The sequence below is a fragment of the Esox lucius genome, chromosome 7, assembly GCF_011004845.1.
Source record: "Esox lucius isolate fEsoLuc1 chromosome 7, fEsoLuc1.pri, whole genome shotgun sequence".
Classification (NCBI taxonomy): Eukaryota; Metazoa; Chordata; class Actinopteri; order Esociformes; family Esocidae; genus Esox; species Esox lucius.
Window position 1 is genome coordinate 1,466,350 of NC_047575.1, and position 72,089 is coordinate 1,538,438.

At 43.4% G+C, this 72,089-nt stretch overlaps 2 protein-coding genes across 2 annotated transcripts; one reads left to right on the plus strand and one right to left on the minus strand.

Moving 5' to 3' along the window:
• The first annotated feature begins 289 nt into the window (after positions 1–289).
• asl (argininosuccinate lyase) lies at positions 290–7,607 on the plus strand. The gene is made up of 16 exons (XM_010869183.5): positions 290–533; positions 1,602–1,796; positions 2,127–2,210; positions 2,984–3,040; positions 3,208–3,305; positions 4,127–4,204; positions 4,929–5,006; positions 5,084–5,136; positions 5,306–5,368; positions 5,583–5,697; positions 5,815–5,899; positions 5,999–6,058; positions 6,260–6,343; positions 6,568–6,648; positions 6,791–6,897; positions 7,046–7,607. The coding sequence occupies exons 1-16, from the start codon at positions 519–521 to the stop codon at positions 7,188–7,190; spliced, it is 1,398 nt and encodes a 465-aa protein (XP_010867485.1). The 5' UTR covers positions 290–518; the 3' UTR covers positions 7,191–7,607.
• A 556-nt stretch (positions 7,608–8,163) lies between these two features.
• Positions 8,164–45,103, minus strand: LOC105009753 (carbonic anhydrase 4-like). Its single transcript, XM_034293348.1, has 7 exons — positions 45,098–45,103; positions 44,411–44,415; positions 9,478–9,688; positions 9,205–9,297; positions 9,037–9,103; positions 8,693–8,856; positions 8,164–8,349 (listed from the first exon to the last, which is right to left on the minus strand). The coding sequence occupies exons 1-7, from the start codon at positions 45,101–45,103 to the stop codon at positions 8,164–8,166; spliced, it is 732 nt and encodes a 243-aa protein (XP_034149239.1).
• Between the last annotated feature and the right edge of the window lie 26,986 nt (positions 45,104–72,089).

The following is a 72,089-nucleotide window of genomic DNA, read 5'->3' on the forward strand; positions in this document are numbered from 1 at the left end:
GGAATATTCAATAGTTTATGAGCTATGAGGCAATATGTATTCCATATTCAGTCATTGGCATTGTCTGAATTTTGCCCTTGGAACGTGTTTTAATACCCACTTTTTATTGAAAATACTCTATATATGATCATATATGAATTGTTGTCAATGTTTTGAGAGGTACATGTTCTCAAACAATAAACTCAATTTATCTCCGTTTTTAAGTAATTCGTTGGTCTCTTTTATTTTGAAATATTCCAGATTTTCGTGACCCGAAAGTGTTTCTTTAATGTTGCTCACAAGACGCAGATACAAAACGCTGATGACGCTTTGGTTGATTCCTCTATCGTCAGCAGATTCAGATAATATATTTTGTGTCAGGTTTCGTTGATGTGGTATTGACGGACTTTGGCATCAAAATCCGAATCTTTAATATAAAGTTAAGTGTCGTGACACCCTAGCTACATAATTTTTGCACAGTTAGCAAGTGTTGCAAATCCTGGAGAGTTCGCTAGCTACAACACATTCGATAGAGGATAATGGCGAGTACGGAGGTAATGATTTTCGATTTATCGCCAAAAACGATTGAAAAAAAGCTTAGCTCGTCCACGTGTGTTTTCCATGTTTGTTTCTGTATGACTTGCCATTAAATCAGCTACCCAGAAGCTTGCATAACTGATCTGTAAAAAAAATCTATGGTTATTTGTATGTGGGATATTTCCCACTGTTGTAAATATAGTTTTACGTTCGATATTTGACAGATATTCAGACATTCAAAGCTCAATACCTCGCAAACAATTGAAGCTACAGGCCTCGAGTTAGTCTCTTTATGAAAGAAAAAGGTTGGACAACACTGTACAGGTCTCGTTTTCTCGATTCCGACAGGAGTTTCCAAATGGCACGATACCATAACTAGACTAACCCGAAGACTGTAGCTTCAATTGTTTCCGAGGTATTGAGCTTTGAATGTCTGAATATCCGTCAAATATCTAATGTAAAACTCTTTACCACGGTATATTCCCCCCCAATAAATAGTGCTGACAGGTTTAAGTAATGTTTTCTTGCTTTTTGTACGCATTTCTCAATGAAGCATTCTCTCGCTCGCTGTCTACCTGATTGTGTGGCGAGGTGAAGTTAGTTTGATAATGGATATTGGATGTATATTTGTATTCTCTTGTCAATAGCTATGAAGTCAAGTTTACCATGACTATGAAAATGTATGATGGACTACAATCCACACCTTTGAATTTTTCAAAATTAGGAATTTGAATTTGTGCCAATTTCTGACTTCAGTACAAGAAAACATATTTATTTTTGTAATATTATAAAAAGTACATATTCTTAAAAGGCCGTGGATTATCCTTACCCTATTCAGAATATGTACGTTGTATATTATTACAGCACTTCTTGTAGGAGCAGTTGACGATTGAAGTCAGAAATTGGCCCAAAAACAATCATAAAAAAAAAGGGTGGATTGTAGTTCATCCTATTCCGATTCAAAATCGGTCATTTTCATAGTCATGGAACGCTTGACTTCAGTGGTATTGAAAAGAGAACGAATATCCACCAAATGTCCAATATAAAATTAACTTCACCTTGCTGAATGTGTGTCTTTCAATCAGGGGAGTAAACTGTGGGGGGGTCGGTTCGTTGGCGATACGGACCCAATCATGGAGATGTTCAACGCGTCTATTGCCTACGACAAGCGAATGTGGGACGCAGACATCCGCGGTAGCAAGGCGTATGTGAAAGCCCTGGAGAAAGCTGAGCTGGTCACTACAGAAGAGATGGAAAATATCCTTCATGGGATGGATCAGGTAAAAATACACTACCTCAAGATATTGATATGGAGTATAGATATACTACAAAAACACTAATATTTGCTTGTGTAAGTACTGGCCTGTACTGGAAAAATCATGTGAATCACTGTCCCTAAAGGTTTACAATTCATTAATAATTTCTGGGTAATATTATAGGCTATGCATACATGGCTAAATGTTGACTATTAGCACAGTTTCAAAATATCCTGCCCACTATTTTGGTACAGAAACTGAAGAGTTAATGCATAACTTGAACCCATCTCGTACTGTGGATCTGAAAGGTAATTAAACTTCACTTACCTGTACGAGTGCGTGTGTCTGTTTCAGATCCATGATGAGTGGTCCAAAGGTGTTTTTGAGGTCAAGCCTGGAGATGAGGATATCCACACAGCAAATGAGCGTAGGCTGAAGGTGAAGTGTGGACGGGTCTCGATGAAGGAAATATTAAAGATCAAAATATTTACTGTACATTGTGTGATTAATTAAAATTATGTAACAACGGTCAACGGAAACCAAAATCACCAACCGATTGATGGCTGGATTCAAACTCACACTGAAAGTCAAAGTAACAGTTTGGTCAGAAACATGCGCAAGTAGCCCACAGGAGGTCATTTTGTAGGGCTCTGGCAGTGTTCCTCCTCCCACAAAGGAGCAGATACCGGTCCTGCTGCTGGGTAGATGTACTTCTATGGACCTGTCCTGCACTCCTCATGTAATGGCCCGTCTCCTGTTATCTCTTCCATGCTCTTGAGACTATACTGGGAGACAACGCAAACCTTCTTGCGATGGCACATATGGATGTGCCATCCTTGAAGAGCTGGACTGTCTGTGCAAACAGAGTGGGCTGCAGGTACTGCTTCATGCTACCAGTGGTGACAAGGACATTAGCAAAACGCAAAACTTGAGAAGAATCAGTCAGGAGGGATAAGGAGAGCGCAATTGTCTTGGGCCACCACCTGCAAAACCATTTATTTTGGTGGTTGTCTTGCTGTTACCTCTCCAGTGCACCTGTTGTCACTTTCATTTGCACCGAAACAGGTGACATTGATTCACAATAATTTATGCTTCCTAACTGAACAGATTGATATCCCAGAAGTTTAATTGACTTGGTGTTATGCTGTGATGATTGTGTTCCCTTAATTATTTTGAGTAGTATATGTGTTTCTGTGTTTTTGTTTTTTCAGGAGTTGATTGGTGAGCCAGCAGGGAAGTTACACACCGGCAGGAGCAGAAATGACCAGGTAAGAGCAATGTTCTTCTGAACATGCAGACTTTGGGTTCATAGAATTTTTGTTCTTTTTTAAAAAAGGAAAAATGACTAGTTTGAGATGAGTTAATTCATTATTATATTTCTGTTGATTGATGATTGGCTCAAGGTCATGGTGCTGTATTTCTGTTGGTTGATCAGGTGGTAACTGACATGAGATTGTGGTTGAGGGATGCTATCTCCACTCTGAAGAGAAACGCTCTCCAGCTCATTACAACCATGGTTGAGAGAGCAGCAGTGTAAGTAAAGATACAAACAATCACTATTTTGACTAAAGAGGTCAAATCTGAATTTATGGTATGTCAGAGTTTGAATGTTCTGAGACCTTTGATTAATTTCTCTGGTGACAGTTTATGGGTTCATCATTAAGAAAGAAAAGAGAGAGACCATCTTAAGATTATCTACAAAAGTGCTCTTGCAGAAACCTGCAGCATATCTTAGATCAGACATTTAAAATGATCAATTATGGTACAATGAATTGGTTAGTACTTGATGCACAAAGGTTGGTTACTAAACTAGTTAATACCTCTCACTTGTCTTACCCCATATATTTTGCCTACCTCTGGCACACATTTTTTGTAGGTTTGTAATTGTTCATGCTAGAGACTTGATTAATAACTTAAACTGTTAAACATGTAAAAACTCACAAACTTATCAATCATGTAAAACCTCATGTTGACTATATTCTACACATGACCATTGTCAGCATAGTTCCAACCTTATAACCTTTTTCACTACAGTATGCAAACTGTTTATGCATTTTAAGCATTCTGCTTTTAATAAGACCACACATTTTCTTTAGACAATTTAACTTTTTCTAGTTTTGTTCAATATAGTTCAAATCCCAAGCTGACTAGGTGTTTTAAAAGAATCATGTCCTTGAGCAACGTACAGAAATCGTATTTAATCCAAGGCTGGTCTTCAACAATATCTTACTCTTTTCCTTGAACCCACCCCCTTGACGGTTACTCTGGGGAATTTTGGTTATGCAATTTTGTTTTGTGTGGAACAGAATGAATATAAGCTCACCCTGTTTGACCTGTTGTATTTTTATGCCTAGAGAGATGGATGTCCTATTTCCTGGGTACACCCACATGCAGAGAGCTCAGCCAATAAGATGGAGCCATTGGCTTCTGAGGTACAGTAGCAGTTCCTTCTGTACTCTCGGTTATCATTGCAATGTTCCTAAATAATGTGTCTAAAATCTGCTTTTTATTAGAGGCTTGTGGACAGAAATTGATGAAATATGAAGTCAATTATGTTTGATCAACAGCAGATACAGACGGGTGACAAATTAAACAAAAACCTTTATATAATGCAGAACTGCTTCAAAGTGTCTTGGCATAGATTCTAGTCTCTGGAACTCTATTGGAGGTATGGAAAACCATTCTTCCACACGATATTGCCTGATTTGGTGTTTTGATGATGTTGTGGAGAGGGCTGTCTTCCATAGGTGTTCAGTTGGTTTGAATCTGTTGACTGTAAAGGCCATAGCTTATGATTCGCACCATTTTCATACTCATCAAACCATTCAGTGACCCCTTGTGTCCTGTGGATGGGAGCATTGTCGTCCTGGAAGAGACCCAATAATGAACCCTCTTTCAAAGTCACTTAGATCCTTTCCTCTTGCCATCTTCATCCAAAATCAAGATCAGCTAAGCCTCTTCCGCGTTTTTATACATGCCACAGAGCTTAATTGTATCATGCAGTACACCTGAATGTAAGCATCTGCATTCATGTAAATTCACGTTCCTTCGCTCATTAAGGTTTTTCCTTTAATGTGTCACTCATCTGTATGTCTATGACTGTCGCTCAAGTATATAATGTCATTCTATTAAGCAGATTTCTGTTATTCCCCCCAGTCATGCAGTGGCCCTGAGCAGGGATTTGGAACGGCTACATGAGATCCGTAGACGAGTCAATGTGCTCCCCTTGGGCAGGTACACACACGCAGACACACACACTGCTATGACAGGTCAATTATAGACATTATACCTTGTCTACTTTTCTTTATCAGTGGAGCGATAGCAGGAACCCCGTTCAACATTGACAGGGAGCTATTACGTCAAGGTGAGAGTCAGACAGCATGGATAATAAGCGACTATGAAAGTATTTAAATAGGCTGTTATGGGGGCCATGAGCTGTTACGAATGCTTATAATGCATTTATAATGCTATAAATGTATTATACAAAGGTTTAAAGACAATGTTTTGGATTGACTGTGTCTTCGGTCATGTAGAGCTGGCCTTTGATGACATCAGCATAAACAGCATGGACGCCACAGGCCAGAGGGACTTTGTGGGTATGATCACCACATGAGCTTCATTACAATGAGAATATGTGAAGATGAGAAATATTGGCATTTACTAACGGTCAATGCGTACTGCGTCATTTGAGGCTTCAAAGCCACCATAGCTGATGCATATATTGCAAAAAAAGATGGACACCAGCTTAAATAACCATGTATGTAAAACTGTCACACATATTATTTTTTTAAATGTCCCTCTCCATCCCAGCTGAGTTCCTTTTCTGGGCGTCTCTGTGTCTGACTCACCTCAGTAAGATGGCTGAGGACTTGATGCTTTACAGCACCAAGGAGTTCTCTTTCCTTGTACTCTCTGATGCATACAGGTGGGTGTATAAGTATGTGATATGGCTATGAGCTCAAAGCAAACGTCCTATTACTTCATGCCTGTGTAACAATCTTTGTAACAATGTGTGTGTGGGTGGTGCTGTATGTGTGTTTAGCACAGGCAGCAGTCTGATGCCACAGAAGAAGAATGCCGACAGCCTGGAGTTGATCAGGAGTAAAGCAGGCCGTGTGTTTGGCAGAGTAAGACCCCAACTGAAACACTATTAGTTATAATGAATGTCTTCCTTTAGGTTGTTAATGGTATTATATAAGTGTTGTGCTCGGTTCTGTGTCCCTCAGTGTGCAGGCTTTCTGATGACCCTGAAGGGCCTACCCAGTACGTACAACAAAGATCTCCAGGTAGGGGGTGGGGGGGGGGGGGGGGGGGGGGTGTGTGTGTGTGTGTGTGTGTGTGTGTGTGTGTGTGTGTGTGTGTGTGTGTGTGTGTGTGTGTGTGTGTGTGTGTGTGTGTGTGTGTGTGTGTGTGTGTGTGTGTGTGTGTGTGTGTGTGTGTGTGTGTGTGTGTGTGTGTGTAATAATGGTTTCTTTCACTTTCTGTAGGAGGATAAAGAGGCCATGTTTGACTGTTATGACACTGTGCATGCTGTGCTTCAGGTCACCACAGGTGTTCTGTCCACTATAAAGGTGAGATAAATACCACAAATGACCCAATACAGCCTAGATAAAAAGCAGTGCCCTACTCTCAAAATTGCCTTACTCTGAAACTCAAATCTGGATATGGAAGCCAGTTACACTTTTGTTGTTTTCTTTAAGGTACTGATTTGAACCAGGGACACTACTCCAAATTATACTTAAATCAGCCCTTTCACAACCACTTCAATTGGCAGATTTTCTTTTTCTTGTGTCAGATCAACCGTGGTGTGATGGAAGCAGCTCTTAGTCCTGACATGCTGGCTACTGATCTGGCCTACTACCTTGTCAGAAAGGGGGTGAGTATTAAGTAACCACATGTGTTGTGTGTTCATTGCAATGATCGTGTGTGGTTTAAATTTAATTCAACTATTAGTATATTTGTTTCTGTGTGACAGCTGTGTATTTGATATTGTCTCTGTCTTTCTGTTATTGTGTCAGGTGCCATTCAGAGAGGCTCATGGTATCTCAGGTAAAGCTGTGTTTCTGGCTGAATCTAAAAGCATTCTCTTAAACCAACTGACTGTGGAGGAGCTACGCACTGCCAGGTAAGCGCATGCATGCCTGCATACAGGAAAGCAGTCACTCACACCTTTAATGTTAACATTCTTTTATTTCCTCATTCCTCACTTTACCCTTTGCACATCACCAACCCCCCTCCCCCACACATCTGTTCCACTCTCTTTCTCTCTCTAGCCCTCTGTTTTCCAGTGATGTGTCTGCGGTGTGGGACTATAGTAGCAGCGTGGAGCAGTACAGCGCCCCTGGTGGCACAGCCAAGAGTAGTGTTGCTGCCCAGGTGGAACACCTGAGAACCTGGCTGAAGAAACAGGCATGGTGACATAAAATATTATAAGCAGGAGAACAATTTATAGGGAATTTAAACATCCCTCTGGATGGTTCACATAAAATACTTGTGTGAACATTAACTTAGAGTTTCCATATAGTCTCCCTTTGCCACATTTCATCTTTTGAAAATGGCCCCCCATTCGTTAAGAACCAATGTTTGATTTGTTTGACTACAGCATTCTTTACAACAACACTTCCCATTTCTCTCAATTCATTATATACTCAAGACATAAATGTCTTCTGTATAGCTGCTGTGTTGCTCAGGCCATTTAAAGTGCATTTAAAAAACTAGTTTTATAAACAGTAAAACTATAAACAATGTATATTTTGATGCCATGGTTACAGTTGTATATACAGCTCTGGAAAGAATTAAGAGACCACTGCACTTTTTTCTTTCCTTTCCAATAAAAATCGAAAAGGAAGGTTTTGAGTGAGGAACAGAAGGGTTAAAATTAACAGACCATTGCAAATTTAACGCTTCTGTTCCTCACTCAAAACTTTCCTTTTCAAAATTTTTGGAAAGGAAATAAAAAGGTGCAGTGGTCTCTTAATCTTTTCCTGAGCTGTATATTAAAAATGACATTGAGGTCAAAGTCTTAATTTGTTTATGATTTATTAAACATATCTTGCTCAGAAAATCTTGTCTCTAAGTGTTGTTGACAGAATATAAAGCACATTGACAGCAAATGCCTAATTTAACAGAAAAGCAGTGTCATCAACAGACTCCGTCACCATAATCAGATGCATGTGTCCAAAAACGATAAAACCAGATCTTCTCTGCTGTAGTCTAAAGTATTAACCTGTCAAATCGTATCTTGCATATACAAAGAAAAAAAATCTAAATATAATGCCACCCGAGAGCAATATAGTGCTCTAATCTACCAGAAGATAACCATACTTAATTGTATATGTCTGTCAAATTAGTGTTTAGAAGGTGGAATTGGCATCTTTGTCTGGTAGCTCCATCAGTGCAGCACACACAAGCCCTTCAGTATAGACACAAGACATAATAGCCATATGCTGATATCAGGCTGAACCAGGCTGGTTGCTGACCGGTACACAGTTCTGCTGTTCAGATGCTGGGCAGGCCGAAAGATCCCTACCATGGGCTGACCCGTCCAGAACCGAGCCTGTTGAGCTACTGACCGCAGCTAAAGAGGAGGGTAAGAGGGAGGAGAGGATTGGAAGACTAAGTGGAATATTGTCTTTGTCATCATGCATTCATCATAGTACATTATGCAAATTAATTATGACTGGTCCAATCTGGGTCAAAAACTCCATCCCACCAGAATGGCTTGAATATTCACAACTTTTCCACAAACATTTCTTACACAAAAAGGGCATTTTCATCACGTTAAGTGTTCTTTAGTGTGAAAAGTACTGTATAATACCGAAAAAGAAAATGTAATTTAATTGCACTGTCACTTTAAAGAGGAATCAGTTTTACTAAGAAAGAAATCACTGAGCCTTACCCCAGTGAAATTTGTCTCTTACCTGTCTGTTGCTGATAGGGATGGTCTTGTGGAACAGTGTCCAAACAACCGCCTGCTCACAGCCAGGTGTCGTCATGGAGCCCACATAGCGATAGTAGTTGTGGAGATTGTGTGATGCAGGAATAATGTTACAGAGTTTGAAACCCGGAACCGTGCTTTGATTCCCTGAGAATGGAAGGGTAAGGGGGAAGAACAATGAGAAAGGGGAGAATATTTGACTCTGGGCTCATCCAGCTGATTTTGACCAGACTGGTATGTATCCAACATAGTTGCTTAAAAGTTGCTGGTTCAAGTTGGTACAACAAAGTACAATAAAAATGTGTTTGAATGGAATGTCACGCCTACCTTTATTTTGAGCTCTTCCCAAAGCTTCTATCAGAGAGTTCAAATGAGGGTGATCATTGGTGGACCTCTGGGAACGACAACACCGAAATTAGCCAAATTTATGGTAAACCTGTTTTTAGACATGTTTTTGTTGAACTTGGTTTGGAAATTGTATGAGTTCATCATTACCTCAAACAGGAAGGCGAGCACAGCTATACCAGCTGCATCATGCACAGCCTCCTCCAGACTATTGTATGGCTCTTTGATATGAACAACGTGCATCTGACGTGAGAGGGAGAAAGCGCAAGAAATTACTCTTAGATAAGGTTGTGTATTGTAACTTCAATGAAAAAATGCTGCCATAGTGTCAGGCATTGAAAATAATGTTTTGCATATGATGTTATAGCTATTCTTAGAAACATTTAAAACTTGCAAAAGGTCTATCCAGTCCTCATGGTGTACCTCCATCGGATATTGTTCTCCGTCCACAGTGTGTTCAGACCCAGGCCTAGCATCCACACCCCAGTGAAGATGGAACTGAACTCCCCTATACCAACCTGGCAGACCACCTCCACTGACCTGAACCGACCAAGGCAGCAAGAATTGGACTAGAAGTGAACAGACAGAACCAGTAGTAAAATTTCTATGTACCCCTTTGTCTTGAATCCTATTTCTATATTTTGGTCAGTTGGAGACCCAGGCAGAGGGAAGTGGGCTAGAGGAGGACATATACAATTTTGCTAATACTTTGCTTGCTTCTTTGAATCTTATTAACAAGATGAGTTCATACTTGATCAAGGGTCACTGGACAACTTTACTTTTATCTCTTAGTTATACAGCTATTGGGTTTGACATATTAAATATGTTATATTTTGTGAGTAATTATGCTATTGGGGAAGTTACAAAAAAGGTCAGCATCATCATCTTCCGTTTATCCGGGGCCGGGTCGTGGGGGCAGCAGTCTATGCAGAGATGCCCAGACTTCCCTCTCCCTAGACACTTCCTCCAGCTCTTCCGGGGGGACACCGAGGCGTTCCCAGGCCAGCCAGGAGACATAGTCCCTCCAGCGTGTCCTAGGTCTTCCCCGGGGTCTCTTCCAAGTGGGACGGGACTGGAACACCTTCCCAGGAAGGCGTTCCGGACGCATCCGAAACAGATGCCCAAGCCACCTCAGCTGACCCCTCTCGATGTAGAGGAGCAGCGGCTCTACTCTGAGCTCCTCCCGGGTGACCGAGCTTCTCACCCTATCTCTAAGGGATCGCCCGGCCACCCTGCGGAGAAAGCTCATTTCGGCCGCCTGTATCCGAGATCTTGTCCTTTCGGTCATGACTCAAAGCTCATGACCATAGGTGAGAGTAGGAACGTAGATTGACCGGTAAATTGAGAGCTTCGCCTTGCGGCTCAGCTCTTTCTTCACCACGACAGACCGATACATCGACCGCATTACTGCAGAAGCTGCACCGATCCGTCTGTCAATCTCCCGTTCCATCCTTCCCTCACTCGTGAACAAGACCCCTAGATACTTAAACTCCTCCACTTGAGGCAGGCACTCTCCACCAACCTGAAGTGGGCAAGCCACCCTTTTCCATGGCCTCAGATTTGGAGGTACTGATTCTCATCCCCATTGCTTCACACTCGGCTGCAAACCGTCCCAGTGCATGCTGAAGTTCATCCGCAAAGAGCAGAGACGAAATCGTGTGGTCCCCAAACCTGACACCCTCCGGCCCCTGGCTGCGCCTAGAAATTCTGTCCATAAAAATTACGAACAGAACCGGCGACAAAGGGCTGCCCTGCCGGAGTCCAACATGCACTGGGAACAAGTCTGACTTACTGCCGGCAATGCGGACCAAGCTCCTGCTTCGGTCGTACAGGGACCTGACAGCCCTTAGCAAAGGACCCAGGACCCCATATTCCCAAAGCACTCTCCACAGGATGCCGCAAGGGACACAGTCGAATGCCTTCTCCAAATCCACAAAACACATGTGGATTGGTTGGGCAAACTCCCATGAACCCTCCAGCACCCCGTAGCACTCCTGGATCCGAGGTTCTACTATCGGCCGTATTCTCCTCTCCAGTACCCTGGCATAGACTTTCCTGGGGAGGCTGAGAAGTGTGATCCCCCTATAGTTGGAACACACCCTCCGGTCCCCCTTCTTAAAAAGAGGGACCACCACCCCGGTCTGCCATCCCAGAGGCACTGTCCCTGACCGCCACGCAATGTTGCACAGGCGTGTCAACCAAGACAGCCCCACAACATCCAGAGACTTGAGGTACTCAGGGTGGATCTAATCCACCCCCGGTGCCTTGCCACCGAGGAGTTTCTTGACTACCTCTGTGACTTCAGCCCGGGTGATGGACGAGTCCACCTCTGAGCCCTCATCCTCTGCTTCCTCAATGGAAGACGTGACGGTGGGAAAAAAGGTCAGCATTTTCACCCAAAGTCAGCCTTTAACTAACTTAAGCCAAATAAAGATAAACACTTGAAACTAACTGTGGAACCCAGTTGGGACTCTACTGGTGGGATGGAACACCATTTTTCACAAAATATATTCCCTCATTTGTTATTTTGATGATGGTCGTGTTGAGCGCAGTCTAACACATCTTTCCAAAATATCCCATTGGTGTTCAATTGGCTAAAATAGAACATCTAGTGACTGTGAAAGCCACAGCATATTCACTTTCATTGCTTTCATACTCATCAAACCATTCAGTGATCCATCATGCCCTGTGGATGGGGGAATTGTTATTCTGTAAGAGACACAATGATTTCCTTGTTATTTTGATCCAAAATCGAGGTCAACTGGGCCTTCTCAACATTTTCATATGTGAATTCCTTAATTTTATCATGTAGTACACCTGTACGAAAGCATCTGCATTTATGTTCAGGTTTAATTTTTTTCCCTTTAATTTGTCACCCGTCTGTACAAATTGCAAACAAAGGAGAAAAAAAAGGGCAAAGATGAAGTTTATAACTACTCTCAACAACCATTATTTTAACAACTGGACTAGGGGAAGGGACTTTTCTAAGGCCGAGTTAGTAATTTTTTCCATATTGCAAAGAGGAAAACAATTTATATAGGGTACACTAACAGGTGGGTTATTCTTATGGAATCTCTTAACTCTTTGAGGATGATTTGTTTCACCCTCCCCATTTTCCCTGAGATTTTCTGAAGTTTGGGATAAAGGAAATAAATATAATACTTAATCTGAGCTTTTCAGAATATTTTTTGATTGACAATGGCAGAAATCCCAAGACCTTATTCCGCCATCAGTCGCCTCTTCCAACCTACAACCCTACCAGACCAATGTTGTACAAAATGTTGCCCACTGTTAATTAATAACGTTGAACAAAAATATAATTCCAAAGGAATAGCCTGAATCGTGAACCCATTAAGATGTAACCCTTGACTGATGTAATTGGCCAATGACGGAATTGAATAATATTCATATAAACCATAATATTTAAAAAACTCAAAAACCTGTAAAACACTTTCGTAAAATGTTCATTCGTATTACCATCTTGTAGTATACACTATCTCTGAATGTGTTCAATTATTATTATATAATTATATATATTATGTGTACAGGTGCTGGTCATAAAATTAGAATATCATCAAAAAGTAGATTTATTTCAGTAATTCCATTAAAAAAGTTAAACTTGTATAATGTATACATTCATTCCACACAGACTGATATATTTCAAGTGTTTATTTCTTTTAATTTTGATGATTATAACAAAATCCTTTAATGATGGAAAACATTTTGAGGACCGTGACGTCTCCCGGAATGGCGCAGCCGTGGCCCCACCCTGGAGCCAGGCCCGGGGTTGGGGCTCGTATGCGAGCGCCTGGTGGCTGGGCGTTTCCCCACGGGGTCCGGCTGGGCTCAGCTCTGAGGGAGCGACGTGGGGCCGCCTTCCCGTGGGCTCACCACCTGCAGGAGGGACCATAAGGGGTCGGTGTGTAGAGGATAGGGTGGCAGTTGAAGGCGGGGGCCTCGACAATCCAATCCCTGGACACAGAAACTAGTTCTAGGGACGTGGAACGTCACCTCGCTTTCGGGGAAGGATCCTGAGATTGTGCGTGAGGTTGAGAGGTTCCGACTAGAGATAGTCGGGATCACCTCCACGCACGGCTTGGGCTCTGGAACCACACTCCTTGAGAGAGGATGGACTCTACACCACTCTGGAGTTGCCCATGGTGAGAGGCAGCAGGCTGGTGTGGGTTTGCTTATAGCTCCCCAGCTCTGCCGCCATGTGTTGGAGTTTACCCGATGAACGAGAGGGTCGTTTCCCTGCGCCTACGGGTCGGGGATAGGTCTATCACTGTTGTTTGTGCCTACGGGCCGAACGGCAGTGCAGAGTACCCGACCTTCTTGGTGTCTCTGGGAGGGGTGCTGGAAAGTGCTCCAACTGGGGACTCCATCGTTCTACTGGGGGACTTCAACACCCATGTGGGCAATGACAGTGACACCTGGAGGGGCGTGATTGGGAGGAACGGTCCCCTGATCTGAACCTGAGTGGTGTTCAGTTATTGGACTTCTGTGCTAGTCAGCATAAGGGTGTCCATCAGTGCACGTGGCACCAGGACACCCTAGGCCGTAGGTCGATGATCGACTTTGTTGTCGTTTCATCTGACCTGCGGCCGTATGTCTTGGACACTTGGGTGAAGAGAGGGGCGGAGCTGTCAACTGATCACCACCTGGTGGTGAGTTGGATCCGATGGTGGGGGAGGAAGCTGGACAGACTCGGCAGATCCAAGCATACTGTAAGGGTTTGCTGAGAACGTCTGGCAGAGTCTCCTGTCAGAGAGATCTTTAACTCCCACCTCCGGCAGTGCGTCGACTGGATCCCGAGGGAGGCTGGACATATTGAGTCAGAGTGGACCATGTTCTCCACCGCCAAGTAAAGGATGCCGTCAAGCTGAAGAAGGAGTCCTATCAGGCCTGGTGGGCAGCTGTTGACCTCAACTGGGGATGTCGTCGGGCAGTGGAAGGAGTACTTCAAGGATCTCCTCAATCCCGCCGTCACGTCTTCCATTGAGGAAGCAGAGGATGAGGGCTCAGAGGTGGACTCGTCCATCACCCGGGCTGAAGTCACAGAGGTAGTCAAGAAAGTCACAGAGGTAGGCAAGGCACCGGGGGTGGATAAGATCCGCCCTGAGTACCTCAAGTCTCTGGATGTTGTGGGGCTGTCTTGGTTGACACGCCTGTGCAACATTGCATGGGGGTTGGGGACAGTATCTCTGGGATGGCAGACCGGGGTGGTGGTCGCTCTTTTTAAGAAGGGGGACCGGAGGGTGTGTTGCAACTACAGGGGGATCACATTTCTCAGCCTCCCCGGGAAAGTCTATGCCAGGGTACTGATAGCCGATAGTAGAACCTCGGATTCAGGAGGAACAGTGTGGTTTTCGTCCAGGCCGTGGAACACTGGACCAGCTCTATACCTTCTATGGGGTGCTGGAGGGTTCATGGGAGTTTGCCCAACCAATCCACATGTGTTTTGTGGATTTGGAGAAGGCATTCGACTGTGTCCCTTGCGGCATCTTGTGGAGGGTGCTTCGGGAATATGGGGTCCTGGGTCCATTGCTAAGGGCTGTCTGGTCCTTCTACGACCGAAGCAGGAGCTTGGTTCGCATTCCCGGCAGTAAGTCAGACATGTTCCCAGTGCATGTTGGACTCCGGCAGGGCTGCCCTTTGTCGCCGGTTCTGTTCGTAATTTTTATGGACAGAATTTCTAGACGCAGCCAGGGGCCGGAGGTTTGGGTCAGGTTTGGGGACCACACGATTTCGTCTCTGCTCTTTGCGGATGATGTTGTCGTGTTGGCCCCTTCAAACCAGGAACTTCAGCATGCACTGGGACAGTTTGCAGCCGAGTGTGAAGCGGTGGGGATGAGAATCAGTACCTCCAAATCCGAGGCCATGGTCCTCAGTCGGAAAAGGGTGGCTTGCCCACTTCAGGTTGGTGGAGAGTGCCTGCCTCAAGTGGAGGAGTTTAAGTATCTAGGGGTCTTGTTCACGAGTGAGGGAAGGATGGAACGGGAGATTGACAGACGGATCGGTGCAGCTTCTGCAGTAATGCAGTCGATGTATCGGTCTGTCGTGGTGAAGAAAGAGCTGAGCCGCAAGGTGAAGCTCTCGATTTACGGTCAATCTACGTTCCTACTCTCACCTATGGTCATAAGCTTTGAGTCATGACCGAAAGGACAAGATCCCGGATACAGGCGGCCGAAATGAGCTTTCTCCGCAGGGTGGCTGGGCGATCCCTTAGAGATAGGGTGAAAAGCTCGGTCACCCGGGAAGAGCTCAGAGTAGAGCCGCTGCTCCTCCACATCGAGAGGGGTCAGCTGAGGTGGCTTGGGCATCTGTTTCGGATGCCTCCGGAGGAGACCCCGGGGAAGACCTAGGATACGTTGGAGGGACTATGTCTCCCGGCTGGCCTGGGAACGCCTCGGCGTCCCCCCGGAAGTGCTGGAGGAAGTGTCTAGGGAGAGGGAGGTCTGGGCATCTCTGCTTAGACTGCTGACCCTGCGACCCGGCCCCGTATAAGATTGATGGATGGATGATTATAACTGACAACTACTGAAAACCCCAAATTCAGTATCTCAGAAAATTTGAATATTGTGAAAAGGTTCAATATTGAAGACACCTGGTGCCACACTCTAATCAGCTAATTAACCCAAAACACCTGCAAAGGCCTTTAAATGGTCTCTCAGTCTAGTTCTGTAGGCTACACAATCATGGGGAATACTGCTGACTTGACAGCTGTCCAAAAGACGACCATTGACACCTTGCACAAGGAGGGGAAGACACAAAAGGCCATTGCTAAAGAGGTTGGCTGTTCACAGAGCTCTGTGTCCAAGCACATTAATAGAGAGGCAAAGGGAAGGAAAAGATGTGGTAGAAAAAGTGTACAAGCAATAGGGATAACCGCACCCTGGAGAGGATTGTGAAACAAAACCAATTCAAAAATGTGGGGGAGATTCACAAAGTGAGTGGACTGCAGCTGGAGTCAGTGCTTCAAGAACCACCACGCACAGACGTATGCAAGACATGGGTTTCAGCTGTCACATTCCTTGTGTCAAGCCACTCTTGAATAAGGCACAGCGTCAGAAGCGTCTCGCCTGGGCTAAAGAGAAAAAGGACTGGACTGCTGCTGAGTTATGTTCTCTGATTAAAGTAAATGTTGCATTTCCTTTGGAAATCAAGGTCCCAGTCTAGAGGAAGAGAGGAGAGGCACATAATCCATGTTGCTTGAAGTCCAGTGTAAAGTTTCCACAGTCAGTGATGGTTTGGGGTGCCATGTCATCTGCTGGTGTTGGTCCACTGTGTTTTCTGAGGTCCAAGGTCAACGTAGCCGTCTACCAGGAAGTTTTAGAGCACTTCATGCTTCCTGCTGCTGACCAACTTTATGGAGATGCAGATTTCATTTTCCAACAGGACATGGCACCTGCACACAGTGCCAAAGCTACCAGTACCTGGTTTAAGGACCATGGTATCCCTGTTCTTAATTGGTCAGCAAACTCGCCTGACCTTAACCCTATAGAAAATCTATGGGGTATTGTGAAGAGGAAGATGCGATGCGCCAGACCCAACAATGCAGAAGAGCTGTAGGACACTATCAGAGCAACCTGGGCTCTCATAACACCTGAGCAGTGCCACAGACTGATCAACTCCATGCCACGCCGCATTGCTGCAGTAATTCAGACAAAAGGAGCCCCAACTCAGTTTTGAGTGCTGTACATGCTCATACTTTTCATGTTCATACTTTTCAGTTGGCCATCATTTCTAAAAATCCTTTTTTTGTATTGGTCTTAAGTAATATTAAAATTTTCTGAGATACTGAATTTGGGATTTTCATTAGTTGTCAGTTATAATCATCAAAATTAAAAGAAATAAACATTTGAAATATATCAGTCTGTGTGTAATTAATGAATATAATGGAATTACTGAAATAAACTTTTTGTTGATATACATTATTTTATGACCAGCACCTGTATATAAAAACTGTGTGGCACCTGTGAAAAGACTCAGTAGCTAGGATGCCAACATGAGTGACACTCTAATTTGGATGTTTTTTACAACAACAAAAAAAACAAGTAAAAACGAAACATATAACAGTCCAGTTGCCATAGCTGAAAATTGCTGTTAGTGTGTTACCTGATGCTAGCAAATGCCTCTACCAAACCTTCCACCCAGACCTCCATAGGCCAGTACATTCCAAAGGTCATTACCTCATCAAAGATGATAGATGAAGAAATTCTATATAACACAATAGTTCCTCATCTTTTGAACCTTGAAACGAGTTTATAGTTTGGCCAATGATTAGAACAAATGCCACATTGAGCTGGTAATAATAATATTAATTAGTAATTTTTTCCATTAACCATTTTACATTATAAGTTAATGTGTGTTGCAATGTTTTGTTATTGTGTTCTACTGTGATCTGTTATACTGTTCTTTAACTATTAAAAATGTTTCAACACAATGAAGAGTTATTTTATTGTTAACAAGATTTTAAACATATTTTTTTAATACATGGAACCTACTGGGATTAAAATGCATAATTTCAGTGAAAGATAAATTAACAAATAAAAGAGTTACTTTCCACAGCTTTACTAAGGCCAGCACATGTTATTATGGCCGTTAGATAATTTGGGTTCATTATAAAATTTGTATAGTCATATTTGCAATAAACGAGGAGCCGTTTTGAGAGCCAAAATGAACCATTTCTTTTTAATTAACTAGTACAAGTGAGCCGGATCACTAAAAAGACTCGAAATTCCTATCACTATATTGCACTAATGGCCAATGGTAGCTCGGTCACGTTGTATAGATCTCTGCCTTTTAAATTAGCCAATCAACGGCATTTTAACAAAAAGAAGACATTAAGCAATAAGTCTACCAATCATATTTGAGGTACCATGTACTTTTTCGTGAGTGCAAACACGTGTCAAGAGAGAGCAGAAGGGATTCGAAAATGCTGATGTGAATTTTGAGAAGTCGCGGAGAAATTCCACTCAACGAAATCTGTGCCCTCACAATGTTTATACTCTCACGTGACTGATCCTTCCCTCACGCGGCTTGTGCAGTGTTGCCAACTCCTCAGTAAGGAAAATCGCTATTGGCTGTCCTAAAAGTCGCTAGAAGTCACTAAATAACGCCTAATTTGCATAATTTCCCCTCAGCATCATGAATGGATTTTTGTATTCTTTTTAACATACAAAACTCTCGTTGGGGAAAATAATATACATGCGTATTTACAAATGTTGTCCATGTACAAGAAATAATCACCTGAGCAAAAAAACTAAGAACAAATCAAAAAAGGGGGCGCTATTTAAGTCAAAATCAAAAGGCTAGAAATAAAAACATTTTTTAGAGCGACATACAAGGGGAGATATCATCATGGTCATGGATTAAGAGAACTGCACGTGATGGACGCTGCCTGTAGGAGAGGAATAACGTCGTAGTAGAGACAAAAAGTGAGTAAAAATATCTTTAGAACTACAAATTAACTTTCTTCTGTCGATTCTTTTTAAACCAACCCTCCTCCTTTATCCGGGCTTGGGGTAAAAGTTACCCAAAAGAGACACTATGGCGGAGCGCATGCGCGATTCATTTTCAGTCTGGACGCGGAGAAGTTAACATCTCCTGCTCTGACTGCAGCTCGGAGGAACTGCTGTGCAAGGACTAGGCCGCCTGTGAGTACTTTCAGATGGGGGAGGGGCCCACGGCGGCACCCGATGCTCGTTGAGAAGAGTAAGAACAAGTCTCCAATAACACCACAAAAAGTCGCTAGATTTGTCGCTAGTCGCTTTTTTGAAAAGAAGTCGCTAAGGGGATCTGAAAAGTCGCTATGTTGGCATCACTGGGCTTGTGTTTCTGCTCTCTCAACGTCACATTCTGCTCTCTCGACTGATATTTTTCTTCTCGACGTGGCACCAGCGTGCCCGCGAGTTTGATCCTCTGCATGCACAGCTTGTGTTTCTGCTCTATCGACTCAATTTATTTTTCTAGAATTGTCAAGTGCGTGCGTGTATGACTGATGTGACGCCATACATTTAGGGTTATGTATGGTTTGAATTGGGGATACATTACATATATTAAAGGACACTTACTATGGTTGGCCAGTAGGGGGCAGAGAGATGTGGTTGGGTTGCGTTGGGACTGAATATGATCCCAACAAATGCCTGCACGTTCTCATAACTTTTGAAGGAAAATATGTTTTCTTTATAAACATTTATCCGGTTTTCCAGGTCGGTAACTTACACGATAACCATTTCTACAGTATCATGAATCTGAAGGGTTTTCTGGGTGTGTCTTATGTTTGTGACTGGTGCTATACCGGTTTCAACACACGTGGTGATCATGGTTGTAAACATAGCTGTAGTGTCTGTCTTCATGAAGATTGTCATACACAACCCCGTAACACAAAGCAGTGCCTTGACTGTAAACGGATATGTTATTCAGATTTTTGTTATAGCCAGCATAAACGTTTGAAGCACCACAAAAGTGTGGATCGTTGGGTTAGCAGGTGTGACCAGAAGAAATACTGTTTCGATTGTGGTCGCTATTACAATGTCAGTATTACCAACTATAAAGCACACCGGCATTGCTAACATGTGCCCCAATTGTAATGTGGATCTGGCTTTTGAAATGAATCATCAGTGTTTTATAAAACCCTCCAAGCCCGAGGACCCCAGTGAGCGCTACATATTTTATGATTTTGAGACTATTGCCAATCCGGTGAATGGTGTACACACTGCAAATTTTGTGTGCGCAATAAGCTTTGATAACAAGACGTGGTGTTCAGCCGGAGATGGTTGTGTCACTGCTTTTTTTCAAAAGTTTAGGCAACCGAAATATAATGACTACACATTTATAGCACACAACTCTAAAGGTTTCGATGGTTACATCTTGATGCAGTACCTTGCTAACAATGGTATTGGCACGACACTTATTGCTAATGGTAGCAAGCTCATGATTTTTACAGACAGCACATTCAATCAGAGATACATTGATAGTCATTGCTTTCTACCTATGAAGCTGTCAGCCTTGCCGCGTGCTATGGGTTTTAAGGATTCGAAAAAAGGCTACTTTCCTTACAAATTTAACATCAAGGAGAATGAGAACTATGTTGGCCCCCATCCGGAACCGCATTACTATGGTGTGAATACCATGATGGCTAAAGAAAAAGATGAGTTTTTGCAATGGTATGCAACTGTTTCCGCAGACCCCTTTGTCATGCAGGATGAAATAAAGGCTTACTGCGTGAATGATGAGGTCATCTTGAGAGAGGGTTGTATTCGCTACAGACTCGAGTTCCTGGAGTGTGGTGGTGTTGACCCATTTCGGTCAATTACGATTGCTTCGGCTTGCATGAAAGTCTTTTGCAACAGATTCCTCACCAAGGACACCATTGCATTGGTCCCCTCAGACAACTACAACCGTTGTCAGAAGACATTCTCAAACAGCTCAATCCAGTGGCTTGAATATGTGGCCTCTGATGAGAATATATCAATACAGCACGCCCTGAACAGGAGTGAAGTGAAAATCGGTGCCTACTACGTTGATGGATATGCTGAACGCAATGGTTTTAGCACGGTCTATGAATTTCTATGTTGTTTCTGGCACAGGTCACCCAAAGTGTCATTGTTCAACAAGCATCAATCCAATGACAAAGATTCAGTATGGGTTGATGCACCAGCAATGGTTGACAAAGCTAGAGGCTTTGAAAGAACAACACAACGTACATGTTCAATACATATGGGAGTGTGAGTGGAACCGGCTTAAAAACACATCTGCAGATGTCAAAGCTTTCTTGAAGACCTTTGGTGCTCCAGAGCGCCTTGACCCTCGGGATACTCTTTTTGGTGGTCGTACTAATGCGATTCTTCTGAAGTTTACGGCTCGAGAGGGGGAGACTATTCAGTATAACGATGTCTGTAGTCTTTACCCATTCTGCAACAAGACAAAGACTTATCCGATTGGGCATCCAGACATAATCTTTCGAGATTTCAAACCACTAGACAACTACTTTGGTATTGTTAAGGCTACAGTGTGTCCACCGAAAGGCCTTTATCACCCCGTTTTACCAAACAGGGTTGGCGGTAAGCTGTTCTTTCCATTGTGTAGATTATGTGCAGAGTCTGAAAACCAGGTAACTGATTGTTCACATACTGATTCAGAAAGATCTTTAACCGGTACCTGGGTTTCTATTGAGCTGGTTAAGGCTGTTGAGAAAGGTTATCGCATTGTGGAAATATTTGAAGTCTGGGATTTCACCAGGACATCAGATGATCTTTTTGCAGATTACATGAGAACATTCCTGAAGCATAAGCAGGAAGCTAGTGGCTTCCCACCATCTGTGGTTGACGATGAGGCTAAAGACCGGTATATCCGTGAATATCATGAAAATGAGGGTGTGCAGCTTGACAAGGAATACATTGTTGTAAACAGTGCTAGGCGATCTTTAGCTAAATTGGCAATGAATAGTCTTTGGGGTAAGATGCAAGTCAACGAAAAGTTATTTTAGAATCAGCATCCACCGACCTCATTCTATCACTCTGTGAAATAGCGCTTAATCTAAGGCGCGGTAATATACCCTTAACCCGAGTCGCAGCTCCGAAAAGTAAAGAGACAAAAAGCCAAAATTATATACATGTCTAGAAAGAACACTTCAGTTGCAAGGAAAAGAAAAAACATCAACCAATCTGGAGGTTTTCTACTGCCGTTACTAAGCGTTGCAGTTCCATTCTTAACCAGTCTAATTGCATCGAGACAGGGTTAAACAACATGGAGCATGCTCAGAAAATGTTTCTGGTGCCACAACATCAGTTAAAAAAACTGCGAGAATCCAAAACGACTAGCACTGATGTAAGACAATCTGTTGAGAATGATTTGGACTCATCGATTCGCAATATACTGTTGAAGCCTGATATGGATTTACATGAGAAAGCTAAAAGATACTCTGCCATTTTACAAAGATTTTTGACTGTTGTGCGCCAGGGGGAGCTTGATACAAACACCCTGACTTTAAGTCTACCCGGGTCTGAGACCAGGTCTACTGTAGTAAACGTGACTGAGAATAAGCAAACTGTTGACCGAAATGTTGACCTTGTTGATGAAATTTTGGATAATGTGCCTGTGAAGCGTAGAAAGAATGTTGAATATATTCTTAATAGAATGCACAGGTCTAAAGATTTGACTTCATGGAATTCAAATGGTGAATTCGTCTTCAAAGGAGAGATAATCAAGGGCTCGCACCTATTGGATCTTGTTAAAAGTGTGACAGCTACCAATAAAATTGCTGACGATAGAAGACCGTTGGGGTGGGGTGTGTTTTTAGAGGCCATGGCATGTCTCAACATGCCTTTTACAACTATTCCAAATGCGCATGTAAGACGTAAAATCAATTTGTATAAACAAACGTCTGGTGACACAATGGATGATTTAGCCACACCACCAGCAACTGGTTTTCAAACAACCAAAGCTTTCTTTGAACCTCATACCACGGACCCCGCAAAATGGCTTCCATTTTAATGTGTTTTTATTTTATTTGTGATACATTGTATGTTTGTTTTATCTTGAATAAATGTTGTATGAAAAATAATATGTAAAAATGTATGTGGTTTTTATTTTTGTTTTTATTTTTGAATAATAAATTTGACATACACGTGATTGGCTTTTCTATTTCTTCAACAACCATGGCACAAATTAAACGTTTCACAAGATTGAGCATGTTGCAATTAAACATTATGCAATTAAACATTTGCTTACCACGCTTACTCTGGTACATCTTCGCTACAAACTTTGAGACTAGGGCATCATTTTCTCGTAAATCATCAGCATAAAAAGACATAAAATCTTTATAACTCAGACCTTTTGTCATTAGAAAGAGAAAGAACAAACAATGCTGTCCACACGTGGTTGAAATCAGGTCCTGTACTTGTTTTGAACTGTATTCCACATTCTCACAGGTTTTCAGAAAGGCCTTGATTGACTTGGGAAAATATGTAAAATCCGGGGGGTTTCCAAAACTGTCATAAAACCTTCCAATGCCATCATCCGTTATGTAAATAGCAAGCCAGTGCTCCCCAGGTTGATTGCTTGGGTGTGTATTAACAATCATCATTGATGCAACATCTCGGACAGGCACCCTAGGTAGTTGGTCACTTGCCAGCACACCTAGATGAAAATTGGTTCAACACACTGGTCAACTCTGCGGTATTCATTTCCACACAGTTCTCCTAATAGTAGTCAACCATGACTTGTCGCCGGTTTGACACTTCGATAATGGAGTCAAAGATTGAATAAACAACTAAATTAATTGTGTGAAGTAGTGGTTGTCTGAACCTCATCTCAAGTCGTACATTCCCTGACTTGATCAAGGATATGTGCTGACCACATTCCTCGTCTGGCGCGCAGTTGAATGCATAAAGGGCATAGCCGTGTAAGAAGTCCGACCTGTCAATAGCCAAGGCTTGGTCCTTTAGGTGTTTTCCTGAAGCTAAGGCCAATTGGTAAAATTCACGCACTGCTGACCCTGTTGTGTAATTTGGTTGGAATGGTTTGCTAGGAAATTGCTGACCATCTACATACATAGCCATAAACTCCAAATTATAATGTTTGAAATTAAATGGATTCTTTGTGTAACTTCCGGTAAAACTGTCATTGTCCACCAATCCGATTACAATACATTTTGGCAGAGGTCCTAAAAATAGGTTTACCTGGTTACAAACACGACCCCCAACCGGTAAACTAAATGTCTTCATACACACTCTTTCAATTGGGTACTTGGCATTGGTTGAGAGTAGCGCTTGAGCGTGTCCAAGTTTCACGGCTGGCGAAACAGACACTTTCTTGACAAATAGTGATGCTGATAGTATATGCAAACGATAACGCACATCCCCGACCCCCATAAGGCAGAACTCATCTTTACCGCGTACCATCCTAACCTTTATGTCAACGCCGTTTAACATAAGTTTCTCTTGAAAGAAGATATCGCTATGAACAGGGCCGATCATTTCAAATGTTGTGCTATCCGCCGAATAGGCTGCCCTTTTCGTAAGTCCATCGTTCTCGCCTGCAGGGTCCGTAACATCCATGTGACCTGCGGCATCCTTGTAAAACAACCCAGCTGAAAACTGTGTCTTTAATGTATCACATCCATAATTCAGAATGATCTCTATAACGGCTCTGTAGGGGTATGTGTTGCTACTCTGGCTAATTAAACGATCACCCAAGGAGACATCCACTTGTGAAAATAGGGTGGCTATCGGATAGTTGATAACCCCAACACGTGCTCCAGCATCAATATTAGTTCCGTCCGGTTTAGTGAGTTTTACACGTAGGTACAGCAAAGTATTGTTTAGATCAACGTAGTCTTCGCCATTCCCGGCAATAAAGAACTCCAGAGGGGCTGCGTCTGATATTGCTGATAGGGTCGGTATTTCAATGTATGTATTTTTCTCAATAGATGTCTGTGTGAATGGAACTGTGAATAAATCCAACTCTGTCTTCATACATTCGCCAGACATACAGTGTAGGAGTGCCATCTCTCTAAAATATATTCTTAATCAGATTTGTCGTGTTCCCTTTGAGTGTCCTCCGGGGTGTATGTCCTCTTTTAACCTTGGCTCTTGTTTTTGTCTCATTCTTGCGTTTTTTACTCTTGGGTAGGCTCCGCCTACCAGGTGGTCTCTTTCTAACACCTCGAGACATAACCATTAATCCAGAACCATCCTGCTGTTTTGTTTGTCGTGACATAACACTGTTGACAACATCGCCGACTATATTCCTAGCCGCACTCTTCAGATGTGGTTTTGCTATGGAGAACCCGCGCTTCAACAAAGGTATTGCCATCCGGAAAAGCCCTCAGAAAAGGCCCCCTAGACCGGCCCCATACATTGCTGAGCTACCATGATACCCTGGTAAACCGTTACCGGCCTGTGTTGTGTAGTATTCAACATACCTTTGAGGATCATCATAGAGCTTCTGCAGCTGCATCTTAAACTCTAAAAGATTGTTTGACGGGTCTGAAGTGTAATTTTGCAATCACCTTCCCCACTACAAATGAAAGCAGCTGGTTTTGATCAGATTTTACTTCAATACAGATCTCATCAAATTGTCTCTTACTAAGAGGTACGTAGTGTGGCTTGTCGTACGTCACTGTGACAACTTCATTCTTTCTCCCTGTAATATGTACAGTTCGCAGCAGTGGGACATGACTGTCACCAACACATTGATAATCAATTATATCTGTGTAGATATATAGGGTGTTAAACCCCGCCAGAATATCTGTGGGGTATGTTCCGTACCATGTGGCGGACCACCACTCGCCTGGTTTTAACCCCAATATCTGTTCCAGTTTTGCGCTAAATTTTAAACTAAACTGGGGCTCACCTTTTAGAAACACTCTATTTTTAAATTCATCGTACCCCACCAATAAACCATGTGTTTTTATATGACTGTTGAGCTGTAATAACCGGTGTCGAGTTCATATTTCCAAGTTTTGTCGTTTTTCAAGTCAAGTAGTTCAAATGCGTTTTCGCCCCGTGTAAAAGTTTTCCACATATGCGGGTATTGGAACTCTATCAAAGATACTTCCCAATCGCCTCTCAGATCTATACCTTTGGCAATTTAGTGGTATAGCACAAACTTGTGTTGCTTGGATAGACACGTCTCGATGAGTTAATGGGCAGCGTTATGTAGAAGCCACTGTCACCCATGCTGATCGCAGTCAATGTAAATGACGTGATCCTGTAAATCCTGGAGTTTTATCCAGTTTCTAGGTCAACCACTTGTTCCGATGGTATCCAGCTGTTGAATTTCTCAGGCCACCAAGCCACTGCACAAGACACATTTTCCTCCCTTTCTGTAGCTTTCTCATTCAAAACTGCTTCCACTTTAAAAGTTTATCCTTAGCCACGATTATTTTCAGCAATTCCTGTTCATAAAAGGTCCCAACTATCACATCACCATCGTAATCTTTTATTCTATATACAGGAGGTACCCGAGGAATGCATTCTGTTATTGTAAAATATTCATCTGTGTACCCTTTTTCATAGCCTTTTGTGAATGCACCTCTCAGCTTTGAGAGTCTCACAGTATCCCCAACCTGGAACTTGTAGCTTTGATTACCATTTCTCGTTAATGTTGTGCCATACAGGTTCTTGAGAACTAATCTAACATTTTCTTCACAAACGTCAGCAGGCTTCATCTTAATAGACCGATGGTAGCTATGGTTGTACCCACGAACTAAATCTTGAATAACCTCAACATAGCGGTGGGTGTTGGCTGCTGTCAGATACCTCCACATTTGTGATTTAATTGTTTTATGAAATACTCGCTTTGACATCATTTCCTGTAGCAAAATGTTTTATGTTGTACTTCTTCATCAACATTTCAAAATGTGAATTAAAAAACTCCTTCCCCTTGTCCGTTTGGACTTTTTGTGGTGTTCTTCCTTCTTTTAATATGTCTTCAAATGCTCGCTTTACCTCTATAGCGCTTTTATTTCTCAGCACGCAAATCCATGCGTATTTGCTTAATACATCTATGCATGTTAACATAAATTTCATGTTATCGTTTTCCACACTGTAAGCACTCATGTCAACCAAATCCAGCTGAAATTGTGAATTTATATCATGAACAATAACTCTATTTTTTTTTAAATGTATAGCTACAGGCCTGTGTAGCGTGTATGTATCCTGGGCGAGCAGCCAGTCATCGGCCTCACCATTTTTGAGGATCTCTCCGGTTTTTTCCAAGTATGCTCTTTTCAAACCCTCTCTACCCACATAAGCACCTGGGTTTGCCGGGTCATAGTAAATACTTTTCATAACCTGTTCAGACATTGTAGAGTGTTCGAGCAATAATGAGAATTAATACATGTTTAACAATGTTTTATTTGAGTTTTCGAAATTACACAACCAATATATTCAGGAAAAGTTACACAAACATTCAGATTTCTCATAGTCTTTGTTTTATACATGTTAACATGAGAAACTGAAGCTACCCTGGCCTTAGACAACAGACGTCTTTGCTTTCATCACACCATGACCCCCGCTGCGTCGCATACAACATCCTCATTAAATTTGTCCATGTACTCATCCCTGTTCTCACTCAGTCTCTGTGTGATGTTCGGCTCCAACTTGAGCTCGTGCAGAAAGTTCTCAGCGGCCCTCGTGAACATCAGTCATCGGTGTGTGAAAACCAGATGCGTTCAAAGCCTTGACCAAACACATGTTTCAGTTGCGGTTGTTAAAACTGTCGCCACAATGTCATCATAATGGGCCTCAAAAAAATACTCAGGCGGTTCGAGACATGAATGTCTTGTCTGGCTCGGGTGGTCCACTTCGCATCCGATGCATGCTTTGTGTAGGAATAGCCCCAACAACGTTTTCCCAGAATCATACCCATTGTTGCTTTGAAGGATCTTTAAAATTTTTGGTGCAAGTTGTTTGTCCATTTTGTGATAACTCTTGTTAGCATTTGAAAGGTATGACAGGTTAAGAGGACCTAGTTGATCACCAACCCTGTCAATTCCAATGGTAGTTTCTTGTTGGGTATGCCGGTGGAATCGAGCTGTCTGGGTCAGGGGTTCCGTAGAAGGCTTCAGCGTTGTCATCCCAGGCGTCACACAGCCAGTCCTCAGCCTTGGGTTCTTCAATCACCGCTTGGTTGTAATCTTGAGACATGTTTCGTAAATTCTTCCGACTGCTTGAATGTCACTGGAGGTCTGTCGGTTTTTATGCTGTGCTGAAGGTGTTGGCTTAAGGCGGGGCTTCGGGGTCTTAGGTCAGTCGATCAGTCCGCAGTCACAAACTAACCCGCTGATATTTTCCGGAAATAACTCCAATCTGACAGAGTCATACTCTTTCAGCCCCTCGACAACTTTAAACAGTACATCTACTGTATTATGTGGGCCTTGTTTTGGCCCCAAATAAAACACTTTTCGAAAGGTGACCCATAACCTGGCATTAAAAACCATTTGATCAGTCACACCAGCCTTAAACACTTGGCCTTCGGGTAATTCATAAAATGCAACCTCCGGTTGTTCTGGGTTGAAGATGTATCCACCGATCCGACCATCGTCCAATTTCCACTCCTGTGCCACCATATCCGGGTGTAATTGATGGAATCGGGTTAAACTCTGCATCGGTTTCTTCGGGGCTGGCATGTTGATTGCATCTCTACGGTCCATTTGCAATTTCTTACCAAATCGCTGAGCTGCGTTTAAGATGTTAGCTTTCACCGGTGTTTCAACCAAAACATTGATAGCAGCACAATCCTCTATGTTTTGTAATGTGTAGGTAAGTTCGCTCAGGCAAGACTGAATGACCAACCCCGATGTCGGTGTGGTTTAAATACACATACCACGCCAGTCAACCCATAAAACATGAAAGGTTAACAAACACCATTTGTATGCCAGCTGTTGCAACACTTGTCAGAAGATAAAACACCCGGGTTTTATATTTGTCGAACACCATTTGCTGTACACCAAACACCTCACCGCTGACACAACACTTATTTACTGCCTGGGAATTTAACATTCCGGAACCCTAAGCCCCATTTGTTAATCATCAAACATAGCCCACCTGTTATAACACTAGTCTGGTTTGCTCATCAGACGTTGTAAAACATCAAACACTGACACATCAATGTAATCATAAATCACAAAGTCACCGGACATGTATACGTCACTCCTGAAGTCCCACCATAACATACGTCATACCGGAAGTCCCACCCTAACATACGTCATACAGGAAGTCCCACCCTAACATACGTCATATTGGAAGTCCCACCGTAACATACGTCATACCGGAAGTCCCACCCATCTGTCACATCAATATGGAAGTCCCGCCCCCCAGGGCCATAAATCACCATTCTGACACAATATACCCTACACTAACTACTCCCTAGGATGAATATAATTGAATTTAGTAACTGTATATTGTAACTTTGCGATTGTTGCACTGTAAGGGTTAGCGATTAGCAAGTTCTTGTTAGCATGGCTCCAGTTAGCTGTATGTTAGCTCCAGTCTAGTGTTTGTTGTTATTTTCGGTTAGCACTTAGCTAGCTTGCTCAGCAATGTTATATTTGTGTTAACATGAAGGTAATTTGCAATTGTCTAATCATTTTACAAGATTTTACAACACTAGCTGAACATGAAGGTATTTTATACATAAGTACAACATTACTGCTGTATAAGAACTTTGTGCAATGTTTGATGTAAAAATGGATTAACAAAATAAAATTTGATTGACTGATTAATGTGACTGTTTATTTTTTGCGTAAGACTTGCTTGTTTACACTTCTACTGAAAAGACATTAATCATCCTTAATCATGTCCATGTTTCCAGAGTGGTTGTTTTACAAATTGTCTTTATAGCCTACACTTTTAGTTATTCCTGTCATTCTTGAAGGGAGGATTATGTGCTAACACTAGTATTCTTACACTAGTATAACACCAAATCATTAGTTCATATTATTTTGGCCCACTGAGTAACCATTGAGCTGGAATAAAGCATTAATAAAGGATACCTCACTACTAGGTAATTATTCTGTGACCCCTTAAGTAAAGTGATGAATTATCCTACCTTAACAATCACTAACGGTAAGAGTTCCTGTTCTGTTTCAACATGAACAAATAACGCTACACTTTGTAAGTTAATGCATTTTTTAATAATTTAATAAAGTAAGGGTTGTCATTATATACTGTTTATGTCTTTGTTCATCATTCATACATGTTAACTACTGCAATCGTTAATGGAAGTTTATGTACCCTTATCGGAAAGTGTTACCTTTAATTCTATTTCTATTTTCTCATTCTCTGTAAAGCACATTGAATTGCCATTTTGATGTGTTCTAGTATTTGTTTTTATTCTACTCTATTTTTAGATTTTTCTTCTTTGTAAAGCACATTGTATTGATTCTATGTATGAATTCTGCTATATAAATAAACTTGCTTGGTTGCTACCTATCATTGCAACAAATATGCTGTTTTTTAATGCAAAAATCATCACTCTGTGATACAGTAATTCTCTAACCATAACCCCACTCCACCATCCATATCTTCTTCTACATGAATTTGCTCTGGTCTCACCTGCTTCTGTTAGAACTAATAAAAAAGTAGCCCCCAGTGGCCCCCCTCAATTCTATTGCAACTTTACTGTTCAAACATATTCAGCCTCTCATCCAATGTGTTACTAATCTGAAGAAAAACAAATTTCTTCACATTGGGCATATGCCATTAAGATTGTTGCCATCAAGAAAACATGCTTTGACCCACACCTCCTCTTAAACCACCTCCTTCCAAACGCCCAATTTCTTGTCCTGGAGAAGATTAACCTCCCAAGGTTACATAAGCGACACCTGTGGCATCGTTAGGCCTGGGCGTCCGAGGCTATATTCCCAAATCTTTTATGAATAGCCCTGGATCTCAAATTTACCAAAATAAAATACAAAAATATCCCCTGATCTATTCATCTATAATTCCGATTGTGCATTATGACAATGCAGACATGTATGCCGCTAGCATGTACATCGAAATGTTCCACATGTACATTCAAAACCAGGTGCATCATTGCGCTGAAGATACACATGGTTGTTCGCAAAAGCTTTGAACACCTCTGGGAAGCTCTATACATTCTTAACCCATTCCCTAACCCGTACACTAACACTTATTCTGAACCTAATCCTAATTATAGTGTTTACTTTGTTTTTGATAGTTTGTTGATAGTATATCATCTGCACGATATACTATTGCATCTATGGATGGTAATTTTGACAGTTAAAATAAAATGTAACCAAAAGGCAACATCTCCAAAACAGATGACTGTAAGGCACCCATATTTCTCAGAACTTGAATCCACTTTCTACCAGAGACACAAAACCGTCCATGAAAAATAATACCAAAGTTACAAGAAAGAGCTTTTTGATTGCAACCACTTTATCCTGATTTATTACACTACTCTACTGCAGTGCCTCATATAGCACATTTGCATTCGATGGGACTGCCCTAACCTCATTAATCTCCTACCTCTCTATGGTCACTGTCTATCAGGGAAAATCAGTCCTACCCTAACCTGTTGTGTCTCAAGAATCGGTGCTAAGAGCCATTCTCTTCCTGCTTTTCATGCTCCTACTTAACCAGATCTTTAGAAAGAAGAGGGTGTAATCCAAGTGATACACAGACAACACACATTATAGAGAATATACAGGCACCTTGGGTTCTTTTAATTAAGTAAGTGTCTTGGGAATTTTCTGGAATTCTGATCTGTTTGGTTTAAGAACAAGAAATATATGAATGGAACATGTAACTTTGCATTGGGATTTGTATACTACTGCAAATCTATATTACATGCAGTTACGTTCATTGCTACCTACTTTTGACTAGGATCTATGACCTATTCTTGACTTGGAACTAAGATCAGAAATCATTGTTGGTAAAAAAAACATTCTAGCTTTGGAATAGAAGTTCTGTATAGTCTGAGTGCTTACCGAAATTTCCCATGTTCTCCACAGTAATGTTGAGGTTATTATGGTGTCCGTTGAAGGTCAAAGGTGACAGGGAGTTGTTGATCTGGACATGGTGAGTTACAATGTTGATAGGAGACTGATGCAGACCCCCACAGGCAGGAAATATGACAGACCACTGACTAGGGTCTGAAGCAAAATACCATATGTTATCCGGAATGCTGGTTGTCTGAAAGCTGTGCTACGAGATGATATACCAAAAACATTTTTACTATAAATAAACCAGGTGCTTTGAATCCTGAATGCTGATTGACTGATAGCCGTGGTATACAAAACATAATATCACAGGTATGACTTTTTATTGCTTTAATAGTGTGGTAACCGGTTTATAATAACAATAATGCATCCTGAGGTGTGTGGTTATATTGTCAATGTACCAAGGCTAAGGGCTGTGTCCAGGCACTACACAATGAAACACGCCTAAGAACAGATCTTAGCAATGGTATATTGGCCATATACCACAACCTTGTGCTAAAATACAACACAACTCTATGATTAGGTCAGATTAGGTTTGTTTCCTTCCGGAATCTTTGGTCATTCCCATAAGCAAACATTTTTTAATATATGAAAAAAAACATTTCTATTCATTACAAGAATTCTAAATATAAGTCTTAAATATACTAAAAATCAGTTTTAATACACTTCCAGTAAAAGGTATTAGAACACACACTTTTTTCCAGTTTTTATTGAAGTTAAAGCAGTTCAAGTCCAGTGAAAAACCTGAAATGGAATAAAGGTAGATGGTAAAAGGTAAAAAATAATGTACATTTCAGGGTTATAAAAAAGTGAATTTTTCAGGGAACAAGTAATGGGTAATGTGATGGTAATTCCATCGATCGACACTCTTAAAGGAGTAAGAAACAGACAAAATTCTCTTGGCACCATTTTAATATAATTTGCAAATAAGAGAGACGCGTCAACCGCTTACAAACATAATCGTCCGAGGAGTCTCTAACTCAATATAGCTCTGTATATATCACATACAAAAAGGGGTGTGGTAAGTTGTTAGCCATCTGTCTTGTGTCACATAGGTTTTACCCAAAGGGCGGGCTGTCCCCCCACTTTATCCTTCCTACCATAATGTTTACTGTTGTGTTTACCTAAAGTGGCAAGCTATCCACCCCCACATGGGTAACCTTTTCAACTGTAGGAGAAGACTCACAGCATCTGGACAAACAGCATGATAGGCAGATTTACGATTAACCCTATAATCTACTGGTGCTGGTCAAGGATGCCCCCCTAGGACAAATACCAGAACCCCTCTCTCACGCTCCTCTACCTATCTAAACATGGGTACTCAGTACTTTAACTAGTAACTAGGAACATTCATACATGCATAGGACCAAGAATACATCAGTTCAAGAATTTCCACAACAGTAACAACTTATGGTGTTCTGCAGCATTGGAAGTAAATTATTTTTTATGCTAACTTTTATGAAAGAGTCACTGTCAGTGGACAACTGAAGAGTGGAAGAAGGTCTTATGGACCGATCTTGAAATCTTTGTTTCATCACGGAGGGTTTTTGTACACCTTTGGGTAGATGAAATGATGATTCCTCAGTGTGTGACACCAACTGTCAAACATGGAGGAGGAAGCTTGATGGTCTGGGGCTCTTTTGCTGAATCCAGAGTCGACAACTTTAACCAAAACAGCTGCCACAGCAATTTGCAGCACCATGCAATACCCTCTGGAGTACACCTCATGGTCAGGGCTTCAACCTACAGCAAGATAATGACCCAAAACATTCCTCTAAGCTTTGTCAGAACTACCTTAATGTAAAAGAAAAGAACAAGACAGTAGGCTTCAAATCAGAAGGGCAGAAGGTTGAAAGAAAAGCAACCTGCAAGTGCAACACATTGTGTTGGGAAAAACTTTCCGAACAATATTGATTTCCATTGAAGAAAGAATGCCATGAGTGTGTTGGGCTGTTATGTCTGCAATATATGGCTACCTCAAAAATGTTGATTATATTTTGTTATACAAAATGATTGCAAGATTTATTTTAAGATGTGTTCCATTCTTCTATTTCAGAGTACATTAAGACAGTAAACTGTGTACATTTCAATAAAAAAATGAAAAATGTAGGTGTTCTAAAACCTTTGACTGGGAGCGTATATTTAAAAATATTTCTGAATTTAATGCACATATAAACACAACAGTTTTACATATTAAATATATATCCTTGAATTGTTTTTGTTTATGAATTGGTTTGACAAGATTAAAGCATTCAGTGTGGTGTAGGTCAACACTAAGTCAGAACGGGGAGGTTTAAGGTGAACTCTCACATGCTTATGTGTGTGTGTCTGTATGTACAGTTAGGTCCGGAGATCATTGGACACTTACGCAAGTTTTGTTATTTTGTCTGTTTACCAAAATATATTACAGTTAAATAATGAATATGAGCTTGAAGTGCAGTGTCTCATTTAATTTTAGGGAATTCATATCGAAATTGTAGGAAGGGTTTAGGAATTACAGCTCCTTAATATGTAGCCTCCCCTTTATCTAGGGACCAAAAGTAATTGGACAATTGACTAAAAAGCTGTTTCAGTTGTGTCCAGGCTCAGAGGGGTGACCAGTCCTCTTCTAGCTGTGCCAGGTGAAAATGTTAAGAGTACAAGTTGTAATAATTAGAGTGGAAGCAGAGTGGAAGCTGAAATTGTTGAAACACCACCAGGAGGACTTTGGACAGGGACAGCATCAAGTCTTTCAAGCCTGGTACTCCGGAGGTGTGGGCCAAGACCTCATGTCCTCCTAAGTTTAAACAGGGCAGGAGACAAGGAAAAAGTTCATTCCTTAGAATTACAAGGATTTACAGTGGAGAGGGAGAACTGACTCTACTCCCCTGGCACAATAATATAGAAGCATAAGACCGTGGGGCTGAGATAGGGGGGTCCAGTGACACTGTGGCCCTATCCAGGTGACAGGGTTCATCAGGCAGGAAATCAATCCACCCACATTGCCAAGCATCAACCAAAGGGACACCCACAAACCACAACCACCTTGAAATGAGGGCTGAGTATTGCCAGCAGAGTTCAACCCAATTGCATGATGGGTGCAACAGAGAGACAAAAACAAGCCAGTGACTCTGCCCCCGATGTTTCTAACCTCGTATCACCAAACAACACAGAAACAATCTCTTCTAACGAAAAAAGTAATGGCCGCTTTGGTGCTAGCATTTTGAGTAAGGCTATTAATAATAAAAAAAATAGTCAAATGACAGCATACTCTTTTCTGGTTCCTTATTAATGACGACATCCATGGGAATACAGTAACAGGCTTCTATCAGGCAGATTTTGTGATATATACACAACTATTATTGTTAAAGAAACACGCCCGTTCAGCGACCGCTAGTTATTTAAAAGACGGCTGTCGACAGCTTAATAAATCAATAAACATTGATTCTTCAATATATTGATACAATATTGTGAAAAAAAGAATTGCAAATTAACATTAAATCGTTGTGTTGGCACAGCACTAATATTTTATATGTTCATCAAAGGAGAGGCCAGGGTCGAGGGTAACGCTGATGTTTCTTACAGTTTTTTGGGATATGGTAATACAGCCACCAAGGTTCACAGTGAGATCTGCCAACAAAACTCTTTGTTTCTTTTGTTCCTTAAATCTGAAACGCATGCTTTCAAAGTAGCTCATTTGGGGGCTTTTCCATGCTTCATCGAAATATACAACTGTGTGTCATCAGCATTACAGTGAAAATTGACATTGTGATTCCAGATTACATCACCAAGAGGCAGCATATATAGTGAGAACAATAACGGGCCCAAAACCAGGCTTTGAGGAACACCAAAACAAACCTTAGATTTGTTAGAGGAAATGCCATCCACACATACGAACTGATATATTCAGCATTTCATAAATGTTAATTTTCTTCAGGAAGAATTCAGTTGCTGGGAAACATATTTTTCAAAGATTTGTGAGAGGAACGGGTGGTTTGTTATTGGCCTAAAATTGTTTAATGTCTGGATCCAGATTAGATTTTTTCAGAAGAGGCTTAAATTCCGCCGTTTTTTGTGAGTTTTGTACACATTCGGAGGATACGGAGCAATTTATTATGTTCAACATTGGTTGACCTAGCACCGGAAATAGCTCCTTAAATAGTTTTGTTGGAATCGGGTCTAATTGACAATTTGTGTGTTTAGAACTCATTACTAATTCAGTGAACGTGTCGAGCGATGTCAAGTGTCCCCATTGACTCCAAGTCAGGGAGGTTCAGGACATTCTTAGGACAACTGAGATTTTGGGGAATATACCTATTTAAGGAGGAGTCAGTTATTTGTTTTCTAATGGTAATGATCTCTTCATCGAAGATGTTCATGTATTCATTACAGCTCAAGTGAAGACCCACTTCACTTGTTGAGCATTGCTTTCTTGTTAAATTTGCAACTTTATCAAAGAGACATTTTGGATTGTTTTTGTTCACCTCAATCAGGTTGGAGAACTAAGCTGATCGAGCAAATGTGAGTGCTTTTTCGGTATTGTAGTGTACTGTCTATCCAGGCTAGTCTGAATACTTCCAACTTGGTGGAGCACCACTTTTGCTCCAATTTTCTGTAGGCTTGCTTGAGTGCTCTAGTATTGTCTGTGTACCAGGTAGCAAGTTTCTTGTTGGGTATTTCTTTTGTTTTTAGTGGTGCAACCATATCTAAAGTATTTTGTAATTTTGAGTTTAGATAGTCGATTAGATCATTTGCGGATTTATTTACTCTGTCATCGATGAGCGAGCCTGGAAGAATATCAAGAAATCTATTTGTAGTCCAATAATTTAAATTATAGCTTTTGAAAGTCATTGTTTGGGGTGCAAGTGGGTTTCTTGTTTTAACGGTAAATGTAATGGGGAAAATTTCCCCATGGGGCCCGGCCGGGCTCAGCCCGAAGGAGCGACGTGGGGCCGCCTTCCTGTGGGCTCACCACCTGCAGGAGGGACCATAAGGGGCTGGTGCGGAGAGGATCGAGCGGCAGTTGAAAGCGGGGGCCTAGACAACCCAATCCCTGGACACGGAAACTAGCTCTAGGGACATGGAACATCACCTCGCTGGCGGAGAAGGAGCCTGAGATCGTGCGTGAGGTTGAGAGGTTCCGACTAGAGGTAGTCGGGATCACCTCTACGCACGGCTTGGGCTCTGGAACCGCACTCCTTGAGAGAGGATGGACTCTTCACCACTCTGGAGGGTTTGCTTATAGCTCCCCAGCTCTGCCGCCATGTGTTGGAGTTTACATAGGTGAACGAGAGGGTTGTTTCCCTGCGCCTACGGGTCGGGGATAAGTCTCTCACTGTTGTTTGTACCTACAGGCCGAACGGCAGTGCAGAGTAACCAACCTTCTTGGAGTCTCTGGGAGGGGTGCTGGGAAGTGCTCCGACTGGGGACTCCATCGTTCTACTGGGGGACTTCAACACCCACTTGGGCAATGACAGTGACACCTGGAGGGGTGTGATTGGGAGGAACGGCCCCCCTGATCTGAACCCAAGCAGTGTTCATTTATTGGACTTCTGTGCTAGTCACAGTTTGTCCATAACGAACACCATGTTCAAGCATAAGGGTGTCCATCAGTGCACGTGGCACCAGGACACCCTAGGCCGTAGGTCGATGATTGACTTTGTTGTCGTTTCATCTGACCTGCGGCCGTATGTCTTGGACACTCGGGTGAAGAGAGGGGCGGAGCTGTCAACTGATCACCACCTGGTGGTGAGTTGGATCCGATGGCGGGGGAGGAAGCTGGACAGACTCGGCAGGCCCAAGCGTACTGTAAGGGTCTGCTGGGAACGTCTGGCCGAGTCTCCAGTCAGAGAGATCTTTAACTCCCACCTCCAGCAGAGCTTCGATTGGGTCCCGAGAGAGGCTGGAGATATTGAGTCCGAGTGGACCATGTTCTCCACCGCCATTGTCGAAGCGGCCGCTCGGAGCTGTGGCCGTAAGGTCTCCGGTGCCTGTCGAGGCAGCAATCCCCGAACCCGGTGGTGGACACCGGAAGTAAGGGATGTTGTCAAGCTGAAGAAGGAGTCCTATCAGGCCTGGTTGGCTTGTGGGACTCCTGAGGCAGCTGACGGTTACCGGCAGGCCAAGCGGACAGCAGCCCGGGTGGTTGTGGAGGCAAAAACTCGGGCCTGGGAGGAGTTCGGTGAGGCCATGGAGAAGGACAATCGGCTGGCCTCGCAGAGATTCTGGCAAACCGTCCGGCACCTCAAGAGAGGGAAACAGTGCCCTACCAACGCTGTTTACAGTAGAGGTGGGCAGCTGTTGACCTCAACTGGGGATGTCGTTGGGCGGTAGAAGGAGTACTTCGAGGATCTCCTCAATCCCGCCATCACTTCTTCCATTGAGGAAGCAGAGGATGAGGGCTCAGAGGTGGACTCGTCCATCAACCGGGCTGAAGTCACAGAGGTAGTCAAGAAACTCCTCGGTGGCAAGGCACCGGGGGTGGATGAGATCCGCCCCCAAGTCTCTGGATGTTGTGGGGCTGTCTTGGTTGACACGCCTGTGCAACATTGCGTGGCGGTCAGGGACAGTGCCTCTGGGATGGCAGACTGGGGTGGTGGTCCCTCTTTTTAAGAAGGGGGACCGGAGGGTGTGTTCCAACTATAGGGGGATCACACTTCTCAGCCTCCCCGGGAAAGTCTATGCCAGGGTACTGGAGAGGAGAATACGGCCGATAGTAGAACCTCGGATCTAGGAGGAACAGTGTGGTTTTCGTCCGGGCTGTGGAACACTGGACCAGCTCTATACCTTCTACGGGGTGCTGGAGGGTTCGTGGGAGTTTGCCCAACCAATCCACATGTGTTTTGTGGATTCGACTGTGTCCCTCGCAGCATCCTGTGGAGAGTGCTTTGGGAATATGGGGTCCTGGGTCCTTTGCTAAGGGCTGTCAGGTCCCTGTACGACCGAAGCAGGAGCTTGGTCCGCATTGCCGGCAGTAAGTCAGACTTGTTCCCAGTGCATGTTGGACTCCGGCAGGGCTGCCCTTTGTCGCCGGTTCTGTTCGTAATTTTTATGGACAGAATTTCTAGGCGCAGCCAGGGGCCGGAAGGTGTCAGGTTTGGGGACCACACGATTTCGTCTCTGCTCTTTGCGGATGATGTTGTCGTGTTGGCCCCTTCAAACTAGGAACTTCAGCATGCACTGGGACGGTTTGCAGCCGAGTGTGAAGCGGTGGGGATGAGAATCAGTACCTCCAAATCCGAGGCCATGGTCCTCAGTCGGAAAAGGGTGGCTTGCCCACTTTAGGTTGGTGGAGAGTGCCTGCCTCAAGTGGAGGAGTTTAAGTATCTAGGGGTCTTGTTCACGAGTGAGGGAAGGATGGAACGGGAGATTGACAGATGGATCGGTGCAGCTTCTGCAGTAATGCGGTCGATGTATCGGTCTGTCGTGGTGAAGAAAGAGCTGAGCCGCAAGGCGAAGCTCTCGATTTACCGGTCAATCTACGTTCCTACTCTCACCTATGGTCATAAGCTTTGAGTCATGACCGAAAGGACAAGATCCCGGATACAGGCGGCCGCAATGAGCTTTCTCCGCAGGGTGGCTGGGCAATCCCTTAGAGACAGGGTGAAAAGCTCGGTCACCCGGGAGGAGCTCAGAGTAGAGCCGCTGCTCCTCCACATCGAGAGGGGTCAGCTGAGGTGGCTTGGGCATCTGTTTCGGATGCCTCCTGAACGCCTCCCCGGGAAGGTTTTCCGGGCCCATCCCACCGGGAGGAGACCCTGGGGAAGACCTAGGACATGTTAGAGGGACTATGTCTTCCGGCTGGCCTGGGAATGCCTCTGTGTCCCCCCGGAAGTGCTGGAGGAAGTGTCTAGGGAGAGGGAAGTCTGGCCATCTCTGCTTAGACTGCTGCCCCCGCGACCCGGCCCCGGATAAGCGGAAGAAAATGATGATGATGATGTATGGGGGAAAAATTATTAGATCTACAATATCTATTTCTTGTGACAGGACCCAAATCTAAGGTATGATTGTAGCAGTGACCTGACCTGAGACATGTTGGACAAAACCCACTGAGTCAAGATATGGCTTCAAAGGCTTTTTGAAGAGGGTCTTTGAACTTTTCTATATGAATATTGAAATCACCAAAAATGTGACTACACGCTAGACAAGAATTCTGGAATCTCACTGAGGAACATTGTGTATGGCCCAGGGGGGCTGTAAATTGTATTTATGAAAAACGATTATTCACCCTGGTTAGCTTTCATGAGTAAAACCAGTGATGGGTTTAAAAGTACATTTATATTTACTTACATAAATATTAGCAACCCCTCCTTTTCGGGATGCAAGAGGGATATGATCACTAGTACAGCCAGGAGGAGAGGCCTCATTTAGGGCAATTAATTCATCAGGCTTTAGCCACGTTTCACATAAACCAATAATATTTAGTTTATGATCAGAGATTAATTCATATACTGCAACTGCCTTTGGAGCAAGGGATCTAACATTTGGGAGTCCCATTTTGAGACAGTCATTTTTATTTGTTACCGAGGTGGAGGAAGGCATTATCTTAGAAAGGTTGTTTTTGTTAGGACTACCTTGTTTAACTTTTCTCAGCCTGGAACGAGTCACAGTGGCAATATGTACTCTGGCTATGTTATCGACAGACTCCACTATGCTTGCAGGCTGGCTAACAGGGAGAGTCCCAAAAAGAGAGCTAATCATCTACAAACCCGATTCCAAAAAAGTTGGGAAACTGTACAAATTGTGAGTAAAAAAGGAATGGAATAATTTACAAATCTCATAAATTTATATTTAATTCACAATAGAATATAGATGACAAATCGAATGTTGAAAGTGAGACATCTTGTAATGTCATGCCAAATATTGGGTCATGTTAGATGTCATGAGAGCTACACATTCCAAAATAGTTGGGACAGGTAGCAATAAGAGGCCGGAAAAGTTAAATGTACAGATAAGGAAAAGCTGGAGGACCAATTTGCAACTTATTATGTCAATTGGCAACATGATTGGGTATAAAAAGAGCCTCTCAGAGTGGCAGTGTCTCTCAGATGTCAAGATGGGCAGAGGATCACCAATTCCCCCAATGCTGCAGCGAAAAATAGTGGAGCAATATCAGAAAGGAGTTTCTCAGAGAAAACTTGCAAAGAGTTTGCAGTTATCATCATTTACAGTGCATAATATCATCCAAAGATTCAGAGAATCTGGAACAATCAAGGCCGGAAAACCATATTGGATGCCCGTGATCTTCGGGCCCTCAGACGGCACTGCATCACATACAGGAATGATACTGTAATGGAAATCACAACATGGGCTCAGGAATACTTCCAGAAAACATTGTCGGTGAACTCAATCCACCGTGCCATTCGCCGTTGCTGGCTAAAACTCTATAGGTAAAAAAATAAGCCTTATCTAAACAGGATCCAGAAGGGCAGGCATTTTCTCTGGGCCAAGGATCATTTAAAATGGACTGTGGCAAAGTGGAAAAGTGTTCTGTGGTCAGACGAACTAAAGAGGACAAGGACAACCCAAATTGTTATCAGCTCTCAGTCATGGGATTGCATGAGTGCGTGTGGCATGGGCAGCCAACACATCTGGAAAGGCACCATCAATGCTGACAGTTATATCCAAGTTCTAGAACAACATATGCTCCCATCCAGACATCGTCTCTTTCAGGGAAGACCTTGCATTTTCCAACATGACAATGCCAGACCACATACTGCATCAATTACAATGTCATGGCTGCATAGAAGAAGGATCCGGGTACTGAAATGGCCTGGCTGCAGTCCAGATCTTTCACCCATAGAAAACATTAGGCGCATCGTAAAGAGGAAGGTGCGACAAAGAAGACCTAAGACAGTTGAGCAACTTATTTTTCCCTTAAAGTGATACATTTTCTCAGTTTAAACATTTGAAATGTCATCTACGTTGTATTCTGAATAAAATATTGAAATTTGAAACTTCATCATTGCATTCTGTTTTTATTCACAATTGTACAGTGTCCCAACTTTTGTGGAATCGGGAACTCTACCTCCTGCGATGGGCAGAACTCAGTTTTCAGCCAGCGATTGAGTTGCGCAAGTCTGCTGTAGAGCCCGTCAATACCCCTAGCTGGGAGGGGGCCAGAGACAATTACTCGATGCCTACACATCTTTCTAGATAGTTTACACGCTGATGCTATGTTCTGCTTCGTAACCTCTGACTGTTTCATCCTAATGTCGTTGGTGCCAACATGAATAACAAATCTCTATACTTGCCAGTTTTAGACTTCGCTAGCACCAACCCCAGACTTGCAGCTCCCCCGGTAAACAGTGTACGATCGCCGGCTGATTCTTTAGTCTTATACTGCGGGTAATGGAATCGCCGATGACTTAAGTTTTCAGTTTTTCCTGGGCCACCAGTAGAAAATGCCTGCCAATCATTCCCCTCCGAAGAAGGCTTTGTACTTGACTCCGACTCCAGTGGGGAAAACCTGTTGAAAATCTGTCAGCTCTAGCAGGAACAATAGGAGTGGCCAAATCAACATGATCTAAAACATACTGCCAAACCAACCCAGGAGTATATTAAGGCAAAAAAGTGGAATATTCGGCAATGGCCAAGTCAATCACCTGATCTCAGCCAGATCAAGCATGCATTTCACTTGCTGAAAACAAAACCTAAGGCAGAAGGACCCATGAACAAACAACAACTGAAGACAGCTGCAGTATAGGCCTGTCATAGTATCACAAAGGAGGAAACTCAGCATTTGAGTTTGGAACCATCCGTTCCAGACTTCAAGCAGTCATTGCCTGCAAAGGATTCTTGACAAAGTATTAAAAATGGTCATTTTATTTATGATTGTGTTAATTTGTCCAATTACATTTGAGACCCTGAAATAATTGCTTCTCGATTGTTTCATTTCAAATCCATTGTGGTGACGTACAGAGCCTAAATTATGAAAATGGTGTCAGTGTCCAAATATTTCAGGACCTAACTGTATGTTATTTTACCTCTGCATGTGTTGTTATAGGAGTACTGACTCTGGTAACACCAGTGAGCTGGAAAAGAAGGACACTCGGTTCAGTTCCAAAGGGCACATATGTGCCTCTACACACAAACTGTTTTTCTAGTTATTAATCGAGACCATTATTTATTTCTCTGACTATACCACACTCTAATACCCACAGAATAGTCAGCAAACTTTCTCCAAGACCTTTGTCCTTACACACCACCATGCTGTTGACTGGCCATGGAGATCATGATAAGGGCTCCAGGTTAATAAAGCAGAGATACTTCAATGAGATCACAGAGAGGGTGATAAGATTTATTTTACCTAAATCTGACCCTATCTGTATTTCTGAGAGGGGCCTCAAACTAAGTGACTGATTGAATACTTATTCAGAATAAATTGGCAAGCTGGATTTAAAGTATATCCCTCAGATGTCATAGTCATAGATGGATGATTAACAAAGTAAGGATTGTTATTGTAGTCTCATTGAGAATCAGTGGGGCAGAAACTCAAACATCCAATTACTTGCAGACTAATCTGTGTACTTTAAACAACTACTGTTTCCAAAACTCTGTCCTTTTGAAAGTATTTAAAATAGTTAGTTGTTAGTGATGAGCTGAAAGCACTTCACACCAAATATGTCCTCATCAAGTTTCTGTCCAGGATGTATAGCTTGTCTACGAACAAACACTTACTAATGATACAGCTCCGGAAAAAATTAAGAGACCACTGCATCTTTTTCTTTCCTTTCAAAAAAAGGAAGATTTTGAGTGGTTTTGAGGGAGGAATAGAAGGGTTAAAATTAAGAGACCACTGCAAATTGAACGCTTCTGTTCTTCACTCAAAGCTTATTTGGACATGACCATGAATTCACACCTGATAATTCTGACAGACTTTACCAACTTACAAGCAGAGAGAAAGCAGAGAGAAAGACAGGCAGACAGAGAGACTGACATAGAAATATTAATCACCCACAACCTGCATTCTGATTGAAAGACTGTATGCCTAGCATACCTCAGTCATGTAAACTAAAACAAACACCTCAGTAACAGGTTAGATAACTCCATATACAGTATCTCACAAAAGTGAGTACACCCCTCACATTTGTGTAAATATTTTATTATAACTTTTCATGTGACTGAAGAAATGACACTTTGCTACAGAATTTGAAATTATTTTCAATTACAACAGCATGGCTCTGTAGTAAAAGGGTCTGGGTGCTAAACTGGCCTGCCTGTAGTTCAGACCTGTCACCCATTCAGAATATTTGGCACATGAAACAAAAAATATGAAAAAGGAGACCTCGAATTGTTGAGCAGCTGACTTTCTATATCAAGCAAGAATGGGAAAACAGTTCACTTTCAAATCTACATCAATTTGTCTCCTCAGTTCCCAAACATGTAAAGAGTATTGTAAAAAGACGTGACACAACACAGTTGGTAAACAAATTTGATGCCAGTAACAAATTTAGAAATCTGTTGCTGGTATCAAATTCTAAATGGGTATGTATAGTTCCAAAAACAATAACATTTCTCAGTTAAAACATTTGATAATTGAAAATAGTACAAAGACAACTTAAATGTAGAGACAAATTATTTGCACATCATTGCATTCTGTTTCAATTGCATTTTACCCAGCATCCCACCTTTTTTTGGAAAGGGGGTGGTATGTAGATGTTTTACCTTCCAAAGAATTCAAAATTCAAAGAACCCATTTTCATACCATTTACTTCTCAGTGCCATTAGAGGTTGTTTACAAATGGATTATAATGATAATGACATATTATTATTGAAATGCAGTAGTAATCTAGGTACCCAATTCAAACACCACAGGGTAACTTACTGCAAGAATTTTTATCAAATTTAAACTATGATTGTCTCTGAAATATTGAACCACACTAACCTTCAATGTCTTACCTGAGCTGTGGGAGAGAATAGAGAGTAGAGCAGAGAACGGAAGTGCAAAAGCCATGACTACAACTCACACAGTCCAGGAGTGAACTAGGTACACTTTCTGTTTTGAGGCAAAGAAATACGCTCTCTGACACACAAACACACACACACACACACACACACATAAACTGACCCTCCATCTAAGAGACATGGAGTGAGAAAAAGAGAAAAAAAACTAACTTTGTCAGGTGATGTGGCCTCATCAGTGACTGGCCTCATCAAGTATTGTTGCAGTAGTAAATGAATCACCTACATCTAGTGGCCAGACTGTGTCAATGTACACACCACAAAACTACACTGAACAAAATTATAAACACAACACTTTTGTTTTTGCCCCCATTTATCATGCGCTGAACTCAAAGATCTAATACTTTCACTATGTACACAAAAGTCCTATTTCTCTCAAATATTGTTCACAAATCTGTCTAAATCTGTGTTAGTGAGCACTTCTCCTTTGCAGAGATAATCCATCCACCTCACAGGTGTGACATATCAAGATGCTGATTAGACAGCATGATTATTGCACAGTTGTGCCTTAGACTGGCCACAATAAAAGGCCACTCTAAAATAGTGTTGCTTTGTCAGGCCTGTAATGCAATAGATTTTTTCCCTACTTGTTTCAAGTCCTTTATGTCTTTAGGCTTGTCTTACGCGCATTCTCAACTGGAGTTAGATTGGGTACTTTAGCTATGTCAGAGGGTTTGGGATTATCTTGCTGCTGCATGATGAACGGTCATTATACTGGCTCTTGTTAACAAACTCTGACGTGGCTGTACAGTTTGTTTGTTTGTTTGGAACTTGTTTGCATCTTGTGTTCACCCTCAGAAGTTCTGCTGGTGTACTCTTCTAAATATGGTAATCTTTGACATACATGCCTACCTCCTGGAGTGTTCCTGATCTGTTGGATTGTTGTAAAGCAGTCTTTGTTCATTTACTTCTGTAGCATTCCTTGGATTTCTAGGTTGTGTGCATAGTGAGGGTTGTGAGAGAGTGGTTCAAAATGTTTACTAATTAGAAAGTTACCAGATGACAGCTAGGGAAATGAGTGCAAGGGAACGTAACCTTAGTGATAAATAAAAATATGTATATAATCTGACTCCATATTGTTAGTAAATAAATGTTATCGTAAATGACCATATGTCGTAAGTCCTTAGCAAAGTTTAGCTACACCTCTCATCACAAGCTTAACATTAAAATTACATGTGTTTCTGGATCCATCCAGAAACACATGAACTAAGGGATGCCCACAATGGCAATGTGTCCCTGGGACCAACCTAGACCCAGAACTCAGGGATGCCCACAATGGCATGTGTCCCTGGGACCACCCAGACTGTTCAGAGACCCTGAATTCAGGGATGTCAAGTCTGGTCACTTTGACTTACATATGTGTGTGTGATTATCAGTAGCCCTACGAGCTTGAGATGAATGAGGAGTGCAGTAATAATCTATATTCCAAAGTAATACAATTTATTCCAATCAAGTAATAAAGTTACAATACAAAATATAGTTACGTACCACCTCGATTCAACGTCATCCCAATTAGTCTAAAAGTCTACTAAGTATACCATAAGACACCTTATAGCAGGAAGGTGTGCTAGGAGCTTCTCTTAACAATAGACTCCTAAATGTGACTACAACATGTGTTGGGAGGTCTTTTTAACTATGACAAATTCTTAAATATGACTACAATACATGTTGGGAGGTCTCCTTAACAATGTCAAACTCAAATAATTTTCGGAGACATGGCTATTTATCCTAAACTCTTGTCTAAAACACTCCCCCTATCTGTTAATTGTGTTCACCAACCCTCCCCTTGGCGAACACAATGAACACAAAGGACAGGAATTGTGGTCACTCCAGGACCAATGCAAAAATATCGAATGGACGAGGTGTTGCCACCAGTTGATGTGAGACATTCAATAAGGTCAAATAATGTTCTTGTGAATATTGATCTATATCTCGTACAGTACAATAAAGCATACCAGACTAATCTGCCCTTTATCGGGAACAGGGGAAATCCGAACCTTACAGATAAATATCCACAATATTGTGTGGGGCTGTGTGCCCTATATCTGGTGTTCCAGATCTTTAGAGAAGCTGTGAGTGACGCAATCTAAAGCAAAAATCCAGAAAATCACATTATATGATTTTTAAGTAAACAGGTTAGAGCTTTTTATTGCATGACATACACTCACCTAAAGGATTATTAGGAACACCATACTAATACTGTGTTTGACCCCCTTTCGCCTTCAGAACTGCCTTAATTCTACGTGGTGTTGAAGTCAACACTTCCCCGAGTTGGTTTGTTGGAAAGGAGAATAAAACACCAGGAGTCAGGTCAATTACCGTACCGCATATTCCGTTTATTACAAAAGCTTTTGGAGACAAGTGTCGCCGCACAATGTCTAAGGATCAACAGTCAAAACAGCATTTTATACTTCAACTACGCCCAAAAGATAGAGGCGTTAAGTTAGCAAAGCAAGTGTGCCATTGGTCCAATTCCAGTTCTATACCTTATAAGGATAAATGCAAACATCTTCTTGCCCCCTTGTGGTTTCTGTCTTGTCTGTCAGACTGTGTGTGTGTCTCTAACCTGTTTTCTGTTTCTCAAAAGACAGACATACTAAATCTTTCTCTCCCCGGCAACCGCTTGAACAGGGTTTCCTGTTCTTCTACTTGCACCTTCAGTTTCAACTCATGTTACAAACACTTAATTCATCATCTTCTTCCGCTTCATCCGGGGCCGGGTCGCGGGGGCAGCAGTCTAAGCAGAGATGCCCAGACTTCCCTCTCCCCAGACACTTCCTCCAGCTCTTCCGGGGGGACACCGAGGCGTTCCCAGGCCAGCCGGGAGACATAGTCCCTCCAGCGTGTCCTAGGTCTTCCTCGGGGTCTCCTCCCGGTGGGACGGGACCGGAACACCTTCCCAGGAAGGCGTTCCGGAGGCATCCGAAACAGATGCCCAAGCCACCTCAGCTGACCCCTCTCGATGTGGAGGAGCAGCGGCTCTACTCCGAGCTCCTCCCGGGTGACCGAGCTTCTCACCCTATCTCTAAGGGATCGCCCAGCCACCCTGCGGAGAAAGCTCATTTCGGCCACCTGTATCCGGGATCTTGTCCTTTCGGTCATGACCCAAAGCTCATGACCATAGGTGAGAGTAGGAGCGTAGATTGACCGGTAAATCGAGAGCTTCGCCTTACGGCTCAGCTCTTTCTTCACCACGACAGACCGATACATCGACCGCATTACTGCAGAAGCTGCACCAATCCGTCTGTCAATGTCCCGTTCCATCCTTCCCTCACTTGTGAACAAGACCCCTAGATACTTAAACTCCTCCACTTGAGGCAAGCACTCTTCACCAACCTGAAGTGGGCAAGCCACCCTTTTCTGACTGAGGACCATGGCCTCGGATTTGGAGGTACTGATTCTCATCCCCACCGCTTCACACTCGGCTGCAAACCGTCCCAGCGCATGCTGAAGGTCCTGGTTTGAAGGGGCCAACACGACAACATCATCGGCAAAGAGCAAAGACGAAATCGTGTGGTCCCCAAACCTGACACCCTCCGGCCCCTGGCTGTGCCTAGAAATTCTGTCCATAAAAATTATGAACAGAACCGGTGACAAAGGGCAGCCCTGCCGGAGTCCAACATGCACTGGGAACAAGTCTGACTTACTGCCGGCAATGCGGACCAAGCTCCTACTTCGGTCGTATAGGGACCTGACAGCCATTAGCAAAGGACCCAGGACCCCATATTCCCCAAGCACCCTCCACAGGACGCCGCGAAAGACACAGTCGAATGCCTTCTCCAAATCCACAAAACACATGTGGACTGGTTGGGCAAACTCCCATGAACCCTCCAACACCCCGTAGAGGGTATAGAGCTGGTCCAGTGTTCCACAGCCCGGACGAAAACCACACTGTTCCTCCTGAATCCGAGGTTCTACTATCGGCCGTATTCTCCTCTCCAGAACCCTGGCATAGACTTTCCTGGGGAGGCCGAGAAGTGTGATCCCCCTATAGTTGGAACGCACCCTCCGGTCCCCCTTTTTAAAAAGAGGGACCACCACCCCGGTCTGCCTTCCCAGAGGCACTGTCCCCGACCGCCACGCAATGTTGCACAGGCGTGTCAACCAATACAGCCCCACAACATCCAGAGACTTGAGGTACTCAGGGCGGATCTCATCCACCCCCGGTGCCTTGCCACCGAGGAGTTTCTTGACCACCTCAGTGACTTCAGCCCGGGTGATGGACAAGTCCACCTCTGAGTCCTCATCCTCTGCTTCCTCAATGGAAGACGTGACATCGGGATTGAGGAGATCCTCGAAGTACTCCTTCCACCGCCCGACGACATCCCCAGTTGAGGTCAACAGCTGCCCACCTCTACTGTAAACAGCGTTGGTAGGGCACTGTTTCCCTCTCCTGAGGCGCCGGATGGTTTGCCAGAATCTCTTCGAGGCCAGCCGATAGTCCTTCTCCATGGCCTCACCGAACTCCTCCCAGGCCCGAGTTTTTGCCTCCACAACCACCCGGGCTGCAGTCCGCTTGGCCTGTTGGTACCCATCAGCCGCCACAGGAGTCCCACAAGCCAACCAGGCCTGATAGGACTCCTTCTTCAGCTTGACGGCATCCCTTACTTCCGGTGTCCACCACCGGGTTCCGGGATTGCCGCCTCGACAGGCACCAGAGACCTTACGGCCACAGCTCCGAGCGGCCACTTCGACAATGGCGCTTAATATTTTGCTTCATTGCTTACAACAGTTCACTAACTTATACAATCAATATATCTACTGTGGCATTGATTCAACAAGGTGCTGAAACCATTCTTTAGAAATGTTGGCCCATATTGATAGAATAGCATCTTGCAGTTGATGGAGATTTGTGGGATGCACATCCAAGGCACGAAGCTCCCCTTCCACCATTATCCTGCTGGAAGTAGCCATACATGGTGGTCATAAAGGGATGGACATGGTCAGAAACAATGCTCAGGTAGGCTGTGGTATTTAAACGATGCCCAATTGGCACTAAGGGGCCTAAAGTGTGCCAAGAAAACATCCCCCACACCATTACACCACCACCACCAGCCTGCACAGTGGTAACAAGGCATGATGGATCCATGTTCTCATTCTGTTTACGCCAAATTCTGACTCTACCATCTGAATGTCTCAACAGAAATCGAGACTCATCAGACCAGGCAACATTCTTCCAGTCTTCAACTGTCCAATTTTGGTGAGCTCGTGCAAATTGTAGCCTCTTTTTCCAATTTGTAGTGGAGATGAGTGGTACCCGGTGGGGTCTTCTGCTGTTGTAGCACATCCGCCTCAAGATTGTGCGTGTTGTGGCTTCACAAATGCTTTGCTGCATACCTCGGTTGTAACAAGTGGTTATTTCAGTCAAAATTGCTCTTCTATCAGCTTGAATCAGTCGGCCCATTCTCCTCTGACCTCTAGCATCAACAAGGCGTTTTCGCCCACAGGAATGCCGCATACTGGATGTTTTTCCCTTTTCACACCATTCTATGTAAACCCTAGAAATGGTTGTGCGTGAAAATTCCAGTAACTGAGCAGATTTTGAAATACTCAGACCGGCCCGTCTGGCACCAACAACCATGCCACGCTCAAAATTGCTTAAATCACCTTTCTCTCCCATTCTGACATTCAATTTGGAGTTCAGGAGATTGTCTTGACCAGGACCACACCCCTAAATGCATTGAAGCAACTGCCATGTGATTGGTTGATTAGATAATTGCATTAATGAGATATTGAACAGGTGTTCCTAATAATCCTTTAGGTGAGTGTAAGCATTTGACACATCAGAAAAGCAGAACTATATATATGGTACAGAAATCTTTGTTTGCAATTACAGAGATCATACGTTTCCTGTAGTTCTTGACCAGGTTTGCAGACACTGCAGCAGGGATTTTGGCCCACTACTCCATACAGACCTTCTCCAGATTCCTTCAGGTTTCGGGGCTGTCGCTGGGCAATACAGACTTTCAGCTCCCTCCAAAGATTTTCTATTGGGTTCAGGTTTGGAGACTGGCTAGGCCACTCCAGGACCTTGAGATGCTTCTTACGGAGCCACTCCTTAGTTGCCCTGGCTGTGTGTTTCGGGTCGTTGTCATGCTGGAAGACCCAGCCACGACCCATCTTCAATGCTCTTACTGAGAGAAGGAGGTTGTTGGCCAAGATCTCGCGATACATGGCCCAATCCATCCTCCCCTCAATACGGTGCAGTTGTCCTGTCCCCTTTGCATAAAAGCATCCCCAAAGAATGATGTTTCTACCTCCATGCTTCACGGTTGGGATGGTGTTCTTGGAGTTCTTTCAAACACGGCGAGTGGAGTTTAGACCAAAAAGCTCTATTTTTGTCTCATCAGACCACATGACCTTCTCCCATTCCTCCTCTGGATCCTCCAGATGGTCATTAGCAAACTTCAGACGGGCCTGGACATGCACTGGCTTGAGCAGGGGGACCTTGCCTTTTCACCAAGCTGCTTGCCTATTGTCCTGCAGCCCATCCCAGCCTTGTGCAGGTCTACAATTTTATCCCTGATGTCCTTACACAGCTCTCTGGTCTTGGCATTGTGGAGAGGTTGGAGTCTGTTTTATTGAGTGTGTGGACAGGTGTCTTTTATACAGGTAACGAGTTCTCATATCACTTTCGTGCCAGCCCTAAAGCAGCTGCTTTTGATTTGTTTAAAGTGTATAACTATTGGTTTTAAACTCTGACAGTCACTGTAAAAGTACTGGCCACAACTACATTTACTAGCAATTACAGACCAACTGCAGGGTTTCCTAACCATCTTCTCGAGCCCCTTCAGACATCTCATGTTTTTATCTTACAGAAAATCTAATTGGAGACTTGATCATCTGATTGTTATGCACACTGCACCATGATCACCAGGACCCATAACCCTGGAAACAGAAAAACTTAAAAACAGACTGTGAATCAATGGCACTTGAGGAAACCATGAATAGGAAACCAAGCTTGCAACTGAGGCTTTGTTCTGTCATTACCTTAATTTCAAATTGTGTTCGTTCAACACACTGCACGTGAGTGTGTGCATACCTTGGTATGTACATGATTTGGTCAGATGTACAGCTGTGCCTGTCTCAGGTTGTCCCGGTGTTAAATGTGGGATCTTACCAGTCACTGGCTAACCAGCCCTCTTCACTGACCACACTCAAGTGGGCAAATTAATGTCTGTCCAGTTACACATGAGCACAAGTAAATTGCAAGCATCGCGCCCCTCTTTGAGTCTTAAGGGATACCCTTTCCACAATGTTGTGTCCTTAATGTTCCTCTTTAGTTTGAGCTCCAGTGACAACATCACAATGCCAAATCTATTATCAGCTAATATTTTTCTCAAATATGGACTATTTGCTAATTAGATGACTACTTGAATAACAGTGCCAGATTATGGTAAATACAGATGAGAACATCTAAAAGGGACCCAAGGAGAAGGTTTACAAACTCTTAACAAGAACTAACAGAATATCTAATATCTGAGTAAACAACATTATCCAACAAAATCTGTAGATACAGGCCAGAATCTATGAAATAATTCTCACTTCATTTTCAAAATAATCAGACAGCAGTGGATATTCTGCTACAGAACTACTAATTTCTTTGTCCTCTTCTTCTTCATAGTCAATTACAAATATGTCTTCTTTAGACTTAAGTACTTTCCCTGGCCACCGACACACACTGCCATCCTCACTGCTGATGAACATGTAAATTTTTTTCCCAATCAGATTCTGAGCACTAATTTGAAGAAGCTCTAGTCTGTTTTCTTGATATTCAGTCCATAGGGGCAACCAGGGCATATTACTAGTTTTATCATATTTAAATTTAAACTCATTCCATCCGATTCTCTCATGTCTACCACTGTAGCATCATACAATGTATCTAAAATGTTCCCACTACACCTATGCTTTACACGCTTTCCAAGTAACTGCTTCGGCATTTCAATACTAGGTAATCTAACTACAACTAAATATCCTCTCCTACGCCCTAGATCTTGCGCTTTAAGATGCTATCGGGTAGCGTCTCTAAAAAACTCCTCCTTCTTTTGTTGTTATTGGGTGTCGTTGTCGTCGTCTTCGTCTGTGTGTGTGTTTGTGTTGCTGTTACATGTAAGTTCATGATACCTGTTGCCTGTTGCCTACGTTCGTTTTGCTGAACGGGAGGAGGACAACCTATGGAATCGCCGCCTCCTCGAGTGCATGCTCGGCACGGTATGCTTCCGACAACTAGAGCTGGAAGCTCCCTTTACCGAGGAGCACATCGAACAAGTACTCATGGAGGCATGCAGACAGAGAGCAATCACCGGGACCAAGGAGCTGCAGGCCCGGTACCCGTTCCAGTTGGGAGGACCCAGCCGAAATGGGCAGCACCGCACTATAGGGCGAGGTGCCCAACTACTGGTCCATGGTTCCCCTCAGAACCGAGGCCTCCCCAGAACATTTTTAGGGGGGGCTGAGTGGATGCACCCCCGTGACGGCACCCCCTCTACGTCCAGTGCCAGCGCCATGTCGCCGGCTGTTCGATGCTGCCCAGGAGCCGCAGCCAGCGTCCCCTGCTGCCCAGGAGCCGCAGCCAGCGCCCCCTGCTGCTGAGTGGCCCGAGCCGCCTGAGCCCGAGGAGGAGTGGCCTGAGCCGCCTGAGCCCAAGGAGGATTGGACTGAGCCGCCTGAGCCTGAGGAGGAGTGGCCCGAGCCGCCTGAGCCCGAGGAGGATTGGCCCGAGCCGCCTGAGCCCAAGGGGGAGTGGCCCGCACCACCTGAGCTTGCCGGGATCTGGTCGCCGCCGCCGTCCGCTGACACACAGCCTAGTTGACCAGACTGTGTGTTTCAGGTTGTTGTCATGCTGGAAGACCCAGCCACGACCTATCTTCAATGCTCTTACTGAGGGAAGGAGGTTGTTGGCCAAGATCTCATGATACATGGCCCTATCCATCCTCCCCTCAATACGGTGCAGTCATCCTGTCCCCTTTGCAGAAAAGCATCCCCAAAGACACCTCCATGGTGTTCTTGGGGTTGTACTCATCCTTCTTCCTCCAAACACGGCGAGTGGAGTTTAGACCAAAAAGCTATGTTTTTGTCTCATCAGACCACATGACCTTCTCCCATTCCTCCTCTGGATCATCCATATGGTCATTGGGCTGGCTTGAGCAGGGGGACATTGCATGCGCTGCAGGAGTTGAATCCATGACGGCGTAGTGTGTTACTATCAAATCAACCCTTGGTATCAATCCTTAAACAGTTTACTCATTAGAATGTAGACTGCAACAAAACAGTACTCTAACAACATGACCCTGTCTATCATTACCCTAATGATTAGAGAAAGGAACAAATCTGAAATGTCTGGATCTTCATTTGCATGCTGCTACACCATTACCTTCGTATTAACTCCAAAATCACACATTTTCATTATACAGAATTATAACATTGCACAGCAAAATCTTTTTATGTTAAAATCATTGGTCAAAGGAAGTGATTTCAGGTGACCCATATACTAACAGTATGCGGATATGCAGCATCGAGACATGGGTGTTTAAACACCTATCACTGAATACATCCCTCAATTTATTACTTGTCCAAAATCTTCTCATGCCAATTGCTCGATTCACTGAAACGTCCTCTCCATGGTTCCAATTAGATGTACTTCATCTAATTGGAACCAAGTCATCACAAATGTTCTGCTCCTCCAAACGTCAGACAGTCAGTAATGAACCATTCCTTGGCAGACCATTGTAACAGAACGTGAAAGTCAGATGTATATTCCAAGGTGTTGTCCTTCATAGCTCAAATGCAGGTTACCGTCACACAACTCTAGTTGTCTCCATTCTAGCTGCCTTATCAGCCAGGTCAGGTGTTCTCCTTTGTAAATGCCAAAATGACACATTTTTGCTAAGGGCTCTATAGCTACAGCCCGGGTCGGAAGTGATGGTTACTTTCACCAAAAACTCACTTTCCACGCCCTAGTAAACGTTGTCCAGCTTTCCTTAGCTCCCATCCTCTTGGTTGGAGGTTGCCTTCTCCATCTCATGGCAGAATCACCAGGACTAGAATTAGTCCAGCTATCAGGAACCACGCATTACTGCAGACGTGCGGCACCCAGGGTATAGTCCGCTCGTAGCTGTAGGACAGTCTGTGCATGCGTGCGCGCGATATCCATCTTATCTCAGTCCACCTCACAGTTGTCCTTTAAGCCAAACTCAGTCACTCTGGGTCCAACCAGTCTTATTGCTGAACCGCTTTCAAGTGTCCTGTACTTGTCAGTGAATTCTCCTTGAGAAGATTAGTAGCGACTGCACAGTACATAATCAGAAATGTGTCTATTACATTAGTTTGTTGCTTCTTGCTAATGCATTAGAACCCAGTCCTACCAAACACTTTCTTTCTTAGCTAAATCAAATCAAAATGGTAAGATGTATTATTCTCAACCATAACCATGTTAGATTTTGTAACCATGTTAGAACAGTTTCCAAAAAAACCAAGTTAAACAAATACTGTAAATGGACACTAAGGGATGCCAATCTTCTGTCATAATTACGGAAACAGAACAATCCAATTCTTCATGTAACTTTAAATACCAATTTAATTTGCTTTGAACTCTAAGTTCAAGTATTGTTCATCATAGATAATCAAACTTTCCCCCCTTGCTTTCACGACAGAGTGAACGAAAAATGACTCCAAGCGTGAAAGCAGAACCATTACAGGACGGACATGAAAAAAGAAAATCGATAGTTGAGATTAATCTATGGGCTGAAATATGTGCCACCAGAAACTGAATTTGAATCATTCATATTTGGATTTGGATTGCTAAACTTGAATAATTGCATTGAAAAACTGAATTTGAATTACATAATTTGAAATTGTATTGTTTAATTTGAATAATTGCATTGAAAAACTGAATCTGAATTGTATAATTTGAAATTGAATTTATTCGTTTGGATCCGAAGTCCAATAAAATGTGATCCTCACTGAAAATTAAACTCTCTATATATCTTCACATTCACTTCTCACAATTCAGATTCAGTTCTCAAATTCAATTTCAAGTTACTGAGACAGACATCCGGGTAGTTGGAGGATGAAGGAAGAGCAATCGAGCGCAGATCGATAGATAGCGTTCATTGGCGCACAGGACTCCTCTTGGGCCAATCAGCACCTAAGTTTTGGAGCATAGTACATGAAACAAGGAAGAAGCTCTTGCCTTGCCAGTGGCCGGCCTTGACCCAGAACGCCCAGTCTGGCGTGACCACCATGGATTCGGCTGGGACAAATACGGTAATTACAATTTCACATATCTACGATCTAACGATCTTTTGTTTAAATGTTGTTAATGATATAGCTGTTTTTATAGAAACAGGGGAAATTAAATCTTTCTCTCGACGTTGCAAACACAGTAGCTATTATCCCACGTTTTTATGGTAGCCTACTCTGGTAACATCTTTGCCTGGTGTTTATTATTTCTAAGCGTTTGTTGCAAACGTAGCTAGTGCTAGCCGCCGCCAAGTAGACTGGTCATGTCTTCAGCATGATTATTCCCGATAACTACTCCTTGTGATTGTCATTGACACCGTCAGGGTACTGCTTACTGAGAGGGAGGGAGGGAGAGTAGTAAGCGTGTCTGTGTCGCTGTGTTTGGCAGGTGTTAGGATAATGTAAGGCCATAAACTTCCGGGCAATTACACCATAGCACTAGCCCTACTCATTTGAATTGAATGCATAGCTAATTCCGGTTGACTTGAACACAAAAATAGCACATTTACTCTTCGAAAGAAAGCTGGCTGTTCTCCGTATTTGCAGGGAAAATAAAAAGAGATGGTTTTTAAAACTAGCAATCCAGTAGTGCTTTCATTATTTTGTTGAGAGCATTATCTAGCTAGCGCTACAGTAAATATGGGCTATTAGCTATAAAACCGTGCTTGCCACTATATAATAACATCATACTTGGTCAACTTAGTGTAAAAACAGTCATGTTTACATTAAATGTAATAGTGCATATGGTATTGTGGTCTATAAATATAGTGCCTGTTGTATTAATGTTGTTTTATATTGATATAGCTAGCCATTTACTTGAATAACTTTTTGCAATACATTTTCTTTGGAATATGGAAAACATCCCACTTTGTAATTTTTTATTTGGTAATTAAGTTTCCATGTAGATTTCATTATCATTATAAGTACTTATGTACCTCTGTGCTGGTACAGGTAAACCAAATATTTAACATGATTGTTTGCTTTCTGTCTCTGAAAAGGTGAACATCCAGAGGCGGGTGACACAGTAGACTATCCAGGTCACCTGTCCCCCAGCACAATTCTCCAGTGGCTCACAGGACAGGGCCACATTCCTGTCTTACCAGAAGAAAACTTCAGTCTTTGTGCAGTTCAATCACACCTGTGACATCCTGTATGGTTCACATACAGTTTGCCACCCAACAGTCGCTGCATGTAGTAATACAATCCTCCTGCCTGTTAAGCACATGCAAACTTCTGAGTTCAAACAAGTGATGACAGAGGCCTTCCATCTAGGGCAGGCATTTCATCAGGTTTAATGAAAATCCCAAATTCAGTATCTCTGAAAATTATAATATTACTTAAGACCAATACAAAAAAAGGATTTTTAGAAATGTTGGCCAACTGAAAAGTATGAGCATGTACAGCACTCAATACATAGTTGGGGCTCCTTTTGCCTGAATTACTGCAGCAATGCGGCATGTCGTCGATCAGTCTGTGGCACTGCTCAGGTGTTATGAGAGCCCAGGTTGCTCTGATAGTGGCTTTCAGCTCTTCTGCATTGTTGGGTCTGGCGTATCGCATCTTTCTCTTCACAATACCCCATAGATTTTCTATAGGGTTAAGGTCAGGCGAGTTTGCTGGCCAATTAAGAACAGGGATACCATGGTCCTTAAACCAGGTACTGGTAGCTTTGGCACTGTGTGCAGGTGCCAAGTCCTGTTGGAAAATGAAATCTGCATCTCCATAGAGTTGGTCAGCAGCAGGAAGCATGAGGTGCTCTAAAACTTACTGGTAGATGGCTGCGTTGACCTTGGACCTCAGAAAACACAGTGGACCAACACCAGCAGATGACATGGCACCCCAAACCATCACGGACTGTGGAAACTTTACACTGGACTTCAAGCAACGTGGATACTGTGCCTCTCCTCTCTTCCTCCAGACTCTGGGACCTTGATTTCCAAAGGAAATGCAAAATGTACTTTCATCAGAGAACATAACTTTGGACCACTCAGCAGCAGTCCAGTCCTTTTTGTCTTTAGCCCAGGCGAGACGCTTCTGACGCTGTGTCTTGTTCAAGAGGGGCTTGACACAAGGAATGTGACAGCTGAAACCCATGTCTTGCATACGTCTGTGCGTGGTGGTTCTTGAAGCACTGACTCCAGCTGCAGTCCACTCTTTGTGAGTCTCCCCCACATTTTTGAATGGGTTTTGTTTCACAATCCTCTCCAGGGTGCGGTTATCCCTATTGCTTGTACACTTTTTTCTACCACATCTTTTCCTTCCCTTCGCCTCTCTATTAATGTGCTTGGACACAGAGCTCTGTGAACAGCCAGCCTCTTTAGCAATGACCTTTTGTGTCTTGCCCTCTTTGTGCAAGGTGTCAATGGTTGTCTTTTGGACAGATGTCAAGTCAGCAGTCTTCCCCATGATAGTCTAGTTCTGTAGGCTACACAGCGAGACCATCTAAAGGCCTTTGCAGGTGTTTTGAGTTAATTAGCTGATTAGTGTGGCACCAGGTGTCTTCAATATTGAACCTTTTAACAATATTCAAATTTTCTGAGATACTGAATTTGGGGTTTTCATAAGTTGTCAGTTATAATAATCAAAATTAAAAGAAATAAACACTTAAAATAGATCAGAATGTACAAACCCTGAATGTACAAACCCGATTCCAAAAAAGTTGGGACACTGTACAATTGTGAATAAAAACAGTATGCAATGATGTTTCAAATTTCTATATTTTATTCAGAATTCAACATAGATGACATCAAATATTTAAACTGAGCAAATGTATCACTTTAAGGGAAAAATAAGTTGATTTTAAATTTCATGGCATCGACACATCTCAAAAAAGTTGGGACAAGACCATGTTTACCACTGTGTGTTATCCCCTCTTCATTTTATAACAGACTACAAACGTCTGGGGACTGAGGAGACAAGTTTCTCAAGTTTATGAATAGGAATGTTGTCCCATTCTTGTCTAATACAGGCTTCTAGTTGCTCAACTGTCTTAGGTCTTGTCGCACCTTCCTCTTTATGATGCGCCAAATGTTTTCTATGGGTGAAATATCTGGACTGCAGGCTGGCCATTTTAGAACCCGGATCCTTCTTCTTTGCAGCCATGACATTGTAATTGATGCAGTATGTGGTCTGGCATTGTCATGTTGGAAAATGCAAGGTCTTCCCTGAAAGAGACGACGTCTGGATGGGAGCATATGTTGTCTAGAACTTGGATATAACTCTCAGCAGTGATGGTGCCTTTCCAGATGTGTAGGCTGCCCATGCCACATGCACTCATGCAACCCCATACCATCAGAGATGCAGGCTTCTGAACTGAGCGTTGATAACAACTTGGGTTGTCCTTGTCCTCTTTAGTCCGGATGACATGGCGTCCCAGTTTTCCAAAATGAACTTCACATTTGTATTCGTCTGACCACAGAACACTTTTCCACTTTGCCACAGTCCATTTTAAATGATCCTTGGCCCAGAGAAAACGCCTGCGCTTCTGTATCCTGTTTAGATACGGTTTCTTTTTTGACCTCTAGAGTTTTAGCCGGAATGGCACGGTGGATTGTGTTCACCAACAATGTTTTCTGGAAGTATTCCTGAGCCGATGTTGTGATTTCCATTACAGTATCATTCCTGTATGTTATGCAATGCCGTCTGAGGGCCTGAAGATCACAGGGAATCCAGTATGGTTTTCCGGCCTTGACCCTTACGCACAGAGATTGTTCCAGATTCTCTGAATCTTTGGATGATATTATGCACTGTAAATGATGATAACTTCAAACTCTTTGCAATTTCTCTCTGAGAAACTCCTTTCTGATATTGCTCCACTATTTTTCGCCGCAGCATTGGGGGAATTGGTGATCCTCTGCCCATCTTTACTTCTGAGAGACAATGCCACTCTGAGAGGCTCTTTTTATACCCAATCATGTTGCCAATTGACATAATAAGTTGCAAATTGGTCCTCCAGCTGTTCCCTTATCTGTACATTTAACTTTTCCCGCCTGTCCCAACTTTTTTGGAATGTGTAGCTCTCATGAAATCCAACATGGCCCAAAATTTGGCATTTTTGAATTTTTTATTAGTTTTTATTTTTATTTCGTTTTGACTTTTTGTTTTCAAATTCAGTTTAGTTTTATTAGTTTTTAAAGTGGGTTTGCTAGTTTAGTTTATTTTTTGAAAATGCTTAGTTTTAGTTTAGTTTTTATTAGTTTTAGTCTTTTTTGTAATATTGGCTATTTGTCAGGGGCAAGATTCAAAAAGGTCAGAAAAAGTATTGTGTAATAATAACTCAACAAAAACAATTTTTGAAAATATTTATTCAACAATAAAACCAGTACATAAAATGTACATATGGGCACAAATATGTAAACAGTCTACACTCCGCAATAAATGCAAAATGTGGAAGTGACGTGTGGCAAGAAAAAAAACTAAATAGCCAACAGACTAAAGAAGACATTCATGATGAACCGCATGTTTTCAACAAATTTTTGAGTCACACAAGAAATTTCTGTCTGAATGTATTTAAAAATAAACTTGTGTCCCGTGTGTGTGTGTGTGTTTGTGAACGAATGTGCATGGGTGAGAAAGGGAGAGATGGTTTTACTTCAGTCAAGCAATAATTTCTTATTGATCTTGAGAAAAACACATTGCTCCAGAGATGTAGTTGTTTTGTTTCTCAGGCCAGATGACAGCAGTCCACACAATGTGAAGATGCGCTCCACAAAGGCTTGTGAGGCAGGGGCACTAACGAGATCCAATGCCACAGGGGCAAGTTTTGGATACACAGCTTCTCTAGATCTCCAGAACTGCAATGGTGTCTCATTAAACACTCCCTGTGTTTCACTTCACAGAAATACTTCTCCATTTCGATCAACAGACTATCGGTCAGATTAGGCTGATTTGTGGAGGACACGTTGACCTCTATACGGGATGCAAGGAAGCAGTATTTCTAAAGGACAGCAAGAAGGGCTCCTGTTGGAGTTTGAGTTGCCCTTGCAGTAGCACCATCATACTGAGAAGCAGCTGGGTGATACTGAGCTGCCAGGTTCTGCACAAAGGACTGTGCTGCCCTCTTCAATGGCACAGTGTCTGGTGATTGAAGAACCAGTGAAACACTTGGATCCATTAGGCAGGCTCCTGCTGGTGTTGCATCAAACTGTATGGAATCAGGGCTAAGAATGCCAGCAAAACGTTCTCGCAAGGACTTCAGCAGTACTTGAGCTAATTGCTTTCCAACAGCAGTCATCAGCAAGTGTGCCTCAAGGTTGAGCAGGCATGGCACTACTTGTGAGAGTGACTGACTGTGTGATGGCAATTTCTAAAATCCAAATAATTCTATGAAAATGGTAGGTAAGACAGGAGAAATCAATTGCGCAATAAACGGTTTTAATCTTGCTTGCAAGGAGAAAGTATACAGGTTACAAAGTAACAGTGGATAGTCTCTAAATAAAAAAATCATTTCGACAGTATTTATTACATAGGAAAAAGGGGTGTGGTAAGATGCTGCCATCTGTCTAAACACCTTTCCCTTTGTTCTATCACACAAGTCAAATGCTATCTTCCCCCACCTTATCCTTCCTGCCATAATGTTTACAGTAGTGTTTACTCAAAGGGGCCAACTGACCTTACTGCCCCCTGTTGTATCTTCTCCTATCCTGTCCTAAAACCCATTGATCTCCATCTGGACAGACAATAGATGTCCCCTATGCAAATACCAGATCCCCCACATTCCTGTACCTATCTTAACAGTGGGACTCAGTCCTTTACTCAGAGAGAATACATTGTGTAAAGAAATTTCCACAACAACTGTTACTCTGAAGCTGGTCTGTGTGAACAGCAAAAGGCTCAAGCAGCTTGACAAGGTTTGCTAGCTTAGCCCAATCGCTTGTGAGAAGAGTATCCATGCCAAAATTCTTAAATAGTTGGTTTAGTTCTGTTCTGGTCTCCAGCAGTCTTTTCATCATATCATAAGTGCTGTTCCAGCATGTGCTACAATCCTGGATTGTCCACATTTCTTGATCAATTGTTCATTAGCCGCTGACGATTTCCTCACACCATGGACTAGTTTTCTTGCTTTTGTTATGACTGAATGAACACTTGTGTGCTTCATGGCATCTTTAAGAGTGAGCTGAAGGGTGTGGGCCAGGCATGGCATTCTTTGGAACTTGTTCTCCCCATCTTCTGGCAGGTCAAGTTCTTAGCAAAGCAAGAAGACAAAACAATTACATAATTTAAGCATTAAATATAAAATTCACAAAAAATTGTCATACATATTTGTAATAATCCAACTTAATCAGTTAAACACAATGGTTTTTCTCAAGCACTTTAGAACATTTCTTGAATCATTAACCTTTTCACGCGTGAGTTTCAAATATTCCTTACCGACCCCCCAGAGTGAGTTTTTTTGCACGTGACTTCAGTACTCTCCAGCATTTGAACTCACGCCAGCATTTGAACAGTCACCTTGCTAGGTTAGGAACACTACATGCATTGCATTGCAAGCTTCTTTCGTTGACTCGAATTCTAAGAGCTGCAAAAGTTGGTTGATTTATAACTGTAGCTAGCTAGAAAACGTCAGCTAACCGCTAGCAAACGTCAGCTGCCTTCAGTGCAGTGAAAATGAATAAACTATATAAAATGCATACAACGGGTAACGTAACTTCTTGTCCTGATTTGAATGCTTTCTACCTGGTTAATATCTTAGTATGGTCTTGAAACAATTACAATCAGGAAATAAAGTTATAAACACTGTTTGAGCTAAATGTGAGTAAATAACAGCGCGGTCTGACCAGCCATTGTTACGTTACTTGTAGCTAGGCATGCTAATGGTGCGTTCTAAACATGACGTTCTAATCACACCAGTGTGATCGAACGCTTCAGGGACCACTCTAGATTGATCACACCGGTGTGATCGTACGCACCAAAGGGTTAACATTTGCAAAGCAGTAAGTGCATTTCTGTATCTCTCAAATGTAAATATGAATTTCAGTAAACATGTCAGTGCATCAGAATTATGTCCTTGTGTCATTGTTTACAAACAGTCAATATGTTGTTGTAACACTGTATTTTGTAAGTATTTTCTGATATAGATTTTAATGAAAATTATTACAAATGCAGAAGGTTGCAAACCAGGATTGTATTAAGGAATGATCTCATCGTTTGATGCTCTCTGGTCCGTCTCCTCTGACCGTCAGCACCCCTCCCTCAGGGTTATCGTTCCTGCGTGTTCCCATTGGATTGCTCGCGGCGAGGCCAAAGAGGCAGCCGGAACTGTCTCTATTTTTGCAGGAACAATACATCTAAACAGCCGGTGTTTTGATTCCCATGGGTATCTTCCCAAACCCAATGTCCAGTTGAATGACTAGCAGTAGCTTCATAAATGTGAACGTAGCGGTTAGCATTCGTTTCTTCCACAACCCCGGGTCTGTAGTCCTTGTTGGTCTCAGCCGCTGCAAACACAGAGTTTACGTATCTGCTGTGTTGTTCTCCCCCCTTTTGGACCTTTTCTTGACACGCGTAGACTCTCTCACTTCCAAAGTGGAGCAAAACGGCCTACTGCATCACCACGTTCACAACGAAAAGGTCCATAGAGTGAAACAAATCGGGGGCTATCTCGGTCACCAGCGGGGTTGGTTACGTCGATTGTAGGGAAATGTTCTCCACCGATGCAGTGTCGCTGGGCGGGATGGAACGATGCAAAACTCCAAGGAGTCCCAGCAATCGGCCTGGCCGAACACCGTGGGATGGTGGGGGCGGTCAGACGGACGATCCATCCAACCTGAGCAAAAACAACTACAACACAGATCAATAAACCCCACACAAACTTTCTACATACCGTAGCGTATGCCTTCCAAACAACTTCATATTTTGCCTTCTGCAACTCCCATATGTTACCTATTCCATATTCCTCCAATCTGTCCGGTAGGCCATGCATCCGGCACCGAATGAAAATGCCATTAACCGGAAAACCTACTCCTACAAAGGTACATTTGTTCACACGTCCAAACACCATAAACACAATAGACACAATCTTCGCCGGTCCATCATTAAGACGAGAGATTGGCAAAGATTTACTGCTGCACTCACCCATCAAACCTAAGCGTGGTGAAAACACCAGATCCAGAGCAAACCCAAATGGAGTTACCAATGCCCCCACCTTTCACCCTGGTACCTCGATTAATGTGCCCATGCATGCGTTAATAAGCTTGTTAGCCCTTTCGCAAGATATTCCTTATACCAGTGTTTTATTCTGTGGTCCACCCACTGTACTGTTAAGTTTTAACCGAAGTCTGACCATATTGTGCTCTTACCTCCTGAGTTCAAAATGTAAGCCCGGGTACCTGTACTGATGAATCTCGAAAATAGTTTAAGCTGGGCACCCTGACTCTCACCCTTTACGTACAGTGGGGAGAACAAGTATTTGATACACTGCCGATTTCGCAGGTTTTCCCACTTACAAAGCATGTAGAAAGGTGCTGTAAAAAGGAGTTCCTGTTGTCAGTCACATCATCAGGAAATACATACCCACCAGGGCTGGGATTAATCTCATTTTAATACAGTACCTTAGTTAAATCATCAGTGTACTTCAGAAATAGAAAATCTTCTTGAAAGATGTTTATTTTTATTATGCTTTATTGAACATAAAATTGTTATTTTTTGCTCAAAGAATATTGGGACAGGTTCAAATTTCAAACCCATGCCTCAGCAGTACATGTGCACTGGAGTAAGTGACCTACACTGCAGGAGCATCTTTGGCCACACAGCCTGGGGAGGTAGCCAAGGGAGATCCAGTGGAGTAAAAACCCTTACACTTCTTAGCCTAGTCATAGTAAAAAGCAGTGAACAAAGTCAAGTACTCTGGTGAAACATGGGGGATGTACTTTTACCACCTTTGGTTAAAAGGCTACAGTAACCTGTGTTCTATACACAAGCATCTTACATATTATTGTATTGAATTTCTCTTGACTTTTACATTGCGGTAAAAGACAACCTCGGTATTGGTTGTATGTTTGTGTTATTCTTTTGTGTTATCAATCCAACAGGTACATTTACTGAGACACTCCTTCCTTAAGACTACAAGCTGAAGCCTATCACTGACCTTAATTATCCAAGAAACGTTTGCACGTTGTCTTTGTATGATAATTTTGATGAAGGCAAAAACATAACATTTTAACTTTGGTATGTATAGAAATGTTTAATGGTGAACGGGTGCCATTTTCTGGCCACTAAATTACTTTCCTCAAACTAGAGAGAACATGTATCCCCTTGCCATGAAGACCCTTTTTTGTCTTGATATCTGAAGATGTGCAGCAGACAGAATTAAGTCTCAGTATAAAGATGCCAAAAGGTTGTTCTTACATATCAACACCTGGGGACTGCTTCTACTGTGTTCAGTATTCAGGAGCAATGCACAGAGAGAGCTGGCCCCTATTTCAGGAACACTTTATTCTGGAACTGTTTACTTGACATTTAGAATTGTATTAACATCTCTAAACAGTATAACAACAAGACATTGCCTTGACTATTTACATCATAGATCCCCATGCAAGTTCATCATCTCATCTAATCTTCATTCGCTTATCCGGTATTGAGCCACATTTGCCAGCTGTGACTGGGGGATCCCGAGGCGTTCCAAGGCCAGTGTCGAAATATAATCTCTCCACCTAGTCCTGGGCCTACACAGAGGTCTCCTCCCAGCTGGACGTGCCTGGAACACCTCCCTAGGGAGACGTCCTGGGGGCATCCTTACCAGATGCCCGAACCACCTCAACTGGCTCCTTTCGACGCAAAGGAGCAGCTCCGAGTTCCTCACGGATGGCTGAGCTTCTCACCCTATCCCTAAGGGAGAAGCCAGCCACCCTTCTGAGAAAACCCATTACATAATTTGCCTTCCGGCTCAGCACTCTTTCTGTCACAACGGTGCGGAAAAACGAATGCAATAACGCCCCCGCTGCTCCGATTCTCTGGCCAATCTCCCGCTCCATTGTCCCCTCACTCGCGAACAAGACCCCGAGATACTTGAACTCCTTTACTTGGTGTAACGCCTCATTCCCTACCCGGAGGAGGCACTCCATCGGTTTCCTGCAGAGAACTATGGCCTCAGATTTAGAGGTGCAAATCCTCATCCCAACCGCTTCGCACTCAGCTGCAGTGCTGAAGGTCACAGACCGATGATGCCATCAGGACCACATCATCCGCAAAAAGCAGCGATGAGATCCCCAGCCCACCGAACTGCAACCCCCTGACTACACCTCGATATCATGTCCATAAAAGTTACAAACAGGATTGGTGACAAAGCGCAGCCCTGGCGGAGGCCAACCCCCACCTGGAACGAGTCCGACTTACTACCGAGAACCCAAACACAGCTCTCACTTTGGACGTACAGGGATTGGATAGCCCTCAAAAGGGACCTCCTCACCCCATACTCCCGCAGCACGTCCCACAGTATCTCCCGGGGGACCTGGTCATACGCCTTCTCCAAATCCACAAAACACATGTAGACTAGATAGGCATATTCCCAGGCCCAATCCAGGATCCTTGCAAGAGTAAAGAGCTGGTCGGTTGTTCCGCGACCAGGACGGAATCCGCCTTGCTCCTTTTCAATCTGAGGTTCGACTATCTGCCGAACCCTCCTTTCCAGTACCTTTGAGTAGACTTTCCCAGGGAGGCTGAGAAGTGTGATACCCCTGTAATTGGCAAACACCCTCTGGTACCCCTTTTTGAACAGGGGAACCACCACCCCGGTCTGCCACTCCTTAGGCACTTTCACCGACTCCCACGCAATGTTGTAGAGGCGTGTCATCCAAGACATCCCCTCCACACCCAAAGCTTTCAACATTTCTGGACGGATCCCGTCAATCCCCGGAGCTTTGCCACTGTGGAGTTGTTTGACTACCTCAGTGACTTCTGCCATGGAGGCTGACGATGCTTCCCCATCAGCCTCCAGCTCTGCCTCCACTATAGAGGGCGTGTTAGTGGGATTTAGGAGTTCCTCGAAGTGTTCCTTCCATCGCCCAATTACCTCCTCAGTTGAGGTCAACAGTGTTCCATCCTTACTGTACACAGCTTGGATAGTTCCCCGTTTTCCCCTCCTGAGGTGGCGGACGGTTTTCCAGAAACACCTTGGTGCCGACCGAAAGTCCTTCACCATGGCTTCCCCAAACTCCTCCCACACCCACTGTTTTGCCACATTCATAGCAGAGGTCGCAGCCCTTCGGGTCTGTCGGTACACTGCAACCATCTCTGGAGTCCTCCGGGATAACATATCCCGGAAAGCCTCCTTCTTCAGTCGGACGGCTTCCCTGACCACCGGTGTCCACCAGGGTGTTCGAGGGTTACCGCCCCCTGATGCACCTAAGACCTTTAGACCACAGCTCTCCGCCGCAGCTTCGGCAATGGAGGCTTTGAACATCGACCACTCAGGTTCAATGCCCCCAACCTCCACAGGGATGCCAGAAAAGCTCCGCCGGAGGTGTGAGTTGAAGATCTTTCGGACGGGGGCCTCCTCCAGACATTCCCAGTTCACCCGTACTACCCGTTTGGGTTTTCCCAGTCTGTCCAGAGTCTTCCCCCACCCCCTGACCCAACTCACCACCAGATGGTGATCGGTTGACAGTTCCGCCCCTATCTTTACCTGAGTATCCAAAACATGCGGTCTCCGGTCAAATGACACGATCACAAAATCAATCATCGACCTTCAGCCTAGGGTGCTCTGGTACCACGTACACTTATGAGCATCCTTATGTTCGAACATGGTGTTCGTTATAGATAATCCATGACTAGCACAGAACTCTAACAACAAACGACCACTCAAGTTCAGATCAGGGAGGCCGTTCCGCCCTATCACGCCTCTCCAGGTGTCTCCATCATTGCCCACGTGTGCGTTGAAGTCCCCCAGCAGAATAATGGAGTCCCCTACTGGAGCCCCATACAGGACTCCATTCAGGGTCTCCAAGAAGGCCAAGTACTCTGAACTCAGAGATACTCAGAGATTCCCCCCCCCACAACCTGTAGGCGTAGGGAGGCAACCCTCTCATCCACTGGGGTAAACTCCAACATAGCGGCACTCAGCCGGGGGCTCACACCCCAACCCCCGCCCGGCGCCTCACACCCCGGGCAACTCGAGAAAAGAATAAAGTCCATCCCCTATCCAGGAGTGGATGTAAGCCCCACCAGATCTAACTGATAGCGCTCCACTTCCCTCACAAGTTCCAGCTCCTTCCCACACAGAGAGGTGACATTCCACGTCCCCAGAGCCAGCCCCTGCCACCCGGGTCTGGTCCGTCGAGGCCCCTGGCCTTCACTGCCACCCATATGGCAGCGCACCCGACCCCAGTGGTTCCTCCCATGAGTGGTGGGCCCATAGGATGGAGAGGGGGGAGCCACGTTGCTTTTTCGGGCTATGCCCGACTGGGCTCCGTGGCAAACCTGGCCACCAGGCGCTCGCCGGCGAGCCCTCCCTTTGGGCCTGGCTCCAGACGAGGGCCCCGGGCTTCCTCAGGGCAGGGTAACTCCTCCTTTTCCTCGTTTGTGCATAGTTTTTTTTTTAACCATTCTTAGTCTGGCTCCTCCCCTGAGACCACTTTGCCATGGGAAACCCTACCAGGAGCACAAAGGCCCGGACAACACAGCCCTCAGGTTCATAGGAACAACAAACCTCTCCACCACGATAAGGTGATGGCTCCCAGAGAGGCCCATGCAAGTTAGTTGATTCAAATCATTTAAGTTCCAATGCCCATAGTTGTGAAGACAGTGTTGATTCTGTGTGGCCAATGCATCCTGCAAAAAATCTGAAGAAGTGCGTGTCATTAAATACACCGTCATGAGATTTAAGTGAGCAGTCTCTTGTTTGGAAAGGAATGGGGAATGGAAGAGCTTCCCTGGTTCAATGTCACTGAGAAAAAACCTGTGCAAAGCTGTTGTTAGTAGTTAGTGTAGGGTATATTGTGTCAGAATGGTGATTTATGGCCCTGGGAGGCGGGACTTCCATATTGATGTGACAGGTGGGCGGGACATCCGGTTTGCATGGGAGGGACTTCCGGTATGACGTATGTTAGGGTGGGACTTCCTGTATGACGTATGTTAGGGTGGGACTTTCGGTATGACGTATGTTAGGGTGGGACTTCAGGAGTGACGTATGCATGTCCGGTGACTTTGTGATTTATGATTACATTGATGTGTCAGTGTTTGATGTTTTACAACGCCTGATGAGCAAACCAGACTAGTGTTATAACAGGTGTGTTATGTTTGATGATTAACAAATGGGGCTTAGGGTTCCGGAATGTTAAATTCCCAGGCAGTAAATAAGTGTTGTGTCAGCGGCAAGTTGTTTGGTGTACAGCAAATTGTGTTCGACAAATATAAAACCCTGGTGTTTTATCTTCTGACAAGTGTTGCAACAGCTGGCATACAAACGGTGTTTGTTAACCTTTCATGTTTTATGGGTTGACTGGCGTGGTATGTGTATTTAAACCACGCTGACATCGGGGTTGGTCATTCAGTCTTGCCTGAGCGAACTTACCTACACATTACAAAACATGGAGGATTGTGCTGCTATCAATGTTTTGGGTGAAACACCAGTGAAAGCTAACAGCTTAAACGCAGCTCAGCGATTTGGTAAGAAATTGCAAATGGACCGCAGAGATGCAATCAACATGCCAGCCCCGAAGAAACCGATGCAGAGTTTAACCCGAATCCATCAATTACACCCGGATATGGTGGCACAGGAGTGGAAATTGGACGATGGTCGGATCGGGGGATACATCTTCAACCCAGAGCAACCGGAGGTTGCATTTTATGAATTACCCGAAGGCCAAGTGTTTAAGGCTGGTGTGACTGATCAAATGGTTTTTAATGCCCGTTTATGGGCCAACTTTCGAAAAGTGTTTTATTTGGGGCCAAAACAAGGCCCACATAATACAGTAGATGTACTGTTTAAAGTTGTCGAGGGGCTGAAAGAGTATGACTCTGTCAGATTGGAGTTATTTCCGGAAAATATCGGCGTTAGTTTGTGACTGCGGACTGATCGACTGACCTAAGACCACGAAGCCCCGCCTTAAGCCAACACCTTCATCAGCACAGCATAAAAACCGACAGACCGCCGGTGACATTCAAGCAGTCGGAAGAATTTACGAAACGTGTCTCAAGATTACAACCAAGCGGTGATTGAAGACCCCAAGGCTGAGGACTGGCTGTGTGACGCCTGGGATGACAACGCTGAAGCCTTCTACGGAACCCCCGACCCAGACAGCTCGATTCCACCGGCATACCCAACAAGAAACTACCATTGGATTGACAGGGTTGGTGATCAACTAGGTCCTCTTAACCTGTCATACCTTTCAAATGCTAACAAGAGTTATCACAAAATGGACAAACAACTTGCACCAAAAATTTTTAAGATCATCAAAGCAACAATGGGTATGATTCTGGAAAACGTTGTTGGGGCTATTCTACACAAAGCATGCATCGGATGCGAAGTGGACCACCCGAGCCAGACAAGACATTCATGTCTCGAACCGCCTGAGTATTTTTTTGAGGCCCATTATGATGACATTGTGGCGACAGTTTTAACACTGCGACTGAAACATGTGTTGGTCAAGGCTTTGAACGCATCTGGTTTTCACACACCGATGACTGATGTTCACGAGGCCGCTGAGAACTTTCTGCACAAGCTCAAGTTGGAGCCGAACATCACACAGAGACTGAGTGAGAACAGGGATGAGTACATGGACAAATTTAATGAGGAGGTTGTATGCGACGCAGCGGGGTCATGGTGTGACGAAAGCAAAGAGTCTGATGTCTAAGGCCAGGGTAGCTTCAGTTCTCATGTTAACATGTATATAAACAAAGACTATGAGAAATCTGAATGTTTGTGTAACTTTTCTGAAAATATTGGTTGTGTAATTTCGAAAACTCAAATAAAACATTGTTAAACATGTATTAATTCTCATTATTGCTCGAACACTCTACGATGTCTGAACAGGTTATGAAAAGTATTTACTATGACCCGGCAAACCCTGGTGCTTATGTGGGTAGAGAGGGTTTGAAAAGAGCATACTTGGAAAAAACCGGGGAGATCCTCAAAAATGGTGAGGCCGATGACTGGCTGCTTGCCCAGGATACATACACGCTACACAGGCCTGTAGCTATACATTTTAAAAGAAATAGAGTTATTGTTCATGATATAAATTCACAATTTCAGCTGGATTTGGTTGACATGAGTGCTTACAGTGTGGAAAACGATAACATGAAATTTATGTTACCATGCATAGATGTATTAAGCAAATACGCATGGATTCGCGTGCTGAGAAATAAAAGCGCTATAGAGGTAAAGCGAGCATTTGAAGACATATTAAAAGAAGGAAGAACACCACAAAAAGTCCAAACGGACAAGGGGAAGGAGTTCTTTAATTCACATTTTGAAATGTTGATGAAGAAGTACAACATAAAACATTTTGCTCCAGGAAATTATGTCAAAGCGAGTATCGTTGAGAGGTTTAATAAAACAATTAAATCACGAATGTGGAGGTATCTGACAGCAGCCAACACTCACCGCTATGTTGAGGTTATTCAAGATTTAGTTTGTGGGTACAACCATAGCTACCATCGGTCTATTAAGATGAAGCCTGCTGACGTTTGTGAAGAAAATGTTAGATTAGTTCTCAAGAACCTGTATGGCACAACATTAACGAGAAATGGTAATCAAAGCTACAAGTTCCAGGTTAGGGATACTGTGAGACTCTCAAAGCTGAGAGGTGCGTTTACAAAAGGCTATGAAAAAGGGTACACAGATGAATATTTTACAATAACAGAATGCATTCCTCGGGTACCTCCTGTATATAGAATAAAAGATTACGATGGTGATGTGATAGTTGGGACCTTTTATGAACAGGAATTGCTGAAAATAATCGTGGCTAAGGATAAAACTTTTAAAGTGGAAGCAGTTTTGAATGAGAAAGTACAGAAAGGGAGGAAAATGTGTCTTGTGAAGTGGCTTGGTTGGCCTGAGAAATTCAACAGCTGGATACCATCGGAACAAGTGGTTGACCTAGAAACTGGATAAAACTCCAGGATTTACAGGATCACGTCATTTACATTGACTGCGATCAGCATGGGTGACGGTGGCTTCTACATAACGCTGCCCAGTAACTCATCGAGACATGTCTATCCAAGCAACACGAGTTTGTGCTATACCACTAAATTTGCCAAAGGTATAGATTTGAAAGGCGATTGGGAAGTATCTTTGATAGAGTTCCAATACCTGCATACGTGGAATACTTTTACACGGGGCGAAAACGCATTTGAACTACATGACTTGAAAAACGACAAAACTTGGAAATATGCACTCGACACCGGTTATTACAGCAGCATATTAAAACTAGTGATAGAG

What these genes read in the sequence shown, in the direction of transcription:
- LOC105009753 (XM_034293348.1), bottom strand. An exon ending in GAGAACAATATCCGATGGAG is followed by an intron (nt 9,298 to 9,477) that starts GTACACCATGAG and finishes CTCTCACGTCAG; the next exon opens with ATGCACGTTGTTCATATCAA. An exon ending in TCCCTATCAGCAACAGACAG is followed by an intron (nt 8,350 to 8,692) that starts GTAAGAGACAAA and finishes CCTCCTCTTTAG; the next exon opens with CTGCGGTCAGTAGCTCAACA.
- asl (XM_010869183.5), top strand. An exon ending in TCCTTCATGGGATGGATCAG is followed by an intron (nt 1,797 to 2,126) that starts GTAAAAATACAC and finishes TGTCTGTTTCAG; the next exon opens with ATCCATGATGAGTGGTCCAA. An exon ending in ATGGTTGAGAGAGCAGCAGT is followed by an intron (nt 3,306 to 4,126) that starts GTAAGTAAAGAT and finishes TTTTATGCCTAG; the next exon opens with AGAGATGGATGTCCTATTTC.